This window comes from Callithrix jacchus, chromosome 4 (assembly GCF_049354715.1).
Source record: "Callithrix jacchus isolate 240 chromosome 4, calJac240_pri, whole genome shotgun sequence".
In the NCBI taxonomy this organism is placed as follows: domain Eukaryota; kingdom Metazoa; phylum Chordata; class Mammalia; order Primates; family Cebidae; genus Callithrix; species Callithrix jacchus.
Genome location: NC_133505.1, coordinates 45,900,091 through 45,963,998, shown reverse-complemented (window position 1 = coordinate 45,963,998; position 63,908 = coordinate 45,900,091). Strand labels below are relative to the sequence as shown.

General features: G+C 51.4%; 1 pseudogene; it reads right to left on the bottom strand.

The window, feature by feature from the left end:
• Positions 1-46,144: 46,144 nt before the first annotated feature.
• On the bottom strand, positions 46,145-60,018 carry LOC108591058 (putative uncharacterized protein FLJ45825; annotated as a pseudogene).
• Positions 60,019-63,908: the final 3,890 nt, after the last annotated feature.

Here is a 63,908-nt window from a genome sequence, read left to right as displayed (position 1 = left end):
CCAATTTCTCGTTCTGTTCTCAGCCCTGGCCTGCTTTGCTGACCCCTTTGCAGGAACACAGACCTAGCCTCCACGTGGCCTGCCCTGCTCTGAGTCCCCACTTTCTGGCCTGTTTCACAAAAGAAGTTCTTACTTCTTTTAATCCTTCCTGGAAGCAGAATTCCAGAACCCTGTCAGTAATATTCACTGAGCCAGCATTGAACCAGGTGCTGGGGATTCAGCCATGCCCCAAAGAGACAACCTTCCTGCTCATGGAGCTGACATTCCAGAGTGGGAGATGGGAATGAATGATACGGCAGGTGGTGACCAGCACTGTGTTGACAGGAGAGGAAGCTGGGGATCTAAGTAGGGTGGTCCGGGAAGGCCTCTCTGGGGAGATGAGCAGAGAGCTGAACAAAGAGAAGGAGTGAACCATGAGGACATGTCGGGAAGAGCTTTCCAGGCCAAGAGAACAGCAAGGGCAAAGGCCATGACTCAGGAAAGACTGGCATCTGGAAACAGCACAGAGGCTGATGTGGCTGGCATGGGTGAGGGAACAGGGGCCACATGGTGCAGGACTTCTGGACCTGGACCTGCCTAGCAGCCTTGGCTTTTACGGTGGGTGACATGAAAGAGTTTGCACAGGTGTGGGCCCTAAACTGCCTTGTTTTAAAAGATCCCTCTGGCTGCAATGAGAATAGATTACAGAGGTACAAGGGTGGAAGCAGCTGCAATCGTCCAGGCCAGTTGTGGCTCAGACCAGGTGGTGGCAACGGGCATGTATGTGAGTGCCCACATACACTCACACACACACAGACATATGCACTCACATACAGACACACACATGACACGAACAGAGACACACAACACACAGACATACACGCAACACACATATACACTCACATACAGACACACACAACACATACACATACACAGACACACACAGACACATATACACACACATTACGCAGACACTCACACGACACACAGACACACAGGCACACACACATATACACACACATTACACAGACACACTCACATGACACACAGACACACACAACACATATACAGACACACCCATGACACACCCACAGACACAGACACACGTACACACAGACACAGACACACACTCATGACACACAGACACACACAGACACACATACGACAGACACACACAGACACATATACATACATTATACAGATACACACGACAGACACACATAGAAACAGACACACTCACATGATACACAGACACACAGGCACACACACATATACACACACATTACACAGACACACTCACATGACACAGACACACACACTCATGACACACAGGACACACAGACACACACACAGACACACAGACACACACAACACACAGACACAGACACACACATGACACACAGACACACACTCATGACACATAGACACATACACAGACACACATACGACAGACACATATACATACATTATACAGATACACACGACAGACACACATAGAAACAGACACAGACACACAGACACAGACTCACATGACACAGACACACACCACACACAGACACACATGACACACACAAACACACAGACACACATATAGACATACAGAGACACACACACACACACACAAACACACACAGACACTCTTAATCATTCTGGATCTATGTTGAAGTCAGGACTGACATCATTATCACCTCTAGAAAGAACCCCAGAAATCCTTTCCCACTCCCATTTTCTAGATGACAAAACCGAAACCCAGTGCCGGGAAGAGCCCCATCAGCCATACACTGGGTTGGGAACGTAGCCCTGGGGTCTCTGTTCAGACCCTGCTCCTGTTCTTGCCCCAGCATCTCTCTCGGCCTCTTAAGGTTTTCACTGTGTGCCCCTTCCCCTCTTTGTCCCTCTCCATTCCCAGTCTTTGTCTCTATCTCTGCAGATGCCTCTGCATTTATTTCTCCTCCTGTCAGGCCCAATTTGGAACATTAATTAGTGATGAATTAGCAACGTAAATCCCAGCAGTTGCAGTCGCCTGGTACCCACGAGTTCTTGGAAGGGACCTTGCAAATCTGATCTTAATACCTCTCGCCTCCTCTCCTAGGGCAATTACTTCTCACATCATTTGTCTGCGGAGGCTGCGTCCAACCCCCACCCTCCAGCCCGGCTGAGGACAACAAGTTCATCTTTGTCAATTAATTATTGAACGGTTTATTTCGCACTGGGAGGCGATAAGAGAAGGGAAAGCCGTGTGTTGTGAAATCATCACCGTAATTATACAGACGCTGCTGCATCACCCAGCATCACAGCGCCACAGGCGCCTGTGGGGGGCAGGGAGAGAAAGAAAGGGCAGAGATCCCAGGAGGAAAGCCTGAAGGTGTGGTCTTAGGACAGCCTTTGGGCCTCTCTGAACTGTGTTGTCAGACACACCCACATGGCACTTGCAGAGCCCGCCTCTACATGGGGAGGGGGATACACGGACTTAAGGTCATAGGTACTCAGGTGCAGAGCCCGCCTCTACATGGGGAGGGGGATACACGGACTTAAGGTCATAGGTGCTCAGGTGCAGGCCCCTGCTTCTTCAGCTGGGGTGATCAGACTGTAGCAAGGCTGAAGATGTCCTTATGGTCCTTCCCACCTCTTCAGAGGCCCACAGCAGGTGGGCCTGGTGGAGGGTCTTTGATACTCTAGCAGAAAGCCCTTATGATGACCTGCAAAGCCCAGAGCACCCGTCCCAGCCCCGGCCCTCACCCAGGCCTTTCACCTCTCACTTCGTCTCTGATGGCTCCCACTTTTGCTTATTCCACTCCAGTCACACGGATCTCTTTGCTACTCCCTGTACTTGCCGGATACACGCCTGCTGCAGGGCCTTTGCACGTGCTATTCCTTCTGCTTGAAGTGCTCTTTCCTTGGAAAGCTGAGTGGCTCTATCACTTCCTGCCGGTCATTCTAAAGCACCAGGTTTCAGGGAGACTCACACTGAGCATTTCATTCAAAATTGTGATGGGGACCCCAATGCGAACCATCTCTATCTCTCTTCCTGCTTTATTTTTTTCCAGAACACTTCCTCACATTTAATATATGATATAGTTTACATATTTATTTGCTTATTCTCTGTCTCTTTCTCTCTTACAGAGTATAAGCTCCACAACGGGTTGGGATTTTCGTGTCTCACCCTCCAGCACTCAGCCCCTGTATTTCTCCTGTGTCTGCAGTACTTAGACTGGCACAAAATAAGTGCAGAGCTAACCGTTGTTGAATGAGTGAATGAATGAATGAATGAATGACATTTGTGTGGGACAAGGCCTGGATATATAAAGGACGAGAGTGAGTTCTTTTTCCTGGAACAGGCCAGCAATGGCCACTGCAGGACCAGGAATTTAGGAAGATTCTTGGCGGAGATGGGAGACCCTGGCCAGGAAGGAAAACTGCTGGAAAAATCATTTTAAAAGCAAGTGTTCCAGTTGATTTCGTGTCTGTGCACGCCTTGAGGCTGGCTTGTTTGATGCTGCCCCTCCATCAGTCACATGCAGATCGGTCCCCACCCCTTCTCAACTCTCCCCAGGGAGGGGACAGGAACAGGAAAGTTGTAGACACTTTGATTAACTCCCCAGCAAGCATCCCCACGCCTGTGTCTCCTTCTCTCCCCAAGCCTGTAACGGGGGAGCGGGGGCAGTGAGCTGAGGGCTGGGGGATGGGTGGAGTGAAGCTGGGGCCTGCAGGGGTGGAGGGGACTGAGGAGGGGAGTGGAAGGAGGGAAAGGGCTTCTGTCCCTGCCATGGGGAGATAGAGAAGATGAGTGGGTAGAGAATGAGGGGCGGAGGGTGAGGGGGGTTAGGGGGTGGTATTGTAGCCAAGAAGAAGGCAGACCTCTCTCTGGGGCAGAAGCAGATGCAGAAAGAGAGACCTCCAGGGGGCTTAAGGAGGGGTGGGGCCCCTGGTGGCCCGGCCCTTCTGAACAGGACCCTCTCTCCCTGATGCTCCTCTCCACCCTCTTGGCAAAGCTATGCTGTCTCTCCCGCAAGAAACGAAGATGGTGATTATTTTAGAGCCAGTTTTCCCCAAATCTCTGGAGATGCTGGAGCTGCTGTTTCCATGGAAACCTTCCCACCAACCTCGGGAAGGAGGAGCTGGGCAGCAGCCCCTACCCCCACCACCCCCATACCTCCTTGACTCCAGCCTGCAGGGGGCCTCAAGTTGAAAATAATCCCCCTCCCCCAGATTTTCCCAGCAGGGACTCCACTTCGCACAGGGGAAGGCAGCTGGTTTTATCTCTGCTGCTCAGGCCTAGAAGTGAGATCACTAAGACCCAGGCAAGAGGGAAGCGGGGCTGCAACTGGGGCAAGCTGTCTTGGGTCAGCACCATCCCCAGAGTGACTGGCCAGGGAAGGGCCCAGGGGCAGGATCTCTTCTTCCCAGGAAATCCCCAAATATCCCTATTTATGTCTGGCCCTGTCCATCTCTGGGGAAGTCCCATTCCTAGCCCCTAGTCCCACCTGATCTCATGAGGGATCATGGCTTCAACTATAAAAACAACAAAACAAAACAAAAAAGCACCTCTCTCCAAGTCAGAAAGGAATTTACTGGGAGGACACATCAAGTAGCTCCTTGAGACCTGGCACAATGGCCCACGCCTGTAATCTCAGCACTTTGGGAGGCCAAGGAGGACAGATCACTTGAGGTCAGGAGTTCGAGACCAGCCTGGCCAACATGGTGAAATCCCTTCTCTACTGAAAATACAAAATTTAGCTGGGTGCGATGGCACATGCCTGTAATCCCAACTACTCGGGGGACTGAGATAGAATTGCTTGAACCTGGGAGGTGGAGGTTGCAGTGAGCCGAGATTGCGGCACTGTACTCTAGCCTGGGCAACAGAGGGAGACTCTGACTCAGAAAAAAAAAAAAAAAAAGAAGAAGAAGGAAAAGAAAAAGAAAAGTCACTCCTTGAATTGAATTGAGAAGCAGGCTTGGAAAACTGGTCAGAAGCAAAACAGGCTGGTTGAAGGGGAGTCAGGTGGTCATGGCTGGTGATAGTCCAGCTGGGGCAGGAGGCAGTGCCGCCTCTGGACACTGGCCACCTGAGGACACCCAGCTCATCTGGACACTGCACATTGTGAGTAATTTGTGACAGTCCCCACTTTTTCATAGCACTCTCTCCAGGTAAAGATCCTAGGCAAAGGGATAATAGCAGGAGTTTTTTGGGAACTGTTCTGTGTCCTGATTATGGTGGTAGTGACATGAATCTATGCATGTGTTAAAAATTCATAAAACAGCCATACCCAGTGGCTGGCACCCGTAATCCCAGCCCTTCGGAGGTTGAGGCAAGAGGGCTGCTTGAGCCCAGGAGTCTGAAAACAGCCTGGGCAACATAGTGAGACTCTGCCTCAATTATGCAAACAATTTTTACATATAAAAACATAAGACATTCATAAAACTATACACCAAAAGAATTACATCAATTTTGTTGTATATTGGTTTAAAAATAGACTCCTGGTTGAAAATGCCCTGCTGGCCACAGTGGTTTGTATGCCACAGACCAGTTGCCAGGTCAGGGAAGGGGGACTGTCTGCACCCCTTTGGCTTTCAGAATGAGTTGGGGCTCTGCCATCCAGATTCACAGATTCTGCTGAGAGGGAGTTTGGATACAGGACAGCCAGCAGATGCGCAGATATCCACTTCCCCTGAGGCGCTTTTGGGTGTTTGGGAGCCTCTGAGGAAATGTCCCCCACCCCACCGTGACAGCCACTACTTGAGTCAAACCAGCAGCTCCTGACCGAGAAGAGTAAGAGCAAGTTTTCTACCCAGTGGAGACAGGGGAACCTGATCACCAAGCCAGAGCAGGTGCACGCCCTCAGCTCTGATACGTGTTCACACAGGCCCCCAGCATTAGTCTCATCCTCAGGAGACCTGAGGTTGAGTCTAGACTTTGGCCCTAACTTACTTTGTGATCTTGGATAAATCCCTCTCCCCCCTGGTCCAAGCTGTGTCCTCTGTGGAATGCAGAGCTTCTTGACGGCGCTGTCCAGCTGTGGTATGATGGACACTGAGGCACTATGACAAATTGAACTGGCCCTTAGGAAGCTTGGGTAAGTCCCTCCCACTGTCCTGGACTGCAGTGGGTGGAGTGAATGACCACGTCTCAGGGAGACCCTGTAGGCCCTCCCGATGAGGAGCACTCTTATACCAAAGGAGGAGCCTCAGGCCAAAGTAAGGACAGTCCCCCTCCGGAGAGTAGGGGTGCAGCCGGGGTGATTCCTCTCCTGTTCACTAGTGCGGGGATGGGACTCTGGGAGCCTGAGGATGGGAGGTGATGTGACTTTCCCAGGCCTGGGCCCAAAGGAGGCTGTATCTTCTGAGACCCCAGCCTCCAGGGCAGTGGGGGTCTTGAATCAGGAGTATTTAACAAGCTCAGCCCTGGGCTTCACATACCCTAGCTCTCAGTGTCCTTGTGGATGACACCCTCCCTGGAAAAATGCAGTTCCTGATTCCTGTAGCTTGTGTGTGGAGCAGCAGGGAGGGAGAGCTTCTCAGACTTGGTTGTACACAAGTGTGCATCCGAGCTTCTCTCCCTTCCTCTGAGCTGCAGCGGCACCCCGATGCCCCACCACTTTACCCACCTCTTTCAGCCCCTTCCTTGTCTGAGGAGCTTGCTCTCCCTGTGGCATCCTGTGGGTGAGTGGGGGTCTCGAGAGGCGGTGGGAGGAGCCTACACCCCAGGGGGTCTGGGGAGGCTGAAGGCAAGGGGCACAGCAACAGCATGGCTTTCTGCACAGTCTGAGAGACTGGACCAGATGACGATAGCGAGATGGCTCAGAGTCTTGGCAGAGGGGGCAGGGCTGGGAGCAGGGCTGGGGACACGCACACACCTGGGGCCCTCTCTCCTATCTTCACATGGTCCTGAACCCTACTCTCTCCCTGCTCCCCTGCCCACCTGGAGCCCTGCCACCTGGCCTGGGCCAGGACCCCAGAGAGGAACGGGGAAGGGAGGGTGGCAGGGGCTCTCCAACAGGCCTGGTCTAGGTGACCAGGGTAGGGAGGGGAATGTGCCACCAGGAAGCATAGGTTTCCCTGAACTCATTCACCAAAAAAGCATGAGCCTTTCCCACAATTTTAAAGGTACCCTGTTGACTCATCGTGTTGCTATGACTGTGTGAGAAAGCCATGTGAAGACGAGCCCGAGAGAAGCAACACCAAGTATGAGAAAGGGCGCCTTTCTCTGGCCTGCTCCTCCCAGCAATCACAGGGCCCAGCCTGTCTTCTTCCCACCCTGGCTGCTGGGTACCAACTCTGGCAGCTCAGGGCGGCTGGGGTCCTCTGCCCTGGGTTTGGTGATGGAGAGTGTGAAACTGGGGCACGGAGAAGGGAGAACGGGAAACCCCACTGGGAGCTGGCGTTTTCTGAGGCCCTTTGTGCCATCATGACAGCAGAGATAGAGAAAGGTCAGTCCGAGCTCTTCCGCTGCTCCCTAGCTCGTGGGGAGGCACACAGATTAGCAACGACAATCCAGCTAATGCCATGGGAGAGGATGGGCACAGGGTCAGCAGCCTCCAGGAGGGGTGCCGGCCCCACCAAGGGACAAAGATGCAGCGGTGAGCCCCAGGGGAGAGAGTGGGGAGAGAGGCAGGAGGGGAGTTTGAGGGGCACCTGGAGGCCAGGAGGGGTGTCAGGGCAGTCTAATTACACCTGGTCAGTGTGGAGCTGCTGAAATTCCTTCAGCAGTGCGTCCACCTGCTTTATATTAGTTGGTTCTTAGCACAAAGGATGATGGAAATGCATTCTATGCTGTTCAGTGTGGTACTGCTAGCCCACATGTGGGTTCTTAGCACCAGAAATGTGGTGAGGGTGCTGAGGAGCTGAGTTTCACCTGTATTACTTTCTTTTTTTTTTTGAGATGGAGTGTCGCTCTTGTCACCCAGGCTGGAGTGCAATGGCGCAATCTCGGCTCACCGAAACCTCTGCCTCCCAGGTTCAAGTTGTTCTCCTGCCTCAGCCTCCTGAGTAGCTGGAATTACAGGCATATGCCACCAAGCCTGGCTAATTTTTTATTTTTAGTAGAGATGGAGTTTCACCATGTTGGCCAGACTGGTCTCAAACTCCTGACCTTATGTGATCCGCCCGCCTCAGCCTCCCAAAGTGCTTGGATTACAGGCGTGAGCCACCTCGCTCTGCCCAGCCCCCACCCCCGGCATTACATTTTGATTAATACAAATGCAAATGTAAGTAGCCACCGGGGCCTCAAGGCTACTGTATGGGCAGCAGAGTGTGGACTCACTGGGGTACAGTGGTGATGTTGGGGAGACAGACATTACACCAATACCTATTGGTCTAGTGTCAGGTTGTGATAAATGCTATGGAGAAAAACTGCGTTAGAGGAATGTAGCTGGCTGCTATTCTAGAAAGGGTGGTCAAGGAAAGGTCCTGAAAAAAGGTGACCTGTGCAGAGACTTGTCTGCAAGGAGAGGATGCCCCGGGGGCATTGAAGGAGGCCACAGTGTCTGCAGCACTGTGGGAAATGAAGTCCAAGTGGACCCAGGGACCAAAGTCAGTCAGGCCTTGCAGGCTGTGGAAAGGACTGTGGGTTTTATGTTGCGAAGCAAAGCCCGTGGTCATTGCCATAGCTGATGGGACCAGGAATTAGCATCTGAACCCACCCTGGTAAACCCAGCTATCTACTGCACCCAAGCAGCGGTACACCACTGGAGATTCGGGGGAAAGCCACCGACATGCTCATGACATGTGTCTCGGGCCCCGTTTCCTCTTTCTGCTTCCGCTTCCCCACCTCTGAGTCTCTGTGTTCTGCCCATGCCAATTCCTCTTCTCCCTGCCTCTGCCTGCCTCTCTCTGGGCTGGTCTCTCTGAGACTCTGTTGCCCCTGGCTGGCACATTCTCCACTTCCCCTGATGGTTCAGCAGAGATGAAGCAAGCCTGGCTTATGAGTGTGGGGTAATATGCTAGTTCAGGGGAGTGGTGGGGCCCAGTCTGGGTACAGGATGAGAGGCATCAAGGCCTTAAAGATCTCTCATTCATGACCGGGAGAAAGGCTGTCCCAGCTCCGGGAAAGGGTGGTAAAGAAGGCTGTGGGAAGGGAGTGCTGTTCTAGCCAGGATTTGCCCAGGACTCCAGAAACAGGGTAGGCAATGCTCCTGATTTTCCAAAGTAACCAGGATAGGACGACCCTTCCCAGCTTTGTCTCAGCCTCCACCTCAAGCAGATGCAAGAGGCTGGGGCAAAGGCTGTGCGGGAGTTTCTGTCTACCCAGTGGGTCTCTGAAGAGAGAAATGGAGGGGTGGTGTGTATTAGTTTCCTTGTTGCAGCGTTCACAAATTACTACAACCTTTGTGGCTTAAAGCAAATCACATTTATTCTCTTATAGTTGTAGGAGTCGAGTCTAAAACGAATCTTATAAGGGCTGAGTGCAGTGGCTTACTCATGTAATTCCAGCACTTCGGGAAGCTGAGGTGGACGGATTGCTTGAGCCCAGGAGTTTGAGACCAGCCTGGGCAACATGGTGAAACCCTATCTCTACATAAGATACAAAAAATTAGCCAGGCGTGGTGGTGCATGCCGGTGGTCCCAGCCACTTGGGAGGCAGAGGTTGCAGTGAGCTGAGATCATGCCACTGCAGTCCAGCCTGGCCGACAGAGGGAGAAACTCTGTCTCAAAACTAAAGTAAAATAAAATAAAATAAAGGCTTGTAGAAACATAGAGCTTTACTTTTTCTGGAAGGACTTTAAAAAATTATTTCGCAAATGTTTATGCTCTTACACTTTCTTCGTGATGCATCTGTGGTCGTCGCTGGTGCAACCCACCAAGTCTCTGCAGCTCGCCGTCTTCCGGGCAGGTGGTCGAGTTCCACTTGCTGCCTCCACATTGGGAGGGCCAGGTTCTAGGACTGGTTCTGGCCAATGAGTTGTGAGCACCATGAAAGTGTCACTTTCAGGCCGTGGCATTTAATTCCTGGTGCGAGCGAGACCCTCCAGCATTCTCTTTCCCTCTGTCAGCCAGTGCTCTGAGTGACTGCCATGAGCATAGCCTCCTGCTGACCCACGAAGAACATGGAGAGTGAGAATGAAATTGGGTTGTCTTACACCCCTGAAATTTAGGAGTTGCTTGTCACTTCACCATAACCTAGCCTCTCCTGACCGATTCGGCAACTAAACTGGCTTACAGAAGAAAAAATCCAATCAACACCATCACACTATTATTGATGACTCACCATCCAATCACCATGTCTGTACCAATCTATAACATAAATAGTTGGGATCCATGAGAACATCCACTTTTGTGCCTACTTTTCCACTTAACTTTTTCTTCCCTGTGTCTTTCTATGAGTTAGAATTTGATTTGGCTACCACATTAACAATGACTTCAACACCCAGGGTTTCTTAATCCCTCAAGTAAAAAGCTCAGAAGTCAGCAGTCCAGGGCTGACACAGGGACCCCATGATAGTGAATCCTTCTTTCATTCACTGCTGTGCACAGCAGATGAGTTCCTGGAAATCGCCCAAGATGGCTGCTGAAACTCAAACTACCACATCTGCATTCCAGCCAGCAGGAAGGAAGAAGGCTCCAGGAGGGGCATGCTCCACTCTGTAATGACACATGTCACAGATGACTGTTCTGTTTCTATCCCTTTGGCCAGAACTTGGTCACAAGGCCACACCTCATTGCAAGGGAGTTTGGGAAATGGAATGTCTCTTCTGGGCAGCCATGTACCCTGCTCACGTTTTTTCTAAGGGAGGAAGAGTGATGGATCCAGGGAGGCAACTGGCAGTTTCTGCCACAGTGTGAGCTGTTATTCCTTCACATGTAAGTTCTATGGCTTAATGACCAGTTTGGAACTTTTCTAATTTTTTTCACATTCCAGATAATCATATTAGTGCAAATTGCTTTCTCCATTTGTGTTATTTCTTTGAGATTTATTTCTAAATGTGTAATAACCTGCCAAGCTGAAGGGTGTGACATGTTCTCTCCAGCAATAGCTGCTGTTAGATTTTGCTGTAGCCCAAACGATAGAGCTGTGGGGAATTTAGGAGCCAATGTTCCTGTTTCCTCCGAGCCAGGCCAACATTGGCTCGTACTATTTTGATCTCTTTGAATTAATTTAACACGTGTGTTGTTTAAGGATGTTTTCGTTTTCATGTTATTCACCGGCAGTCAGCTGAGATTTGGACCTAGGGCTGATTTCCAGTCTATATTTTCTCACAGATTAACTTTTATTTTTTCCAACTGGAAGGAAAGAGTTCATGCCCATTTTAGAGCTGAGAAAACTGAGGCCCTAAGGGTGAAGTCACATGCAGTTATGGCAGAGCCAGTCCTAGCTTGGACTCCTAGCCCAGGGCTCCTACTAACAGCCTGTTTAAAGGGTAAAGTTGGAATACGATGAAGGCTGAAATCCAGTGAGGATTCACCGGATGGGAAACTGCGGGCATTCCAGGTGAGGGAGGTTTGGTCTAATTAACCCCCATGGCTTTGTGCAAGCGGCTTCCTTTCCCTGGGCCTCACTTTCCCCATATGCAGAGTAGGAAGAGCAGAGCAGACCTTCTCCAAGACCCTTCCAACTCTTGATGGAAAGTACAATAATCAATGCCAGGACAGCTGAAGGGGGTGGGGTAGGAAGGTGGGGAAGACAGGGGAGATCCATGGGGCCTAGGGAAGGTGGTGGAGTTGGAGATGGAGGGTCAGCAGAGGGGCAGGCTGAAGCCGGGATCTCCTGCCTGCCTGTGTTTGCACCGTGCTACCACTGTGTTAGTCTTGAGTTAGGGCTGAGGGTAGCCATGCACAGTCTATTTTGTGTGTGCTGGTGAGGACCAAGTATTAGGATGAGGCGAGGTCACTCTTACCGAACCCCAGGGAGGCGGGGTGTGGCTGGAGGTGCTTCTCCTGTGGTGATGGGGAGAGTGGAAAAATCTGGGGCCCAGGAAGCGGGGGCCTCCTCAGGCCTGCTACTAGAGTGCCTGGCCCCTGACCTGTTCTCACTTCCCACAGGAGGGAATGTTTCCCTGATGCTCCTATGGTCTCTTCTCAGCACAGCAGCTACAGAGATTTTTTTAAATTGTAAGTGAGGTCATGTCCTATCCATCCTCTGCTCAGCAGGGTGCTATTTCACTGGGAGTAAAGGTGCAAGCCCTCACCATGGACCACCAACAGCCTACAATCTGGCCCCTCATGATCTCTCTGACTTTCCATCCTGCCACTCTCCCCCTGGTTCACTCTGCTCCTGCTGCCCTGGCCTCCCTGACAGCTCCTCAAATCCTGGGCACTCTCCTACCCCTCGCACTGGCTTTGCTCTGCCTGGAGTGCTCTCCCCACCACCCCAGTGTCTGCAGAGCTTACTCACTCACCTCCTTCAGGTCTTTGCTCCACTGACACCCACTATGGCACTATTTAAAGTTGTCATGCTCCCGCCACCAGCATTTCCCACCCCCGATACCCTACTTTATTGTGTATAGTGCTCATGGCCTTGATAGACTATGGAATTTGATTGTTTCTTTTGTCCAATTGGCTTTTCTCTACTAAAATGTGAGCTCCATGAGGCAGAGATATTCGTCTATTTTGTTTCCAGACACACAGTAAGTGCACAGGGCGTATTCACAGAATGAATGAATGAATGTAGTCCAACCCCTCATTTCAACCAGTGGAGGCAGTGTCCCTGAGCCACACAGAAAAAGTCAGCAGCAGGACCCAGGAGCAGACCAAACATCTCCAGACCACAGTCCAGTGCTCCTTAAGCCCCTGCCTGCCGCCACGCCTAGCTAATTTTTTGTATTTTAGTAGAAACAGGGTTTCACCATGTTGCCCAGGCTGGTCTCGAACTCCTGAGCTCAAATAATCCACTTAACTCAGCCTCCTAAAGTGGTGGGATTAAAGGCGTGAGCCACCATGCCCAGCTTCCAATCCCTTTAAGTGGTTTGTGTGCTCACCCTCAGCTTCAGGGCGCTTTGTAGCTGATGTGTGGCACTGTTAACTTTTCCAGCAGTTTCCCTTGGGTTATTAGAGCTAGTTGACTCACCTGTAAGGAGAGCTGGAAGTGTCTGAGAATGCGCATTCCTTCCCCTCCAGTCACTTCCGGCAACCTGTAGGTAGGAACTGGTAGGAGAATAAAAAGAACAGCAACAGTAGCTTGAAGCAGGACCAATCCTGAGGTGTGATTTAGCTTCCAGACATCCCTTCCTGACAGTGGAGTCAGACTGAGGTTAGGCCCCTACCTGCAATCTCCCCTTGCTTGCCTTCTTCCTGTTTCCTATTCTGCTTTACCCACTCCCCTGCCAGAGTCTCAAGGGGGCATTCCCGTAATATATCGTATGTGAATATATATGATATATATGGCAGGGTCAGTTTCTGGACGATATGGGCTTCTGTGCTCATCTGGGATAGACTCATGGACCAACAAGGCGCAGGAGAAACACCGCAAGCTTTAGAGAACATCCGACCTCGGCCCCTGCCCTGCTGCAAGACCTCAGGAAAAATCCTTAGCTCTCTGAGTGCAATTTCTCCTCCTGGAGAAATGGTACGAATTATGCCTTTCTACAAAATTGCTGCAGGGATTAAATGAGATAAAAGATGTGAAGCAACCTGCGCAATAGCCAGCACACGGCAGTGATACGAGAAACATTAGTTCCGTCTCAGTCTCCAGGCTGTGGGCCATCTGTGACCCCTCTCATCTATCTGGATACAGTCTGGGGCCCAAGATCCCTCCTGAGCTGCTGAGCAGACACTGCATAGCTTTGAGTGTGGTGAGTCAGAAATGTGTCATTTAAGCTTCAGGGAGTTCTGAGGACATAAAGGAGGGGCATCCTGAGGCCATCAAGACATCTCCCAAAGGGCAACAGTGTGAAGCTTAGGGTGAATAAGACTAGGAGGAAGGGTGGAAGCAAAACACACACACTCAAATGCACACACACATGAAGACACATGCATACACACACGTGTACATGTACACACACATGAATGGTGCGCACACACGCACAGGCGTGCGCACACGAGTGCTCCATGGTTCCCGTACCTTACCTACCAGCAGCTGAGTGGCACCAAGGAAACACTGACAATCACTTCCAGGTTGGGAAAGCAGCTCCTCAGCGGGGGCGGGTGGCCTGCATGTGCCTGGTGGGGCTGGAAGTTGTCAGGGAGGGAACACAGCCTTCATTCAACTCCTTCTCCAGCCTCATCCTGGCCCAGCCCTGCTTCCCCCCTTTTCTGATTCCTCACACATGCTCCTCCTTTGCAGCACCGAGACCCAGAAAACAGACAAAGGGGAAGGAATGTGGTCACTATCCCCAACAGGCCCAAGTCCAGGCCACCTTCCTTTTCCACTTCCCACCCACGTGTGGCATATTCCTTCCCATTCTCACCCTCTGAGGCCCTGAGTGACACAATGGCCCCCATAGGGACAGGGCTGCAACCCAGGAGCCCTGGATGCTGTCCCGTGGTCATTCTACCCCTACCCCTTCCCTATCCTCATATCTACAGCCCTGTCCCCACAACCTCACTTCTGCACCGAATCTGTGTCCAGGCTTTCTTATAAGCCCAGCCACTCCCCAGAAGCAAGGGGCAAGTTTATCTTCGTTTCTTTTGAACTCTAAGTACAATGGATCCTATTTCAGAGCTAAAATTGTATTACTCATCAGATCCAACCCTCCCAGAATGTTTTGTAAATATGACAACAGAAGCACAGAGGGGGAAATTTGCTTTCTCAGGTCCCACGGTGAGTTAGCGGCAGAGCCTGAACAAAGTCCTGACTGCCATTCTATTTCATTTTGTCACCAGAAGGACATCTGTTATAAGAGGCCAGAGACACCCATCCTGCCTGTGGCAAGGCATTGACACGGCCTTTCCAGATGTCCCTTCTCCTGAGAGGAAGCAAGGTGGTGGGAGTGTGGGCCCTGGGGAGCTGTCCTCTGTCCAGCTTACCGTGCCTCTCAGTGGCTGGTGGAAACCCAAGGGAAGAAAAGAGATTATTATAAAGTGTCTGTCATATATTGGCACTACACACCTACCGAGATATTAAAATGGAGGTCAAAGTCACTGACACACGATAGAGGTGAAATTTCACAGTGAGATCTTATGCACAAAATTTACCCGGGAAATGCACAAGAACCAGGTTCGTAACTCGGAGCATCCTCAGCCAAGCCAAGGAAACATAAAGAGGGCAGATAGTGGAAAAGAGACGACTGGTGAAAAGATCACTCTAGAAAGAGCCCTGGCTGTGCCGTGGACCCCATGTCACACCCATCAGCATGGCTGTAACAAAAAAGACAGATAGCAACAAGCCTTGATGAGGAAGTGGAAGAATTGGAACCCTCCTTTGCTGCAGAGGGAAACCACCTGGCAGCTCCTCGGCAAGTTAGTTGCCCAGGAACTCCACTCCTGTGTAAATACCCACCAGCAATGAAAACATGTGTCCACCAAAAACTTGCACATGAATGTTCACAGCAGCATTAAGTTACAGTATTCTAAAAGAAGAAACAACCCAGCTGTCTATCACTGATGAGTGGATAACAAAATGTGATGTTTGTACGATGAATTATTCGTTGCAAAAAGAAACTATGTGCTGGGCACGGTAGCTCACGCCTGTAATCCCAGCACTTTGGGAGGCCGAGGCGGGTGGATCATGAGGTCAGGAGATCGAGACCATCCTAGCCAACATGGTGAAACCCCATCTCTACTAAAAATACAAAAATTAGCTGGGCATGGTGGCACATGCCTGTAATCCCAGCTACTTGGGAGGCCGAAGCAGAAGAATCGCTTGAACGTGGGAGTCGGAGGTTGCAGTGAGCCAAGATCACGCCACTGCACTCCAGCCTGGGAAACAAGAGTAAAACTCCATCTGTAAAAAAAGAAAAGAAAAGGAATGATGTACTGATACATGCTAGAACATGGATGAACCTTGAAAATACCATGCATCATGAATTAAAACATTAAGAAGAAGAAGTCAGTCACAGGCCGGGCGCAGTGGCTCACACCTATAATCCCAGCACTTTGGGAGGCCAAGGCAGGTGGATTGTCTGAGGTCAGGAGTCAAGACCAGCCTGGCCAACATGGTCAAACCACATCTCTACAAAAATATTCTTTTAAATGTAGCCAGGAGTGGTGGCACACCTGTAATGCCAGCTACTGGGGAGGCTGAGGCAGAAGAATCACTTGAACCCAGGAGGCAGAGGTTACAATGAGCTGAGATTACACCATTGCACTCCAGCATGGGTGACAGATCGAGATTCCCTCTCAAAAAAAAAAAAAAAAAGAAGGCAATCACAAACATCAGTATATTGCTTCTGTTTCTATGAAAAGTCCAGAGCAGGCCAGGCATTGTGACTCATGCCTGTAATCCCAGCACTTTAGGAGGCCAAGGCAGTTAGATTACCCAAGGTTGGGAGTTCGAAACCAGCCTGACCAACATGGTGAAACCCTGTCTCTACTAAAAATACAAAATTAGCTGGGTGTGGTAGCTCATGCCTGTAATCCTAGCTACTCGGGAGGCGGAGGCAAGAGAATCTCTTGAACCCAGGAGGTGGAGGTTGCAGTGAGCCGAGATCGTGCCACTGCATTCCAGTGGGGCAACAAGTGCAAAACTCCATCTCAAAAAAAAAAAAAGAAAAGTCCAGAGAAGGCAAATCTCTAAAGACAGAAACTAGCTGAATGAATTGCTGAGGGCCCGGAAGTGGTGGGGATGTGGGGATGGGGAGTGCCTACTAATGAGAATAGTTTCTTTCTGGGGTGATGAAAATGTTCTAAAACTGATTGTAGTAACGGTTGCACGACTCTTCACCTATACTAAAAGAACACTGAATTGTGCATTTTAAAATGGCAAATTTTATGGTATGTGAATTATATCTCAATCAAGCCGTTATTTTTTTTTTCAAGTGACTGCAGAATCATCACTTACCCAGGAGAGAGTAGAAAAGTCTTGGGCCTGCCGATGTTTTCAGCTGGGTCAGGGAAAGATAATTCCCATGGAATAAATTTAAAAGAGACTGTGGGACACATTTTTTTTCAAAATTGCACAGTGGTTCATTACGCCCCCTAAATACACAATATCTTATTTAAGGGTGCTTGTCCAACCAGTGACTGAGAGCCGGCACGTTCTGGTTTTGAAAAGACTTACAGGCTGTAGTATACAAAGATGAAAAAGAATGGGAAAAAAGTAATCCTTGCGTTCATTTGGAAGAAGACCCAGGCATGGTGGTGGGCGCCCGCACTCCCAGCTACTTGGGGGCCGAGGCGGGAAGACGGCTGGAGCCTAGGGGTTCTTGGACTCAGTAAGCTATGATTGTGCTGCTGCACTCCAGCCTGGGTGACACAGCAAGATCCTAACTCACGGAAAAGCAAAACAGAAAAGGGTGAGGATATAAGGTGGAACACAATTTTGTGTGAAAAAGACCTGATTTTAATTGATTATAAATTCAATGTTGCTAACCATTTGATATGACAGCCACAAAAGCTTGCTCTATTATATTAAAAGAAATAAAACCGCTGAACCAAAGGAGGTGATAGTCCCTATGTGGTGAGAACCCAGCTCACACACCGTGTTTTGTTCTGGGTATCACATAAGAAGTACCTGGCAGGCCGGGATCAGTGGCTCATGCCTGTGGTCCTAGCACTTTGGGAGGTGGAAGCACGCAGATTGCTTGAGCCCAGGAGTTCAAGACCAGCCAGGGCAACATGGGGAAACTCTCTCTCTCTACAAAAAAATACAAAAATTACCTGGAGGTGGTGGCCCAGGCCTGTAGTCCCAGCTACTTGGGAGACTGAGGTGGGAGGATCACCTGAGCCCAGGAGGTCGAGGCTGCAGTGAGCTGAGATGGTGCCACTGCACTCCTGCCTGGGCCACAGAGTGAGACCCTGTCTCAAAAAAAAAAAAAAAAAAAAAAGGAAGAAAGAAAATAAAAGAGACAGAAACAGAAGGGAATCATTCCCAGAAGGCTCCCGGTCTCCAGTATCTCATTGGCTGGAACTGGGTCACATGTCCACCCTTGAACCAATCACTAGTAAAGGTGGACAGGATTAGCCTGGTTGATTTAAGCCAACTGTGTTTCATTTCCTGAGGCCAAAGTATTGGTCCTCTTCGTAGAGCATGTTTCCTGCCTCCCATAACAAAATCGGGATTCTACAGCCTAAGGCAGAAGGAGGAATGGTGCTAGGTTGGTAACCAGGTAGTAATCAGCTATATCAGCTACAAGTTTTGTTACTTTCCTCCAGGAAGTTCTGAGCATCTCACAGGAACCAAGGGATGCCCTGCAGCTGTGCTCAGGGCACTAGAACCAACGGAGGCCCTGGGTGGGCAACAGCTTCCCTGGCCCACCAGCCTCTCTGTACCACATGATCTCCTCTCTCAGGCCAAGCATTGCTTCTCTCCGCTCTGTCTTCTCACAGCCTCTCCTCCCCAAAGCTTCAATGTGCTCAGCTCTCCTCAGACTGGGTCAGGGTAAAGCCTCCCAACATCAGCAACTTTCCTCTGGAACCCTCAATTCAAACTCTCAAAAGAGGAAATCAACTGCCTGCTCAGGCTGCGGGTCTGAACTGGCTGTCTTGGGGTCAAGGGTCACCCTTCCTCCGGCAGCTGAGGCTGGGAGGTGTGACGGTGCGCACAGGCAGTGCAAGGACAGCAGGGACTGGGTGGCGGTGGAAGGACCTCCTTATGCGGGCCATGTAAGGTCAGGGGAGGGCAAATGAAGCCAGGCAATGTCATGGGACAGAATTGACCCAGATGTGAATGTCGACATAATGGAAGCAGGGTGCTATGGGATGAATGTCTGTATGTCCCCCTAAATTCAGATGTTGAGAACTAATCCTCAGTGTGATAGTATTAAAAGGGGGAGGGGGGTCCTTGGGAGGTGATTAGGTCCTGAGGGCAGAGCTCTCATGAATGTGATTAGTACCCTTATAAAAGAGACCCCAGAAGAGCCTCTTCTTCCAGTTGGGGACACAGCTAGACGGTGCCACCTATGAGGAAGGGGTCCCTCACCAGACACCAAATTTGCCAGCACCTTGATTTTGAAAATCCCAGCATCCAAGACTGTGATAAATAAATTTCTGTTGCTTATGAGCTACCCGGTTTATGGGATTTTTATTATAGCAGCCTTAGAGACTAAGCCACAGGGTGTGTTCACGCATTTGAAAGATGATAATTCAGTGCAAGATTGAGGCGCAACCTCTCCTGACTGGCATCTTTGTGGTGCCTCATGGGCTGGCACTGAAGAGACCCTTCTATCCTCCTTCTCCACTCTTCTCGGAGAGGCTCAGGAACCACGACTGGTACAAAGTGCATTCTGGGGATGGGGACATAGTGGATGCTCTTGGGGCTCCCCCACACCCCGTTTACCAGGCCCCCAAATCAGCATCTGCTGCTAACAGCTCACAGTGGCCCCCTTTTCTGGAGAACTGCTCTTAGTCGCCTTGCCCTGATGCAGGAGAGGCTCCACTCCTTTCCCAGCCTGGCCCCTGGCAGCCAATGACTGCCTGATGTGAGGGATAAGAAGCCTCTTTCCTCCGGGGGCCAACTCTGTGAGGCTTTTCATGGTCCAGAGCCTCCCACCAGCTCAGGCCTCGTCCTTGGCCAGCTTGGCCCCGGCATATCCTGACCCCTTCACTCTTGCACAATAAGAGGCGCGCTAAGAGACAATAAGTCACTTGCAAAGAATTCCCGTGGTACATTCTGCTCGAAGGGACAAATTAGACAAGAAGACATCTCAGGCTTGTCCACTCTGAGACCCAGGAGCCTGGAATTCTCTTCCATCTCACAGGAGCTCTCCAGGGGCGAGAACAGGGAGTGCAGGAACCCATCTCTTCCATCTTCCTGGTTCGTCAGTCACTTCATAGACATTCTTAGAGCACTCACAATGTGCTGGGCTCAGTAAAGGGTTAAGAGGCACGAGATGTGGCCTCTGATTTTATTTTGGAGGCTTAAAGATGTTATGAGAGGCAGATGGAGCTGATAAAAACGGAAGCAAGCAGCATATGCCAAGGCCTGAGGCTGGCCCCAGCAGACTGGAGGAAACACAGTGGTCAGGAAGGGCTCCCGGGAGAGCTGTGAGTTGAGTGCGTGGGGCCTCAGAGAGGATTCCAATTTTGATAAAGGAGGAATGATCGAGGGCTTGACTGGCCCAATTTATAGGCCCTCTGCTCAAAGAGGAGCTCTCAGTAGAGAGTGAGGGAGATAAGGTGGAGGCGGCAGGTTGCTGCCTGGGGCTGCCAGGAGGGACAGGAGTGGAGAAGGAAGCTCAGAACTCGGAGCCCTTGGGTCTTCTTGTCCATTTGTCATCTCCTTCCCCAGAAAGCCTTTCACAGCGCTGGGCACACAGTAGGTGTTTTGTATTTGCCAAACAGAAGTCGTACCCGTAGGTACAACTTCTCAGTCTCTTCCCTGGACCCAGGCTCCTCTGAGCAGGAGCTGGGGCTGTGGAATGGGTATGGGGGTGGTGGGTGGAGCCTTCTGTGTCAGCATGACCGGTCCCCAGAGGATCCGGAGAAGAGAAGGCCCTCCCTCTCCATCCCAGTGGGGATTTAATTAGGAGTGCTAATTAGTGGGCCCAGAGTGAGAGATGGAGGCACTGGCGCCTGTGTGCATGCAGGAGCGTGCGAGCTGAGGATAATTTCAGGTTCACCTTCCGCAGGGAATGAAGTGGCTGCTGTGAGAAGGACAACAGCCAGGGCCCCCCCCGCTGGGCTGACTCTGCCCCTTTACCAGGGCCAGCAGACTGGGCCCCCAGGGGCACACCCAGCTGACGTCCGTGCTCACACAGTGCACACATTTATACATGTACCCAATTCATACACTTAGACTCTCACACCTTTACACATATTCACACACTCACACAGACATCCACATACAACCACATCACCCAGTTATGTGCTGACATAGTCACAGACCACACACATTCACACACTCAGATGCCTGCATTCACACACACTCTCATGACACACACATTTACACACTCATATGCCTGCACACACACACCCTCATGACACCCATTCACACATTTGTATGCCTGCACACACCCATGACACCCACATTCACACACTCATATGCCTGCATTCACACACTCTCACAACGGCTCACACATTCACACACATATGCCTACATTCACACATTGATACACTTACACACTCATACACATGGTTAGTGGCGAATTCACACACTTGCCCACATACTCGCACACTCACATACATTCACACACACACTGACATACACACACGTGTGCGGGGGCAGCAGTTTTGAACTCCAGGGCTCCACACCCACCCCAATCCCTCTTAACTGTGCTAGAATGCTCTTCTCAGCTCTACCCTGGGGCCACGAGCAGAGCCTTGCCCCCTGCACCGTACGAACCCCAGCCCTCTGCTCTCACCCTCAGTCCCTCCACAACATCCTCTCCCACCCCGTGGCTTTTTTTCAAAGGAAAAGAAACTTCTCAAAGCGGATGCCACAGTTTCCCTTGCTTCTATGAGCAGCGCGTCCCAGCAGAGGGAAGTTCTTCCTGCCAGCTACCACCAGGCCAGTCTAGTTCTCCAAGACAGAATATTCTCACCTGACAGCTCAGCATGGGCCCCAGAAGAGCCCCATAGCCACACTCTGGGGCCTGAGATCTAGGTGACTCTGAGTGACCTTGGGCAAGTCACCGAACCTCTCCAAGCCCCAGTCTTCTCTGTAAAATGAGCATAACAACAGTTCCAGGTTGTGTGAGGAATATGTGAAGTTATACGTGTAACCTGTTTAGCACAGAACGCGGTGCGCATATGGGCTCAGTAAGTTCAACTCTTACCATCGTGGGGGCCAAACCCAGCACTCCCAGCTCCCACTCCCAGCCAGGGCCCAGATTTGCCCTCTGGGCCTGGCTCCCTCTTCCCTGCCTTCCTCATCTCAGAAGAAGACAGGTTATTAGTACAAATTTGATCAAAATGACACATGGATTAGCATGTAGGCTGCAAAGTCTAATTCTGTTTACCGTTCTAGGGGAGCATGTAATTATTACAGGAGCTGGGACAGAGTGTTTTTAATAACATTTCTTGTTAAGATTTAATTACAGGAAATTGTATTTTCTTAATCACTGAAAACTCAACTGGCTAGGAAAAGAATCGTGATAATTTTGTTTGCAGTTTATTAAATCCTTAGGATATTCTTTCTCTTACATTTGCTTTTATTATGTGCTGCTGCTAAGTGCTTTTTAACCCTTGGAGCTGGGAAGAGGGAGGCCTGCCAGACCCTGTCTCTCCTGTCCCAGGCCTTCCACTCCTGGCAAATTCGGATGCCAATAACCCCATAAACCAAGGCAACTTAGGAAGCTGCTCTTCTCAGCTCTACGCCAGGGCCACGAGCAGAGCCTTGCCCCCTGCACGGTACAAACCCCAGCCCTCTGCTCTCACCCTCATCCCTCTACAACATCCTTTCCCACCCTGTGGCTTTTTTCAAAGGAAAAGAAACTTCTCAAAGCGAATGCCACAGTCTCCCTTGCCCTCACATCAGCCTCACCTGGAAACACAGTCCTGGAGTGTCCCCTTGCCCAGAACCTTTGAGGAAACTTGCAAAAGTGACAGCGTCTTTCACGGGCCCGCTCAGGAGCCTGGAGCTAAGGGCAGTGCCCTGAGGATAAGGTGGCACTGCTGGAGCTCTCTGACCCCTGCCAGGTCTCTTTTGAACAGAGCAGAACTGTGAGTGAAGTTTCCACCCTGTATCTGGCCTGGTATGAGGCCTCTTTCCTGCTGGCTGATGTGCTAAGAACTGGGATACAGAAATGGATGTGACAGAGCCATGCCCAGTGTGTCCCAAAGCCCTTCTGCTTTTGTTCAAGCATGAGCAGGGCACGGGAGACAAGAGGGGCCGTGGAGAGAGGTTTCCACTCAGGAAACACGAGGCAAGACAACCAGAGGCACAAAGGAGCCTCCGTCTACCAGTTCCTCCAGGAAACTGTGCTCAGGGAAACTATATGATATCGCCAACGACATGAGGAGTGATGCTTATAAAAAGCAATGTAGACACCAATACCTCCCCTGCAAGGTGTTTGTGCTGCCGTGGCAAAGTAAGAATTCCTGGGCCAGGCGCAGTGGCTCACGCCTGTAATCCCAGCACTTTGGGAGGGTGAGGCGATCATAAGGTCAGGAGATCGAGACCATCCTGGCCAACATGGTGAAACCCCATCTCCACTAAAAATACAAAAAAATTAGCTGGGCCTGGTGGTGCACGCCTGTAGTCCCAGCTACTCAGGAGGCTAAGGCAGGAGAATTGCTTGAACACAGGAGGCGGAGATTGCAGTGAGCAGAGATCACGCTACTGCACTCCAGCCTGGGCAACAGTGAGAGACTCTGTCTCAGAAAAAAAAAGAAAAGCAGAATTCCTCAGTCAAAGGAAAGCATTTCTGACTGCAAATTTCTGTGATTCCAGAAGTGCATGCATGCATGAGTGTGTGTGTGTGTGTGTGTGTGTGCACACGCACATGTTGGTAGGGTCCTCTTGGCCTCCATCTCCGTCTCCATCTCTACCTGGCCCCGTGACTCGCTAAGCCTGGACCATCTCCATATAGACACTGCAGCGACAGGCAGCCTTTCCTCCAGAGAGCACCACCTTTTCGGCCCACAAGTTCCACTGGTGTCTCTCCTGTTGCAAATCAAACTCAGGTCCTCTTGATCTTTTGGGAGGTGGGGGAGGAGGGACAATGAGATAATGAATGGAATTCTCAGCAGAACAGCCTCATCTGACACATCTCTGGGTCTTTCCACTCTCCTCTCAACTCTGAGCCCCCAGCTCTCCTAACCACCCCCCAGTGGCCTCTCTGTTCCCTCCATGTCCCTTTGGTCTCTTTGTTCTCTGGGGCTGGGGAAAGCAGGCCTGACAGCGTTAACCCCGATGGCAGAGTGCAGGACATCAAAGAGCCTGCAAGAGAGGTGATGGATAATAGATAGGTGGAAGCATGAATGATACATATGCAGATAAATGATGGATAATGGGGCCCACATGATATATAGGCGGCCGCCAGAGTAATAGATGGGTAGATACATATAGATTGATGGAGGGAGACAGTTTCAGAGACAACAGACAGGGGCAGCTGGAAGGACTGATTCCGGAGTTCTGATAGATGCATTGCTACTAAATGGGCAAGGAGAGAGGCAGGACAGTCACCTAGTGAGATAAGGCAGAGGGGTGTAGGCCAAGAGGGGTTCCTGGGCACAAGGGGCTAGAGGAAAGGTAATCATCAACAGATGGACAGCCAGAGCCTTCCACGGACCACTGACAGTGTGCCTGGGGGGCAGGTGGCAAGATGGAGGGGGTGAGCTGAAGGAGCCCCGATGCTTGGATGGGTGCATGGATGGGTGATGGATGTGTGGAGAGATGAAGAAAGACTGGGCCCATTGACCGAGGTCCTCACTTCCTTGAGCGCACTCTCTCTGCCCAGGGCTAGGCTCCCAGGCCCTTGGGTGCAGCCGGCGCGGTGGCGTGCTGCTCCGATGGTGGCCGCGCGGGGACGCCCACGGCCGGGGCACGGTGCAGAGGGGCGGGGCGGGGGGGGGTATGCGGGCTGCAGCCTGTCCGGCGCCCACCGAGAGTTTGTTTCCATGACGGCAGGACCCACGTGACTCCTCCCCACTCCCTCCCCCCCGCCTCCTTTCCCTTCCTAAATAATGTCCCTGGTTGAAAACTGCTCCCCAAGCAAGGGCAGAAAAAAGGCTTCTTGCTGGGCTGCTTTGCCTAGCATCGGAGCAAGTCTTTGAAGCGCGGCCGCCTCCAGAGCCGCCGGAGCCAGTGTGCGCCTTCTCCCTCACTCCCTCTGCTTGTCCCTCTTGCCCTGTTTTAAATCGTTTCCCTCTCACCACCCACCGCCCCCAATCCTCAGGGTCTTTCTGACACCAGCTCCTCTCCAGAGCCAGTTGGTATGGAGCGGAGAGACGGGGAGGGAGGCTATTGTTATGGAAAGGGCAAGGCTAACTCCTGGAAGCAGGGGGACTGGGCGGGGTGGGGGGTACCGGAGCAGATCAGACCCTTTCTCAGAGCCCGCCTAGGGGCCTGCCCAGCCCAGCTGAGGTGAGGGGCCTGTCACCGCCTGACACTGCTCGGCAGCCCCTCCGCAATCCCCTCCCGCCCCCACCATAGGCAGATGCGCCCCTCCCTCAGCTCCAGCTCAGCCCCATCTCCCAAGCAGGTGGCTACAGCTGCAGAGGAGACAGCGGCGCCGAAGGCCCGGCAGCAGCTGCCTCAGGGAGGGCTGGGGGTCTGGAGGTGGAGCTGTCACAACGGGAACAAAAGACCTCTTGCCTAAACCCAAGGTTTCATTCTGTCCACTGGAAGCCAGACGCACACACTCTAGCCCTCCAGAGGAGACAGGCGCTGCTGCCTCAGAGATTTGCCTTCACAGTTCCTTTTAGTAACCACTTATTACCCTACCCCAGGGCCTCTGGAAACAGAAAATCCTGGAGAACCTTATCCAGAGAGCCCAGCCAGAGAGGCACAGAGAGGTGAAATGACTAGCTCAGCACACCAGTCTGGCAGCTGCAAGGCTGTAGCCACCATCAGACCCAGGGGATCCTCAGTCCGGAAGAGTTAGAGGAAACCTCAGGGAAGGAGGAGGGCAAGGCACGCAGAGAAGGCAGTGTAAGCGTTGTGGGGCGAGGTGGGTGTGGTTTTTAGGTATTGGCTTCCCCTCCAAACAATGGCCAAGTCTCGTCCTCTGCTTCACACACCCCCTGCCCCCGTATTCTCCTTGAGATTAGAAACAAACAAAAAGCCTGGCCACTGCCTCTGTCTGGAAGAAGTGACACCACGAAGCTGTGAAGATTGTCCAGGATTGGCCAGTGCTTGGAGGGGGCAGAGAGAGAATGCCAAGCAGAAGGGGTGGTAGTGTAAAGGCAGACAGGCATGGGGTATAGGGGAGTGGAGACAGCTCTATAGTCCCAGGGCAAAGGTGCAAGAGAAAGAGGCAGGGCTCAGATCGTGGAGTCTTGTTTGCTATCCAATAAGTTTGCAATAGGGAGCCATTGAAGGGTTTTGAGCAGGGGAGTCACCAGTTCAGATTTGTAATGTGGAAGTGTATTGGAGTGGGTGTTGGAGACTGGGATGTCAGTTAGGAAGCTTCTGCCATAGTTCAGGGAGGGGGAAGGGGGTAGAATGATGGGGAGCCATGTCAGAGTAATAAGGATTCTGTTGGGGGAAAGGGAGAGTAAATAAATATTTTGGGCTGGGTGAAGTGGCTCATGCTTATAATCCCAGCACTTTGGGAGGCCAAGGCAGGCAGATCACCTGAGGTCAGGAGTTTGAGACCAGCCTGACCAACATGGGGAAACCCCGTTTCTACTAAAAATACAAAATTAGCCGGGTGTGGTGGCACATGCTTGTAATCCCAGCTCCTCAGGAGGCTGAGGCAGGAGAATCCCTTGAACCCTGGAGGCAGAGGCTGTAGTGAGCTGAGATCGTGCCACTACACTCCAGCCTGGACAACAAGTGTAAGACTCTGTCAAAAAAAGAAAAGAAATATTTTGGACATCCAAGCATCAGCACCCAAAAGGATGAAGACAGTGAGCAAAATCACAGTCAAGGCCAATCTCTGGGTACCTGGCCTGGGTGTGGGTACCTGGCCTGGGTGTGGGTACCTGGCCTGGGTGTGGGTACCTGGCCTGGTTGTGGGTACCTGGCCTGGGTGTGGGTGTGGGTGAACTGCAGCGCCACCCTCTGAAAGGTTACATGGGAGGAGGAGCAGGCTTGGGGAAGAAGTCCAGTTTGGAACACACTGAGTTTGAGGTGCCTGGGGGCGTCCACATAGACTTCCAGGGGGTAATTGAACTTCTGTCCTGAGCTCCATGTGCGAAGGCTGGACTAGCAGTGTATGTGGTGGCTGAAATCCCGAGGGCTGTAAGAGGTGACCCACAGCCCAGAAGAGAGAATAAGAGCAGGGGTCTAGGTCAGAGGAAGACCAGGAAGGAACTGTCAGAGCGGGAAGGAAGCTGGTAGAGCACCGTGCTGTGATGGGGTTGGGATACAGGCACTTTTGAAGGAGGGAGGCAGCTCAGATGCAGCAGAAAGCACAAATGAGAAGAACGCAGAAGGTGCGCGGTGGGTTTGGTGCTAGACTTCCTATTAACAATCCCTGTCTGGCGGTAAACTCGAGGTGTATTCAGACTGAGTAATTCAAAGAGAGTTTAATGAAGGTTCAGGCCAGGTGCAAAGGTGTGGGCAGGGCACAGGGACAGGAGATGCTGAAGTCCCAGGGCTTGGAACAGGGGAGCTGGGCCCAAAGGGACATGGACAGAGCCATGGGGAGGACCTGCTGGAAGGGAGTTGTAGCCTTGTGTGGAGAGACACAGCCAAGAGCCAGCCCCCTGGAGCACTGCAGGGAGTGCATCAGGAAAATAAAGACATTGGCTTCACTCCCCTCCCTCCCTCCGATCTGCTGTGGGGCTCTCCCTTGGTGGGCCCTCCCTGGCACAGGGAGCCTGGGCCATGCTGGTCGTGGAGATCAGCCTGGGAGCACAGTGCTGGTGGAGGAGGATTACAAGACAGAGAAGCCCAGTCATTGGCAGCTTATCAAGAGCATATTCAAGGCTAGGCACTCAGAGAAGCTTTGCTGTTGAGAACTCTGAAAAGGACAGAATGGAGCGGATATGAAGACTTGGATACCTGGGACCCAGGGAGGGTTTTTTGTTCTGTTTTGTTTGTTTTGTTAGAGACAGAGTCTCACTCTGTTGCCCAGGCTGGAGTGCAGTGGCACAATTATAATCATAGCTCACTGCAGCCTCAAACTCCTGGGTCCAGGTGAGCCTCCTGCCTCAGCCTCTCAAGTAGCTGAGGTTATAGGTGCAAGCCACTGTGCCTGGCGAGGGAGAACTTTTTTAGGTTAGGAAGTATTTGAGCAGGTTTTGACCCAGTAAAAGGAGTGCAGATCTACTGAGGGAGAGGGAGATGAGAGTTGGAGGCCGACTCAGGAGGAGGTAGGTGAGCGGGCGGTGGAAGGCTTTCTGGGAGGAAGGACAGGAGGAACATGATCTGGAGGACAGAGGCCAGTCCTCTGCTTCCTCCTAAAAAGGCTGCAGAACAGCCTAAAGCCAGAGGGTGGGTCTTTCAGGGCCAGAAAGGGGAGTGTCTCTCTGCCAAGGACCAGGCCAAGGGTCCAAAACAGAGAGACAGCACAGCCCAGGCCTGAGTGGTGGCTGGGGGGCATGGGGGTGTGAGGAGAGACCCCCATAGTCAGAGAGAAGATTCAGAAGCAATTTCTGGAAAGGACTGGGATCCTCACCACTGTGGCCATCCCAAATCTCCCTTAGCCATAGTTTGAGGAACCAAAGCTCACATTTGGCCCAGGTAATAATTAGAAAAGCTGCTCCTTCCCTCTCTTTTTGAGACAGTCTCACTCTGTCACCCAGGCTGGAGTGCAGTGGTGGGATCTTGGCTCACTGCAACTTCTGCCTCCTGGGTTCAAATGATTCTCCTGCCACAACCTTCCGAGTAGCTGGGATTACAGGTGCTCACCACCACACCTGACTAACTTTTGTATTACAATTTTTGGTAGAGACGAGGTTTCTCCATGTTGGCCAGGCTAGTCTCAAACTCCTGAGCTCAAGTGATCTGCCTGCCTTGGCCTCCCAAAGTGCTGGGATTATAGGGGTGAGCCACCACACCCAGCCAGAAGAGCTCTTTTCTAAAGCATGTACTAGAGGAGTCTCTTGCCACAGCATCTACGGAGAACTCAAGAGTGTGCTAGTGACCAAAGCTTTATACAGATTAACTTAAATGTTATGAAAATCTCATGGAGCAGCTATTATTATTATTAGCTCCATTTTATAGATTAGAAAACTGAGGCTCTATAAGATTGTACGTTTACATGGGGTCCCACAGCCGGTCAGAAGTGCCAGGATTCCCACCCAGGTCTGCCTGACCTCCAGCACCACCTAGAAACACCCCAGGTTGGGAGAGATAAGGGAGAGCTGGCCTGGGACATTCTCACCTAACAGAAGGCCCAGAAAGCCCCAATCCAGGCTTTCTACAGCTGTTTCTGCTTGAGTGGAATTCCCATTGTGTGGTTTTGCTGATTCTGTAATCGTTACCATTGCAGAATAAAAGACTTGGTGAAAATCTAAAGGGAATTTCTGCTTCTGTTTCTGAACCAGGAGAGAAAGAAGTAGTAAAACCAAATGCTTCTTGGCTGATCAGCCTGGGAAGAGAGACTTATTAATAACCAGGACCATTTCAGTTCAGATTGGTTTAGGAAGTCATAATAGTCGACATCACTGCTCACTACATTCCAGGCACTGTTCTGAGCACTAATGTGAGTCCCCTCACTTGATTCTCAGAAGTATGCTGTGAAATTTACACTGTCATCGTCACAGAGGAGACAGATGCACAGGACAAAATAAGGTACTCACATCACTCAGCAAGATTGCAGCCCAGGTAGCTCAGCTGCAGAGCCTGCCGCAGCCTTGGAGAGCAAGGAGGTAGACACACTGGCCCACGTTGTTAGTGAGACCCAGGCAGCACTGGCTCCAGGATGGCTTGCTCCTTTCTCTCAGCTCGGCCACTTGAACCCGGGAGATGGAGGTTGCCGTGAGCTGAGATCACGCCACTACACTCCAGCATGATCCTCCATGGCAGGAACAGCCACAGACTCATCCCTTCCTGTGTCTATCACCCCAAAAGGAAGGGGCGCTACATTCCTCTGCTTGCTCCAGAGGCAAAATCCTGGGGAAGTTGTCTGAGTGGTCCGGCCCAGGTGACACACCCATCGCAGAACCAGTCGCTCTGCCTGGGAAGAGGGAAATTGTGCCAGGCAGCCAAAAGCAGCAGCCACCCCAGTAACACTCGGGGAAGAGGGCAGCAGCTGCCGGGAAGAGAAGACTTGTAGATTAAAGCTGGGCGTGTGATTAGGAGGCAAGCAGGACCCAAGATCTGGCCCTTAGTGCTTCTGCCGCAAACAGGAGGTGAGACGGCAGCAGAGGGAAACTTTCTTTCTTCGCCTCTTGCTGGGTGTGTACTAAAACTACAAAGACTTGTGTCCACACCTTTGTGCTCATGTATATATTAAAATAACTGGCACATACACATGCTTAAGTGCACAAACCTAGATACTTTACACTTCATACAAACACCTCCACGGTCACAGGCATGTATACTCTATCGGTAGGGATAGGCAAGGCTGTGCTTCACTAACAAACAACTCCAAAATCTCTACCACTTAAAACCACAGGGCTTACTTCTTGCTCATACGCATGCCTGTCACAGCTTTTGCACATTGTGTCATCCCAAGACCGAGGCTGATGGAGAAGCATCAGCTCAAAGTTTGCTGGTCATAGCGGCAGAGGGAAAGAAAGACCTCGGAAGGTGTTGCATTGGCAATTACCTTCTTCTGCCTGGAAGTGACACTTGCTCTTCTGTCCACTGGCCAGAACCGGTCGTATGGCCCCATCCAACCTCAAGGGGGCCAGGGAGTGCAATTTGGAAGCTGAGACCCAGAACTATTTAGCAAATAGCACTGATGACTAACACTCACAACACAGGTGTGCATACACTCACTCTGTCTCTCTCTGTCTCTCTCTCTCTCTCTCTCTCTCTCTCTCTCTCTCTCTCTCTCTCTGCCCTTCCCATGGTCTCCTTATTTTATCATTTGTGTCTTGGAGTCCTAAACAATTCCCTGTCCCCAAAAATCAGGGCCAAAAGTCTCCTGCCAGGAGCCAGAGATGGTGGAAACTTATATCCCCTCATTTCAGCCTGGTCTGCTGGCCTGAGTCTCCCTGTCTCACCCTGGGCCCTGTCATCCATCTCCCTCCATGCCCATTCTTCTGAGCCTCCCCTGCCCCAGCTTCAGCCTCCTGCCAAGAAGAGATAAAAGGGACAGCTGCGTATTTATTCAGTGCGACTTCTCCTTCTCACTGCTGCCCCACCACTTGCTTCAAGCTCCCCGCTAGCATCCTCCTCCCTTTCTTCTTTCTACGATTGCCTTGAGAGCTGACTAAGTGTGAGCTAGTGGCACCCAGAGAGGCGGCTGCTACGGAGGAATGGAGGAATGAGGGGAGGCAGGGACCTCAGGGCCCTTGCGGGTAAGCAGAGCAGGCAGACTTGAACAAAGACTCAGAGAGGGCGTGAGACGCAGAATAACACTCACAAGCAGACAGAGACAGAAAAGAAATGCAAAATGTGATAGAAGCAGAGACACAGCGAGGGACAGAGGCAGATGGAAAGAGACACAGATTGACGGAGACAGAAATAGGTGGAACGGAGACACAGAGACTCAGCCGGAGGGATGAATGCAGAAAGAGAAAAGATGGAAGGTGGAAGTGAGGATGTGTTTAAGGCATGTGTGTATATATTGCTGTATAGCTCTGGTTTTTAAGCCACACTTTCACTGAAATGGACTCACGAAGGCAGGCGCTGTGATAGCTTTAAAGATAGGGAGAGGACGTGACACTGTTCAAGCCAGCGGTACAGGTTTAAGGCCAGGCCATAAGCTCAGGGTGCTGGCAGGGTTTCCTTGGCAATCTCTGGTGCCGACTGGCCAGTTCCACGGCACTGGCTCTGCGGTCAGAGGAGGCTGCAGGTCTGAGCTGTGAACGCCTTCTCAGTGGCCTCAGCCGCACTTCTGCTCCAGCTCCAGCTCTGGCTGCAGCAAGATGCCCTAGGAGAGAAGGGAGAGAGGCAGAAGCAGTCCTTGCCCTGTGCAGGAGATGAAGGGGGCCCAGGCTGCAAAGGGAGGCAGATCCCTGTCTTTAAGGAGCTCTGAGTCTCATTAGAGGTTTGAGCCTCGTTCATTCCTTCAACACGTGGTCATGGGGGCCTACCCTGTACCAGCCCCAAGATGCAGTGGAAGACAGAAGCCATGCGCCCCGTAGGTTTTAGCCTGATGGAGAAACAGACCACAAACAAACCAGTTACATAACAACAAAGCTGGTTCCATGCTACAAAGTAAAAGGGCATCATCCATGAGAGAATCTTGGCGGTGGGGGGCTTCATGACACTCAGGAAAGTCTCTCCAAGTAGGTGATATTGTGGCCGAGACCTTCGGGATGAGAAGGGGCCAGGCAAGAGGAAAAGTGGGGGGTGTCATGAGTGGGGAGTGGGGACACCAGCCCAGGTGGCAAAAACAGCCCAACTCATAAAGCGATACCTAGCATGGGCACTACTCCATGGTGAGCCCGCAGTATCAGAGTGGGTCAACCAGCTGTTCAGGAGGTAGCAGGGCAAGCCTCCATGGACTCTGGTTTTGATTTTAGGGACAATGATGAGAGACATGAGCAGTGTCCCCACACTCACGCTGGGCACCAACAGTGTGCCAGCCCCGAGCTGGGGCAGGAGCCTAGCTTGGTTGTCGGGATAAAAGTAAGGGCCAGGCTCCATGGCTCATGCCTGTAATCCCAGCACTTTGGGAGGCTGAGGTGGGCAGATTACCTGAGGTCGGGAGTTCGAGACCAGCCTGGCCAACATGGAGAAATCCTGTCTTTACTAAAAATACAAAATGAGCCAGGTGTTGTGGCACATGCCTATAATCCCAGCTATTTAGGAGGCTGAGGCAGGAGAATCGCTTGAACCTGGGAGGTGGAGGTTGTGGTGAGCTAAGATTGAGCCATTGCACTCCAGCCTGGGTAGCAAGAGTGAAACTCTGTCTCAAAAAAAAAAAAAAAAAAAAAAGAAAAGAAAAGAAAAGAAAAATGAAGAAGAAGAAATAAGAAGACCTGGGGCAGAGGAAACCAACTAATCCAATGAGGTCACTCCCTTGGGTTAACTCCCTCAGTGGCTCCCACCACCCTCAGGATAAAGGTCAGACTCTTTATGAGGGAGGCAAGGCCCTCCCACCTGTCCCCTCCCTATCTCCTCCCCTCTGGTCATTCTGTGTGTGGGACTCAGTGCTACCTCCAGGGCCTTGCAATGGCTAGGCCCTCTGTTCGAAACACCCTCCCCACCAGCTCTGGACGCCTAGCTTCCAGACTTAGCTCCACGCTCCCTCCCCTCAGTGAGGTTTCTGCTGAGCCCAGCCCCTCCTCAGTGAAACTGGCCACTGTCCTGTGGGCCTCACAGTACCACATGTACCAGAAGACTTCACTTCCCTTGTCTGTCTGTTTCCTGCATGAGGTCCCTTAGAGCAGGGCTATGCTGTTGGCTCAGAATCTTCAGGTGAATCACTCACCTGTGCTGCTCAGGTAGCTGTTTAGAGGCAGAGGAGGGGTTGTTCCAGTGTCCCCTCCCTCAAACCTGCCTCAGGATAATTGGAGCTGAGCCCTCACCTTGTCGAAAGAAGAGTACAGGATCAGAGTCTGGGAGATTAGCCTAAGAAATATTTCGAGGCAGCTGGGTACAGTGGCTCTCACCTGTAGTCCCAGAACTTTGGGAGGCTGAGGCAGGCAGATCACGTGAGGTCAGGAGTTCGAGACCAGCCTGGCCAACATGGTGAAACCCTGTCTCTACTAAAAATACAAAATTAGCTGGGTGTAGTGGCACATGCCTGTAATCCCAGCCACATGGGAGGTTGAGGCAGGAGAATCACTTGAACCCAGGAGTTGGAGGTTGTGGTGAGCCAAGATCGCATACCACTGTATTCCAGCCTGGGCAACAGGGTGAGACTCCATCTCAGAAAGAAGGAAAAGAAAGAAAGAGAGAGAGAGGAAGGAAAGAAAGAGAGAGAGAGAGAAAGAAATGAAGGAGGGAGGGAGGGAGGGAGGGAGGGAGGGAGGGAGGGAGGGAGGGAGGGAAGAAGGAAAAGAAAGATTTTGAGGCAATGGATGCCACTCAGAGTTCAGAAGGAAGGGCAGTGTCATGGTTTTGTGGCAGGGGGTCAGGGGCTTCAAGCTGGGAGAGGGTGGGCTCAGGGGCAGGGGGTGTGCTGAGGGCTCAGGGTGATGAGGCAGGGACTAGGAGAGAAGCTCAGGTGAGGAAAGCCGCTGCCCACTCTGCCATCAGATACCAATGACTCAGGGTAGAGTCCGCCTGGGGAGGGCCAGCGTGAAGAGTCGGCCTAATCCCAGGAAAGTGAATCTGCCACGGAGAGATTTTTATCCAATTTGCCATGTTCTCCCTCCAGGGAGTGCATGTTCTGCTAAGACAGAGGCAAAGAGAAAGCTCACCCAGGAGATGACATGTTTGAGTCTCTGCCTGTGCATCTGTTCTGAGGAAGACATAGGCGTCTGCACCTCAGCATCCCCTCGGGAGAACCGGGAACAGGAGGCAGGGAACAGAGCTGAGAAGTCGGGGAGAGGCGGGGAAAGGCCAGGGGAACAGGGCAGAGGTTAAGGGAGGCCTTGGGAGAAGGCAGGATCATAAAAACCATGGCAATGCAAGGGACCTCAGCCCACCACCACCGGAAGGAAGCCTGAGGAGGCCCACAGAGCCCCCAGAAAACAAAAGCCAGGGCCAGAGAGGATTCGAGGCCAAGGCTAACTGCTCTTTCCCCGGGTGCTCCTGAGGGAGAGGGGGATTTCTAAAGTTCAGTGGGGCCTGGGTCCCCATACGCCAATCCGCAGAGGACCGTATGACTAAGCAAGACCTCCTGGGTCACCAGAGCGTCCTGTCAGCATTTACCAAGGCAGGGACTGCATTTCCCACCTGGAAAGAAGGCCCCAGTCTGCCCTGAGCCTGATGGCCAAGATGGCCACATCTGGCCCAGCAGGGCAGCCAGGCCTGAGTCAGGGCAAGAACCAAGGTCAGAGGGAGCAGGACACACTCCCTCCAGACCACAAGGCCCAGAGAGACGGACAGGCATCAAGACAGGTGCCAGGGAGGGATGGAAAAAAGAAGAGGCAACACCACTGCTGTAACGGGCTGGCCCCATCTCAGTGGCTCAGCCTGTAAAAGTCCATTTCCTGTTCAGTCACAATGCAGTGTGCCAGCGTTGCTGTGAGGACGGCCACCCCAGCTCCCTTCCTTTTCTGGCTCTGCCCCTTGAAGAACTCTGACTCCTTGTGCAGCTGCCAGATGGGGAAAGACCAACTCTTGATCCTTCCATCTGGAAGTGGCACACCATACCCTGCACACATTCCATCAGGGAGAGCTAGAAACGCGGCCCCACCTAGATGTGAAGGGGTCTGAAAAATGGGGTTCCTGGCCAGGCAGCTACTTCTCAGCCAGACACACCACAGCCCGGATTTGCAGTGAATCCAGGTCTGCCTCCAGGACCAGCATCCACCGGAAACCTCTTCCGGGCTGGGCTTTTCATCTTCCCAGCAACTGTCAAAAATGAAGACCACCAGACCCATTTTATTTTTCATTTTTTATGTTTTTTTGAGGTGGAGTTTCACTCTTGTCACCCAGGCTGGAGTGCAGTGGCGTGATCTCGGCTCACTGCAACCTCTGCTTCCTGGGTTTAGGTGATTCTCCTGCCTCAGCCTCCCGAGTAGCTGGGCTTACAGGTGCCCGCCACCACGCCTGGCTAACTTTTGTATTGTTGGTAGAGCTCAAGACCAGCCCTGGCCAACATGACGAAACCCTGTCTTTACTAAAATTACAAAAATTAGCTGGGCGTGGTGGCAGCTGCCTATAATCCCAGCTACTCAGGAGTCTGAGGTGGGAGAATCACTTGAACCTGGGAGACAGAGGTTGCAGTGAGCTGAGATCGCGCCACTGCACTCCAGCCTTGGCGACAAGAGTGAAATTCCATCTCAAAAAAAGAAAAAGAAAAAAGCCACTGCTGCAGTGTGGCTTCCTGACCAACTTGTTCCTTGGTGAGAGCGACCAGCAGGGACTTGCAGCAGGAACTGGAGGACAGAGCTCCACAGCACCTGAAAAAGAGGCTTCTGTTATTATCTCCATCTTACAGATGAGGAAACAGAGGCAGAGAGAGGCTGTGTTCCTGACTACTAGGCACTTGCCTCTCCATCTTGCAGCCTTGTCAAGCCAGCTCACACAGCTGTGTGAGAAAACTCTGAGCCTCTTGGCCCACATGGGAACAGAGCTCTGAGACCGGGCTCCCAGCCCTTTGTGTCCAGCTCTGCACCCTGCTCCCCATGCTGCTCCCCTCGGGGGCTGGTTGTGGTGTAGCTGCAGATGCCTGCACCTAGGTCTGCAGGTGCCTGAAACAGCCTGGCATGGTGGCTCAGAGCTTAGGCCCTGGAATGCCCATATACCAGCCCTGCTGCGTGGTCCTGGGCAAGTTACCTAGTCTCTCTGGGCCTCAGCTTCCATTTCTGCCAGATGGGGATAATAATCTCTGATGGGGTGGCCCAGGTGTCTGAATTTTTTTAATCAGCACCCTAGGTGGATCAAAACCTCTAGAGAGGGGAGGGTCATAAAATTGTCTGGATGCTGGTCAGGGAAAAAGCAGATCTAACCCTAAGGTTCTCTGACCTCTCACCCTCTATCCTCAACAGGACACTAGGAACCCCTCTCCCCACTGCAGTGCTGACCTGTGAGTTGAACTTTCCACAACTACCCAAATCTCTCCTATATGACAAGGAGCCCCCAGGCATGTTGGTCACAGCACCCAGCCCCTCTCCTTAGGAAGCAGATACAATGCACCTAACACAGCCTTGCAGGAGGATGAGTAGGTGTGGGTGTGCGTGTGCATCTGTGTGTGGGGGGGGAGGTCTGTCTGTGTAGCTTGGTGTCTGTGCACCTGTGTGTGTGTGTGTCCCTGTATCTGTGCACACACACTCTCAGCAGCAGCATCTGGTGATGAAACATTTGGGGGCTGGTGCTTCTGCTGGGAGTGGTGGCAGCTCCCTCCCACAGCTCAGAGCCCTCTTGGCCTCCTGGCTTCCTACATCCCAGGGTCCTGCACACCTGGCTTCTAGCTTCTGCTGAGCTCTCCTAAGCTGAGGTTGCTTTCTCTTAATCATTTCCTGCCTGAGTCCTGGAGCTGCACTTTAACTATTTACCACACAGAGCTCAGGCAGAGGCCACTAGAGCAGACTGAGGTCCTGGAGCAGAGTGGGAGGGCCACAGAGGCCACGTTTGGGACCTGCCTCCTGTCTGGTATGAGCTGTGTGACCTTGGGGCCCTCCTTGAGCTTGGGTGTCATCATCTTAAAAATGGAGACATTACTAGCTAGGTCATGGGGCTGTTATGAGGAAATGAGAATCAAGAGCCCATGGTCTCACCAGGGAGAGCAAATCATAAAATTATAACACAGGTGGCAAGGGCCGAGCTGTTCATGATAATCCTGAGCGACTTTTACTGAGGGCTTCCTCAGCGCCACACACTGGGCTAAGGACATCACAAGCCCTCACTGGATCCCCACGTTGACCCCATGAGTTGGCCTCTATTATTTTTCTATTTTACAGATGATGCTACCGAGGCCCCAATATGTGAGGTGACTTGCCCAAAGTCCCACAGCCCATAATTTGAATGCAGGCAGTCAAGCCAAGCATCGGGGAGACGGAGAGAGGGGGAGCAGCTGTGCCTGGATGCACGAGGGTGGAGGACTGCATGGGTCAGGGAGCTCCTTCTGGCTTCTGCCAGTGGAATCGGGGCAAGGGTGAGAGCAAAGGTCCGGAGATTGGGGGTTGGGGTGGCTGTGTGGCCCAGTGGGGTGGGCTGTGTCTCCTCATCAGGAGGGGCCGGCTGTGGTCCGGAGTATTCCTCGTTGCTGAGGGTAATAAACCGCCTCCTTATCCCACTCTGAAGAGGCGGTTTTGTTACTCTTCCGGCGCCAATAAGCCCCGTCTTTATGGCCAACAGCAGACACATTGAGCTGGTTAGGGAGGCTCCCTTGCCTGGTGTTTGCCCAGCATCTAAGAGGAGGCCTGGGCCCTATTCTCACTCCTCTGTAGCAAAGCTGAATGCCTTCTTTCTTTTTTAATCATTCCACTCCAGGAGCCGAGTCCCCTAATCTCTTTTCCAATCTTTAGTTAGAACGTTTTATTAATTCCACAGCCATGTAGTGTGTGAAAGGTCTCCTGGTTCCTGGGAGTGCTGGCTGTGATGATTTCATCCTAGAAGCCACTGATGGGATTGGCGATGGGGCTGGCACTCATTGAGTGCCTGGCATACTATGTGCTGGGCACCGGGCTACACCATGGACATCGAATCCTTCCCAGAGACAACCCTACAAGGTGCATGACCTTGGGCAAGTTACTTGACCTCTGTGGGCCTCAGTTGCCTTATCGGTAAATTGGGGATAATAGTAGGACTCACTTCCCAGAAATAAATGACTTTGTCTAAGTAAAACAACTTAGAATAGTGGCATCTCTACAGGCCAAGCCCTATAGAGGCGATGGGGAAAAGGCTTGGGGGCTAGAGTTCCTGCCCGGGTCACACAGCTGGGACTCCAATCCAGGCCTCTCTGGCTCCTAAATTCATCCTCGTTCCATCACATTTTGTTGGCATCCAATCCAAGCTCTTCCTTCTATGGGGAAGGCAAAGCCTAGCCTGGAGGACCACAGCAACCCCGCAACAGCACATGGCAGCCAGCTGGGAGGGCGTGCGGGACAGTGCCCCGCATGGGGAACAGCCACTTCCCCTCTCTGGGTCTCAGTTTCCTCACCTATAAAATGGGTGAAGGGGTTGGTTGGACTTGAAGGGCTCTAAGGCACTGCTAGTTCTATATTTGAGTGGTAGAGCTTGGACAAATCACCTAATGGAGATTTGTCATGGTGGAAGGGACCATAGGGCTCAGCTGGTTGAAACTGCTGGTCCCAGAGCTGTGCACATGCCGCAGACCCATTGAGTTTGGCTTGCACAGTGTTTTTTAGAATTTACATTTGAATCTGTTTACACAGGCTGCTGTCTCCAGGCTCCACAGGTGGCTCTGCTCCCTAACGTCTCACTCATACTGGGTCTCCTTACAACCTTCACACCCTTATCTCCTTGGTCCCTGATCTGGCTTAAACCCCTCATTGTTCGGAAAATAATAATTGTTATTTTTATTGCGAAGCTTATGAAGCTCTTCCTATGGGTCAGAACTTGTTCTAAGCTGATTCATATGAACTAACTCATCTAACTCTCTATCCCTCATAGCATGCCTCTATGCAGTGTTTTGAGCCCACTTCACAGATGAGGAACTGGAGGCTCAGGGCAGTTAAGTCATTTGCCTAACACCCTAGGGCAGGGCCAAGGTCAGAGATGGAGCATAATTTACCAAATTGGCAAAATGGATTCTCCTGATTCACGGTTCAGAGCTCTGTGCATAAAACAGTCTCAGCCAGGGCAGGCATTCTGGGGGGACTCCCTCTGGCCCTGCTCTTTGGGGTATGGTAGAAGGAAGGAGAAGAGGTGTGTCCCCAGCTCCACACTTTTTTCACCAGACAATGACCACCCCCTACACCGCCCAGTCTCTCTGGGGTTGCGGGGAGGCGGCTCCTATATCCTAGCAGCTGCAGAGGATCAAAACAGTGAGTTAAAAGCGAAAATCTGCAGCATTTTCTCCACAATTTCCTCTGCCTCTTGAGGAAGAAGGTACAAGTGTTTGCAGGAGCTTTCAAGGTCTTGGGAACAGAAATGAGAGTGGCTCTTCCTCTGCATTTGAGGCCCTCAGTGCAAAGTGCTATTATTAGCATCGCCTTCACTATCTTCCAAACAGACTTCCCCTGGAAGAAGTAATTAAATGCATTATTCTATGCAAAATAAAAGCATGTATCCAGCCAGGCACAGTGACTCACTTTGGGAGGCTGAGGCAAGCAGATCACGAGGTCAAGAGATCGAGACCATCCTGGCCAATATGGTGAAACGCTGTCTCCACTAAAAATACAAAAATTAGCTGGGTGTGGTGGTGCATGCCTGTCATCCCAGCTGCTTGAGAGGCTGAGACAGGAGAATCGCTGAACCAGGGAGTCGGAGGTTGCAGTGAGCCAAGATCGTGCCACTGTACTCCAGCCTAGCGACAGAGTGAGACTCTCTCAAAAAAACAAAACAAAAAAAAGCATGTGTCTACATTTGCAGCCTCTGACACCATCCCACTCATTTTGTGATTTTTTACAGTTGGGAAGCTTTTTAGTTGCATCCCATTGAAAGAGGGCAATTTCCCCTGGCACAGGGTAGAGGGCAGGCCCTGGTGAGAGCCTGGCAGTTGGATGAGGTGGTTTGTTTGTGGATTTTGAGTTTGGAAATTGGGGCCATGTAAGAAATGGAAGGACTGCAGTATCTGGGCCAGGCAGGGCTGAGCCAAATCCCTTCAGACCAGGTGCAGAATGAGGATTGGAGGGGTTGGCCGACAGCCCTCAGGTGGTCCAGCCTTGGAGGATGCCCTGCCTCCTCTAAGCTGGACAATCCCTAGCAAGAAGCCGGGATCTTGCCTACTGGAGCCGGAAACTAAGCTGCTTTCTTTCCTTTTCTCCTCTCTCCTCTCCTCTCCTCTCCTCTCCTCTCCTCTCCTCTCCTCTCCTCTCCTCTCCTCTCCTCTCCTCTCCTCTCCTCTCCTCTCCTCTCCTCTCCTCCCCTCCCCTCCCCTCCCCTCCCCTCCCCTCCCCTCCCCTCCCCTCCCCTCCCCTCCTCTCCTTTCCTTCTTTCTTTCCTTCCTTCCTTTCCCTCCCTCCCTCCCTTCCTTCCTTCTTTCCTTCCTTCCTTCTTTCACAGAGTTTCACTCTTACTGCCCAGGCTGGAGTGCAATGGCGCCATCTCAACTCACCACAACCTCTGCCTGCCGGGTTCAAGTGATTCTCCTGCCTCACCCTCCGGAGTAGCTGGAATTACAGGCATGCACCACCACACCCAGCTAATTTTGTATTTTTAGTAGAGACAGAGTTTCTCCATATTGGTCAGTCTGGTCTCAAACTCCTGGTCTCAGGTGATCCTCCTGCCTTGGCCTCCCAAAGTGCTGGGATTACAGGTGTGTGCCACTGTGCCCAGCCCTGAGCTCCTTTCTTAATTCCTCCCTTTCCTTAGCCTCCATAATAAATCTGTTTCCTAGCCTTGCTGCTTTGATTTACTCAACAGTTTCAAATCCATCTGCTTTTCTCCCTGGACACCAGGGTCTTAGTTAGTGTGGTCCCACTATATCAGGAGAGTGGTGGCTGAGGGCACACAGCTATGGGTAGAAACCGGGGTCTGAATCCTAGCTTTACTGTTACTTGTGCTGTAACCTTGGACTAGGATTGCTAGATCCAGGAAGACAAAAATATAGGATGCCCATTTGAATTTAATATGCAATGTTTGGGATGTATTTATGCTTTCAAAAATTCCTTGCTTATCTGAAATTCAAATGTAACTGCTCATTCTGTATTTTATCTGGCAACTCTACCTTGGACAGATTCTTTAACTTCTCAGTTCCCATGTCTACAAAATAGGAATAAGAATAGCACCTAGTTCAAAGGTGGTCCTGAGGATTACATGAGTTAAAAATATAAAATGCTTAGAACAGGATGATAGTGACCATCTCACTTAATTAGTGTATTAAGAAGTGCTTCATACATTGAAAAATATCTTGCAAATGCAGTTGATGTGTTGTTTTTGCTATATCTTTCCTCTCCCTGACCTCATCAGAGGCAGCAAACCAGCAAAGTGCGGGTGAGGGGGAAGGAGTTTAGATCTAAGGGAAATTTGCCGGCGGGAAGGATCAGTTACATCCCTCCCGAACAGGAGCCCCGAAACTTGAAGATGCTGCAGCTGGTGACATGTGGGCTGAGGAGACTGGTGGTAAGGCTCTGGCATGCAGACAGTGACAAGCTCTCTAGGACAATGAGAATGAATGAACCGTGACTACCCCAGTCACAGGGATGAGTCACACAAACACCGCCAGGCCTGCCAGGCCCGCTGAAAGAAGCCAGACATGAAAGAATGTGTAACATGAGACTCTGTTTTTTCCTTTTTTGGGGGACAGATCTCGCTTTGTTGCTCAGGCTAGAGTGCAATGGCACCGTCTCAGCTCACTGCAACCTCCGCCTCCCAGGTTGAAGCAATTATCCTGCCTCAGCCTCCCAAGTAGTTGGGACTACAGTCGCCTGCCACCATGCCTGGCTAATTTTTATATTTTTAGTAGAGACAGGGTTTCACCATGTGGGTCAGGCTGGTCTCGAACTCCTGACCTCGTGATCCACCTGCCTTGGCTTCCCAAAGTGCTGGGATTACAGGTATAAGCCACCGCGCCCGCCAGGACTCTATTTATATAAAGTTCAGAAATAGGGAAAACTGAACCACATTGTTGAGGGAACACATAAACAGAGAAAGGTAGGAAGTGACTGCCTGGGACCTCTGGGGAAGAGAAGATCAGTGGGAAGGGATCTGCGGGCTGCTGGGTGCTGGCGGTCTGGTCCGTGACTGAGGTGGTGGCTACCCTGCTTTGAAATAATTTGTTAATGGAACATGTGTTTCATGCCCTTTTCTGGAAGTGAGATTTATTCCACAATGCTAAAAGGTTACAGGAGAGGGAGGAGGCGGGAAGGGTCACGCTTGGGAGGCACCTGAAGCTCACCCTCTTCTGAAGAAGGGCCTCCAAGGAAGAGGTGGAAGCCGACCTTTCTGTGCCCCTAAAGTTAGAAAGTGAAGCTGGGAAGCCAGGCGGCTCACGTGTTGCTGGGACCTGGACTGCCGGCCTGAGTCAGACTCATTAAGATTCCTTTCCAATCTGCCCTGGGGTCCACAGGGCAAAGAGAAACCTGTGAACCATGCACGCAACTGGGGTGAGAGAAAGATTGGCAGGGAGCAGGTAGAAAGGTGGAGGTGGGCAGGAAGACAGGTGGTGTTGAGGGGAGACAGAGTGAGGGAGAAAGACGGGAGAGAGGCTGAGGACCCCAGGCCAGCACGCCAGGTCTGGATTCTTTAGCCAATCCATTCTAATGACAGCTCTTCCGTTTGCCCCTCCCTGCCTCCCCCAGGAGCGAGGATAATTACTGGAGATAATGATCGTTTAGGGGGCAGGGACACTTTTCATTAACCCCAGACCTGGCATCCAACTGCCCTTCCCGAGGAGTCTGACCCTCCCCCATCCTGCGGGGCCCACTCCTGCCAGCCCCCTGGGCTGTGCCACTGGCAAGTCCCTGTGCCTGTCTTCACCTTAATTCCTGGGTGAGTGACATTTAAGGTCGAGCTCTTCATTGGGCCATAACAATTTACAAGCCATGCAGTGGTGGGTTGTTCTGAGGCCCGTGGGGAGCGGTGGCCCTTTATCATCTGCCGGGGTGAGGGGGCCAAGTGATGCATGGCTCCTCATTAAAGCCCCGCCAACAACACCAGGGAGGTAAAACATTTTAGCAACCCATTCACTTTTCATTTCCCAAGCCACCCTCCGTGTCAGGAGAGCCACTCCTGACTTAGGGCAGCTGGAAGCATAGAGGCCTTTAAATGTCTTATTTATATCTTCCCATCCCTCCCTCGGGGCACCATCTAGGGCAGGAAGCCAGCAGGGCTTCATTCTGCCATCCCAGTCCCCAAGCTGCTCCCCATCTCGCCCTGGAGAACAGGCACCCCAGAACCACCTCTTTCTAGAGTTTACAAAGCGTTTGCAGCCGTGCGCAGTGGCTCACGCCTCTACTCCCAACACTTTTGGAGGCCGAGGTGGCTGGATCACCCGAGATCAGGAGCTGGAGACCAGCCAGACCAACAAGATGAAACCCCATCTCTACTAAAATTACAAAAATTAGCCGGGTGTGCTGGCAGTTACCTGTAGTCCCAGCTACTCGGGAGGCTGAGACAGGAGAATTGCTTGAACCTGGAGGCAGAAGTTGCAGTGAGCCGAGACTGCGCCACTGCACTCCAGCCTGGGCAATGGAGCAAGCCTCCATCTCAAAAAAAAAAAAAGCGCTTGCATTCACTCACGGCATCTTCACTGAGTTCCCCAACCACTCAAGGTCTGTTGCTAGTAAGTGCAGAGGCTGGCTTTGAACTTGGGTATCTGGGTGACATTTAAAGCCATACCTTCCCACAGAGAGGTGAGACTAAGCAGGGGAGGCTGAGGGGAGGGACATGACCTAGGGTTGGCCCTAAAGTGGGCAGAGGTGTGGAACGGGGATGCCCGCAGCCCTCCCTGTGAGACAACTCATTTTTGCAGGAGAAGGTGGGGTGGGTGGGAGACAGAGTGACCTTTCTTTCTCATCTCAGGCTTCGCTACTGTCATGTTCTCAGATTTTCTCTCTCCATTTGTGCCTCTCTCTGGCTTGTCCTCTCTCCCTGCCTTTTCTTTTCCCTGTCACCATGCCCCTTCTTTCTCCTTTTTGTCTATCTCCATTTCTTGGGCATTTCCTTTTTTTTTTTTTTTTTTTTTTGAGACAGAGTTTCGCTCTTGTTACCCAGGCTGGAGTGCAATGGCACGATCTTAGCTCACCGCAACCTCCAACCTCCGCCTCCTGGGTTCAGGCAATTCTCCTGCCTTAGCCTCCTGAGTAGCTGGGATTACAGGCACATGCCACCATGCTCTTGGGCATCTTCTAGAGAAACAACCTGGTGAGCTGGGAAGAGGAAGTGTTGTGGCCTTAGCCTGTGAGCATCCAGCTTCGTAATCAGCTGTGCCACCACAGGCTGAGTCTGGACATCTCTGAGCTTCTTCCGTTTCTCATGTGTAAAATGGTTGTAAGCCTGGCACAGTGGCTCACGCCTGTAATCTCAGCACTTTGGGAGGCCAAGGTGGGCAGATCACCTGAAGTCAGGAATTCAAGACCAGCCTGGCCCAGCTGGGCTTTTAAGGACACCAGAGAGACACGGATGAAGCCAGAGGTGGCAAATCACCGAATTAGAATTACCCTAGCCAACTGCAACAAAAAATCCCTGGAGGTGTGTGCTGACTTGATCAGAGGCACCAAGGAAAGGACTCTCAGAAGGGAAAGGACTTGTTCTGATACCTCTCACACTTCGAGAATCACTCTAAGAAAAAATTGTGGTGGGCCGAGCGCAGTAACTCATGCCTGTCATCCCAGCACTTTGGAGGCGCCCAGGAGTTCGCAACCAACCTGGCCAAAAATACAAAACCTGTCTCTACCAAAAATACAAGAATGAGCTGAGTGTGGTGGCGGGTACCTGTAATCCCAGCTACTCAGGAGGCTGAGGTGGGAGAATCGCTTGAACCCAGGAAGCAGAGGTTGCAGTGAGCCGAGATTGTGCCACTGCACTCCAGCCTGGGTGACAAACAAAACAACAGCAACAAAAACAACAAAAAACATACGGTGAAGGTTCCAGGACACAGAGTCTCTTCCAGACAAGAACCCACAAGTGACTTGCACCATCGTTCCGAGGTGATCGGCTCATGACTTCCATCAGTAATGTGCCCAGGAGTGAAGGCTGAAGTCACCATTGCAGATGCTTAACTCAACTATTTTAATCAATTGATTACCAGTTGTTAAAAATATATAGCAGCCACCTCCTAGTGCTGTTGTTGTTAGGATCGAACGATCTTACAGACAAAGGTTTCAAACAGCCGCAGGCACAGGCTACACACTCAATGATCATTCTCAGCTGTTAGAGCCCCTGCAACATGGGGGGGAGGTGGAGGGGCAGGGTGGAGGGGAGAGGGATTGACTTGAGGCCTCCAGCCCTCATGCAGGGGAGAAGGAGGGACCTGGTGTGTACCTGGTCATGAGAGGAGAAGGGCCATGGGTGGTGAGGGGCAAGGGCAGAGGGTACCCAGAGGAACAGCCAAAGTCAGCACTGTCCTCTGAGGGGAAGGAAAAGAAAGTTTGCGCTCAGGCTGCCCTGCCTGGCTCCACCATTCTGTCTTTCCTTCCTCCTTCTCTTTCTGCTTCACTCCTGGGGAGACACAGACATGGAGAAAACCATTGTCAGGCACTCTGCTCACTGGGCAGGCCTCAGGACACCAACCATTCTTTTAGGGCCTCCAGCCCTCTGGACAGGCTGGCCTAAGCCTCCATTGCGACAATGTGGTCACTACTGAAGAAGGCAGGGCTGTGTCTCCCTCAGACTGGGGATCCCTGAGGATGGGGCTGCGTCCCCATCAGGCTGGGGCTCCCTGAGGACAGGGCTGAGTCTCCTCCCTGGGAGTCACCTCATTTGTCTCCTGGAATAAGACTGACCTCTTGGGTGTTCTAGGGAGGGAAAGAAGAATGTTCCATTTACTCAAAAATTCCTTTCTTCCTGCCAGTAGGTGGGCAGCAGGATAGAGCATGAAAGGGCCTGACAGAAACTGGGAAGACCGGGTGAGGGCCGCGGACTCCATGCTTGGTGGCAGGGCTAATGGAGGTTACGCTGGGGACATACTCTCTTCCCTGCTCCTGCCCCTGGCCCCAGCCAGCAGCTTTCCCAAGCCTGCATCAGCTTCAGGGGACAAGAAGGAGTGGGGATGGCTCCCCAGTGCCCAGCCTTCCTAGTGTTGGGGTTTAGGGAGCCCTCAGCTTCCCTGAGAGGACGTTTCTCCAAGGTTCTTGGTCTCCCGCTCCCTCAAGAATGAGAGAGGGAACCGGGCAAGTATGCTCGTAAAGTAAATACCGGACCCCAAATGTGTTTGCAGAAAGTGATTTATTTAGATAAAGAGAAAAAGGAAAGGAAGAGAAAAAGCTTCCACGAGAGAGTGTGTGGAAGGGGACCCCAGAGGGGAAACCCAGGAGAGAGAAAGACAGCTTCCACGAAGGGAGTGTTCATGGAAGGGGGTCCAAACATGGAGTCCCAAAGGGTGTGGAAGAAGGGGACTTTTAACCTGAGAGGAATTCACTCCCTCTCCAACCCCCCCTCCCCAGGCCAATGAAAAGAGTTCCTTTAAACTTCTGCTGGAGTGATTGACTTTTGACCCTTTCCCGCACCCTCAAAAATTAAAACAAACCGTTAAATCTCCCAGATGGAGAGGCATGGGAGGCGGGCATGGCGCTGGGAAGTTCTTGCCCTTAAAACTACACTCCCTTGTGGAGCCGGAGCGAGAACACCTTCCCTCACTAGTTCCCGTAGAGGGAAGCCCCCGCGGCATGGGGTCTGAAAGACCATCTCCACACAGAAAACACAGGGATTTATTGAGCTTCAGGGCTGCCCACTTCGTGTTTGTTGAATAAATAACTGCAAACTGGCAGGCCAGTTCCTCCCCTAGCCAAGACCACTCTCCTCTGCCAGCCTCTGTCTTCCCAAAGCCTGCAGTGCCAGCCTGTGTTCCCCAGTCAGCCCAGCCGCACATTCTCTCAACCTATCCATCCCCTCCTGGAACTCAAGCCCGGCCTCAACTCCAGCCCTCATCCTGCTGCTCATTCACGAATGCCCAGACTCCACCACCAGAGACCCTGGTTTAATTGGCTGGTGGTGGGCAGGCCATTGATTCCTTTTCGTTCCCCAGGTCATACTCTCATGCCTGCTAGCAAAGCTGGGAGCCCAGGGTCCAGGCTATGGGCTCCTCCAGAGGAAGGGGAGCTACCTTTTCTCTCTAAAGCCCAGCGTCTAGCACCGTGTCTGGCTCATAACAGGTGCTCAATAAAATGTTTGTTAATCAATGATTGCCTAACAGATATGGGCCATCCCCTTCCTGGAGGTACCTGAAGTCACTCTTCCTTTCCAGCAGGTGAGGCAATGATGAAGAGCTTCTTCAGACCAGGCACAGTGGCTCACGCCTATAATCCCAGCACTTTGGGAGGCAGAGGTGGGTGAGACCAACCTGGCCAACATGGTGAAAGCCGCCTCTACTAAAAATACCAAAAATTAGCTGGATGTGGTGGCAGGTACTTGTAATCTCAGCTACTCGGGAGGCTGGGACAGGAGAATCACTTGAACCCAGGGGTGAAGGTTGCAGTGAGCCGAGATCATGCCACTGCACTTCAACAAGTGCAGCAATGCGAGTCTCTGTCTCAGTAAAAAAAAAGGCTGCTCTCTGTAGCCAGACACAACTGTGTTCAAATTCTGCCACTCCTCAACCTTAGTCAAGGCGAGCCTCAGTTTCCTCATCTGCCAATGGGTCTGATAACAGTTCCTCGGTCACAGAGTTGTTTTGAGGATGGAGAACATATCTGTGAAAGCTTAGCTTGGGCAGCCTGTGTTAACCTGGGTCCTGGAAAGAAACAGATGGATCATTCAAACTGTTCAGGAGTTTACCAAAGGGGTCATTTGTGTAGATATGGGCTGAATTGAGGAAAGCAATAAGGAACAATGCAGAATGCCTGGGCCGATCACGCTGGGGAGCTGGGGAGCTGGGGAGCTGGGGAGCTGGCCATCTGTAGGCATAGACAGGCTGGGGGAGGAAGCAGTCAAAGGAACCCAGAGACAAACTATGCTGTAGGCCGGGCGCAGTGGCTCACACCTGTAATCCCAGCCCTTTGGGAGGCCGAGGTAGGCGGATAACTTGAGGTCAGGAGTTCGAGACCAGTCTGGCCAAGCTGGTGAAACCCTGTTTCTACTAAAAATACAAAAATCAGCTGAGTGTGGTGACAGGCACCTGTAATCCCAGCTACTTGGGAGACTGAGGTGGGAAAATTGCTTGAACCTGGGAGGTGGAGGTTACTGTGACCTGAGATGGTGCCACTGCACTCTAGCCTGGGCAACAGAGTAAGACTCTGTCTCAAAAAAAAAAAAAAAAAAAAAGCTATGCTATAGGAGAGGGGCCGTGACAGGTACCATGGAGACTGAGGAAGCAGCCACTGCCATCCCAGAATATCTACCCCAACCTCACTCACCTTCCTCCCTCCAGTCTCCCACTGGTGCCTCCCACTCCCATTGAGTAACACCATCCAGAGGAGGTCTCAGGATGCAATCCAGAGTCAGCCTCCCCAGGCACAGTGCAGGGCAGAAGTAGGTGGAGCGGGGATTTGGAGGAGCAAACAGAAGGTCTCCAGCATGGACACAGGCCAGCACTGATTAAATAGTATTGCTATTATTACTGTTCATTTGGCCTGTGAACCCTCTTGTGATGTGTGACCTTGACATTTAACTATTGTAGGTACACACAGGGTCTCCCCGGCATAGCAGACAACCTAGGGGCAGGACCAGGTCCTCACAGCAGGTGCAGCAGGTGCCCCGTGCATACTGGAGGAAGAAAGGACTCGGTCTTTGCACCACAGCACACTTCCATGTTCAGCCACAGGCGTTCAAGCTTTTGACAAGCCATCAAATGGCTTTTCCGTAGCTAGCTTCATTAAAATGGAAGCACATTGCTCTAGTATGCAGATGGGGCCACTTTATTACTTTTTAATTTGTTTACAGAAAGCTCACGTTTGGTGTACACCATCTTTGCAAATAGTAACAAATGGGCATGTTTGCTGCCTCCAAAGCTGTGGTGTCCCTGGATAAATAGGCTGGAACCGTGTTGGAGCACTGCGCTTGGTTACTCTTAATAGAATCTGACATGCTCTTCAAAACGTGCAGAAGGCTGCGGGGAAGGGGCCAAAGTGTGTGTGGCCTGTGGCTTTGAGTGACTCTGGTCCCTCTCTGTGCTCTCTTTTTCAATCTACACAGTAAGTGACCAGGGCCAAATGGAGACTTGGCAGCTCTCCTATTCCATGACTCCATGATTTCTCTACCGTTACCACCCTGGAAGCGACAAACCTCCCTGAACCACCGCCTCCCAACTCCCAAAGGAACCCCTCTTCACTCAAATGAGATAAAACTTACGAATTACCAAGTGCATTTGAAAATGGGTCAAATTGAATGAAGAATACTTAATGGAGCATAGCTATTCAAGTGGCAGTTAAACACTCATACAATAGCCCCCCAAAGCACCAATATTCTCAAACTGCTCAGGACCCTCGAATTCCAGTTTCATTCCTTATTAGCTGTGCAATGTTACTTAACCTCTCTGTGCCTCAGTTTCCTCACCAGTAAAGTGGGCATAATAATGATACCCTCCACCTGGGGTTGTTGGGGGGATTGGATTCTTTTTTGTGGGGTTTTTTTTGAGGCAGAGTCTTTCCCTGTCACCCAGGCTGGAGTGCAGTGGTGCAATCATGGCTCACTGCAGCCTTGAACTCCTGGGCTCAAGCGATCCTCCCACCTCAGCTTCCCAAGTAGCTGGGGACTACAGGCACGCACCACCACTTCTGACTACATTTTTAAAAGATTTTTTTAGAGAGAGGTCTCACTATATTGCCCAGACTGGTCTCAAACCCCTGGCCTCAAGAGATCTTCCTGCCTCCGTCTCCCAAAGTGCTGGGATTACAGGCATGAGGCGCTGCACCTGGCCAGGATTCAATTCTTATAACCATTCAGAACACGGTGTGGCACCAGCAAGCCGTCAGTAACTCTTAACTACTGTCACTATCCCTGTGCATGGTAGCAGTAGTACTTCCATTCAAGAGAAAGGACCTGGGACTATCCCTGCTACATAAAGTGGCCCATTCAGCAGAACCTCAGGAAGGACGCTTGCCCTTCCAGTCACTTTCTACCACGATCCTCTGGTTTGTTTTTTTCAAGGCACTCATCATTGGGTAAAAAAAAAACCTTTTAATTTATCTTCCTGTTTATTGTCAGTCTCTCTCCTTCTCACCATGGGCTCCATGAGAGCAGGGACCTCGTGTGTTATTCATGGCTATCTCTCCAGTGCCTAGAACAGCATTTGGCAGTTTCTCCATAAATATTTGTCGAATGAATGAATGTCTACATCCACGAAGTGTGTGGTGTCAACCAGACATGAGCTCTGGGAACTAAGATGCTCGTTACAAGGGCACTGGTCAGGGGCGGGCCCATCTGGAAGTCACAGTACACACAGGCATACCCAAACTCTGAAGTCTGAATTCACGGGACTACACATTAACTGGATTTTTGTTTTAACTTTTTTTTTTTTTTTTGAGATGGGGTTTCACTCTTGTTGTCCAGGCTGGAGTGCAATGGCACAATCTCGGCTCAGTGCAACCTCTGCCTCCCAGATTCAAGCAATTTTCCTGCCTCAGCCTCCCAAGTAAGTATCTGGAATTACAGGCATGTGCCACCACGCCCGGCTAATTTTGTATTTTAATAGACATGGGTTTCACCACGTTGGTCAGGCTGGTCTCAAACTCCTGACCTCAGGTGATCCACCTGCCTCGACCTCTCAAGTGCTGGGATTACAAGCGTGAGCCACTGTGCCTGTTTTAACTTTTAAGCTAAAACAAGATCAGAAAAGAATGCAAGGAACAAAACAATATCCTAATCCTTTATCTCCTGAGCCTCCCCTCCAGGAGCCTGGACTAAGGTGACATCTTGTCCTGAAAAAGGGTTCCCAGGTTGCAGAGGCTCTGTGGTGAGAAGGATATGTCCTTTTGGGTGACCAGCATGTTACAGTTTAAAGAGTTATCTTGGAGCCGTAGTCCCACCTGATAGTTCCTTGTGAGGATGGAAAGCCCCCACGCCCTCTAGGTGTCATTGCCCAATTTTATAGATGTGGAAGCCAGGGGAAGAGGCAGAACTGACTTGCCCTTCTGACAGCCTACCCAGGGCTCCTGCTAATACCTCATGGCCTCCTCAAAAGGGAATATTAATAACCCTGCTAAGGCAAGGGACAGGATGTGTGCATTGCAATTAAATGTTCAACTACAGGAGAATGAAACTAAAAGAAACGGACTATTCTCAGTTAACCAGAAACACACACATACACATCGCCTCTAACAGTCTGGCTGGAAGGATACCTTAAAGGTCATCCCATTGGGTGCCCTCAGAATTTCAGAAAGTATATGTCTCTAACTGATCACTTGAGTGAAGATGCAGGAGCCCACATGATAAAATGAAAAGGCCACTTCCCCTGAGAAGCATTCAAAGGTGTCTGTTATTATCACTGACAGTAATGACACTCAACACTTAGGAAGTCTGCACTAACTATGTACCAGGTACTTTTAAGCCCTTCAGACCACAGCAACCTTGTGTTGTATTATTTTCCCCACTTTTTTTGTGTGAGATGGAGTCTCCCTCTGTCTCCCAGGCTGGAGTGCAGTGGCTCGATCTTGGCTCCTTGCAACCTCTACCTCCCGGGCTCAAGCAATTCTCCTGCCTCAGCCTTCCAAGTAGCTGGGACTAGAGGCACACACCCGGCTAATTATTATATTTTTAGCAGAGATGGGGTTTCACAATGTTGACCAAGCTGATCTCAAACTCTTGACTTCAGGTGATCCACCTGTCTCAGCCTCCCAAAGTGCTGGGATTACAGGTGTGAGCCACTGCACTCGACCATTTTCCCCACCTTATAGATGAGAACGCAGGCACAGAGAAGTGAGAAGACATCCTCAAGATAACAAAGCTGGTAGGTGGCAGAGCCAAGATTCAAATCCAGGTAGGCAGGCTTCTGGGCTCATATTCTTACAGCCTGCTGTCTTTCCAGGGGGAAAAATCTTAGGAAAAAAAATTTTCCTAATTGCCGGTTCACCCCTCCTTAGGCAACCTGGTGGTCCCCCGCTTCTGGGAGGTTGCCATATTGATGCTGAACTTAGTGCAGACACCTGATCAGCATAGCACCCTACAGCCCAGAATGCCTGGGCTCAAGCAATCCTCCCACCTCAGCCTTCCAAGTAGCTGGGACTACAGGCACGCGCCACCACTCCTGGCAGGAATTTTTTTTTTTTAAGTAAAAATATACAGTATGGTATGGTTTGGCTCTGTGTCCCCACCCAAATCTCATGTTGAAATGTGATCTCGAGTGTTGGAGGTGGGGCCAGGCGGTAGGCGACTGGATCACAGGGGTGTTTCTAACGGTTTAGCACCACCCCCCTAATGCTGTCTCATGAGATCTGGTTGTTTAAAAGTGTGTGGCACTTCCCCTTTGCCCTTTCTCTCCTGTTGCCATGTGAAGAGGTGCTTGCTTCCTGTTCTCCATCCTGAGACCTCCCAGCCACGTTTCCTATACAGCCTGCAGAACCGTGAGTCAATGAAACCTCTTTTCTTCATTAACTACCCAGTGTCAGGTAGTTCTTTATAGCAATGTGAGAACAGACTAATACATAGTAATATTGGTAAGAATCCATCTTATTGCTAACATTTTAAATCACAAAGGTAATTATTAGTAGTGAAAGCTCATGACTGCCCTGTTGGCTATAAAACCTTCCACTTGCATTATCAGCCAGTGAGGCTACAGAAGATGGCCCATCATTTTGGCTGGTGGACATGATGGAAAGAGCGTTTGGGTCACGGTTATAAAACATGTGTCCCAGCATGATAATTCCTGGGTCTCAGAAATAGCACACACATCTCACTGCTGCTCTCCTTTGCATCTAAAGTATGTGAAGTCCAGAGAGGTTAGGTGACTCATCAGAGGTCACACAGCAAGTTACGGGGAAACCTAAGCACTCAATTCAATGAATGCTTAATATCACATGTACCATTTGATTAAGTTCTTTTCTTTGCATTAGAGGCCAGAGAGAAACCCAAGGCCAGATTAGGATGAGCCAAGTTAGCCGGCAAAGGGCCAAAACCAGCTCCTTCCTGGGTCCCAGTAACAGCCCAAGGCTATTTTCTGCCTAAGTGCAGCTGTTGCTGTGGGGTAGTCACTTAAGGGTTTTAGCCCTTGGCTCTCCTCAGGAGAGGAAAAAGGAAAGACCAGACGCCTACTGATCCTTTTGTTTGAGGGCCAATGAATACCTTGCACCTTTCACAGACTTCCAAATAACCCTCTGCCTTCCAGTAATTCTAGGAGAATGGAAATTGACTCCCACCTGCCTCTTCTAACACTATTCAAGCTAATGGCTCAGGGAGAGGCCAGGGATGGCTTCTCTGTGTGCCTGCAGCCTCCTCCTCTTCCTCCTCCTCCTCACAGACCCAGGATATTAATGATCTCCATCAGCGATGACGCAGGACTGGGTGGGGAGGACACCACTGCCCTGCAGGGGAACCTAAAGACAGAGATCTCCAGCCATGCAGCTGGGAAGTGGGGAGCGGAGGAACTGGGCTCGGGAGCCCCTCTGAGGGTCTGTGCTGGAGGCTTTCCAGTGAGGCGACAGCGGCTTATAACAGCTAATTTCCTTCCCCTTGCTAGAAACAAAAATCCACAGGGTTTTCGTTGCATATTTGTGTATCTGGCACTCTCAGCTCACCTCCCCTTGGGGACCATAAGAGATGCAGAGGAAAGAAACAACATGGTCTTCCATAATTTCAAAGCCAGCTCCAGAGTTAATAATAAATTAAGAGCTGGGGGTGGGGTGGAGGCCTCGATGTGGAAGGCCCACTCTATGCGGCATAGAGCAGCCCCTCCGGGAACAGCTTCTGGAACTCAGGAGAAAAAGTAAGTGGGCTGGGGAACGAAGATGCTGAGGTTGCTTCCCCACCATGGAAGGCTTCCCCTGGGGCCCCAGGTTTCTGTAGAACCCACGCCTGTGGGTGCCCACCCCAGGATGGATGGGGATGGAGGTGGGAAGAACTGGAGAACATTCTCTCACGGCTCTCCAGAGCAGGCACCAGCAGCATCAGAGCACCCAGTAGTCCCACAGTCTCTGAGGAGGGCGGCATAGCTGTTTCAGAGGGAACAGGAAGACTTCTCACCCTGGAAGACAGCAAAACCCACTCACCTCCGAGGAGGGTTCCAGACCAGCAGCCATGCCAGTTGGAAATCCAATAGTCCCAAATGCCTGTGTGATTTTGCTATTCATTCTTTTGGTCCTAGGAAAACTATCTCCTAGACTAGGAGCTCCCTGAAGACCAGGGTCTCTGCCACCTGACTGGAAGCTCAGTCAATTCTTATCTGGGCTAGATCATGAGGGGACTGGGAAGCTGCAGGGAGGATACTAGGCAGGTTTTGTCTCAAGAAGGTGGAGTAGGGTGTGGACAAGATCACTGCCTTGAAACATCTGAAGGGCGGTCCTGTAGGCATGGAGTTCACACCTAGCCCAATGAGAAGAGCTAGAAGGAATGAGAGATGGCACAAGGGACTCAACCTGGGATCCGGAAAAGGGTGAACTTTCTGGGAGTGAGTTAGCGAGAGGCAGTGAGCCTCCCACTGCAGGGGGAGCTTCTGGGGAGGGGCCCGGAGCACAAGGTGGTGGTCAGACCAGGCAGCTCTTCCAATCCTTACCAAGCCCAAGAGTCAGTCTGTGATGGACAGATGTTCCAGTCTCTTCCACCCCTACACCTAGAGCTGCCCCTCCTGACCACACAGAGAGGGACCAGAGGCAAATGTGCATGAGGACACAGGGACCCAATCCCAGCCAGGGAGGCCACCAAACAAATCAATCAGGCAAACAGCCACAGGCAGAGGATGGACACGGTGGTGGCTGGTGTGGGGCTCTGTCCCCCTCATTGCCATCCCATGGCCTGGAGGACAGTCCCAGTGTCTGCCAGCTGAAAAGTCTAATAAATAGGAAAACCAGTCTTCCCTGATGATCGAGGGAGTGTTCTATTCTCTTCACTGCAGGGGAGCGGGGCCTCAGCTCACTCTGTGTGCTGCAGGGGACCCACTCGTTCTTCACAAGGAAAATGGGGCAGCACAGAGCAGGACAGTGACTTGCCTGCAGCCACACAGCTCACATGGCTGGTAAGAGGAAGGGGCAAGGCAGAGCTCAGGACTCCTTCCCTACTGACAGCCAGCATTCTTTCTCCTGCCCTTGCCTGCCCCTGTGGCACCATCTGCTCCTGCAGCAATCGGGAGTCCTTTTAAAACATATGTTCATCTCAGGCAGGTCCCAAAGTGGATGGAGAAATGATATATATGTTATTTGCTGGCCCAGGAAGAGCTGGAAGAATGAGCTCTTGACATTTCTGGGATACCAGAAGCATTCCTGGGACGTGTGGTCTCCATGCTTCCTCCCCCATAACACGTTCTCTCTGGGGCACTGGGGAAGCTCAGTATTTGTCATTCTTCTCCTCCCTGTGCCCATCTGCTTCCCTCAAGGAGCCCCTCCGAACCTCGAAGACCAGGCTAGCTCCTCCAGCTCCTGGTGGGCTGCTAACGAGGAACCTGGAGGCCAGAGCCCTATGCACACTGCTGAGGAGCCCAGGGTGTGTTCAGCAGGGACCATGACCTTTCCCCACTTGTGAGTAAATCCTGGAGAACAGGAACTAGTTTTAGAACGAATCCACATCTGAATCCAGACCCCTGAAGTCCACCCTCTTTCACCCACCAAAGCAGACAGCTCTGTCCCACAGACTCGGCCCCTCCTCCACTACCCAACGCTGTCTAAGGCCAGAGACTGGACGCAGTGACTTCTGGGGATCCCTTGCCTGAGGTTTCTCGCTCCATCAATCACAGGGAGCTGGAGAGGGAGAGCAGATTTCCCTCCAGGACTCCCGCGGATACTGACCTGGACACACAGGCTAAAGTCCTCCAGCAGCGCTTTCGCTTTCACATGCTCCAGAGCAGGGCCTGCTCCTCCTCCACTCCTGCCTCTCCTCCACCCCTGCCCCTCCTCTCCTCCCCCGCCCCTGCCCCTCCTCTCCTCCCCCACCCCTGCCCCTCCTCTCCTCCCCCACCCCTGCCCCTCCTCTCAGACCCAGGGCAATTTCCCTACAAGTGTGCTCACGCTGGGCCCTCTGAGCCACGGCGCCAATTGACTGGATTTCAATCAGAAATCCATCTCCCTTAAGGACCGCTTTGGATAAAAGCAGAAGTAACCTGCAATCTAGATGCTGATGCCAAGCCATAATGGGGGAGCCGAGAGAAGCCCGGCCCAACTGCGGCCCCAGCCCCCAGCCAGAGCGAAATCAGGCCTCAGCTCCCAGGGCCCGAGGAAAAGAGGGCAGGTAGCCTGTGCTGCCTCCATCTCAGCCACCAGCCGCAACAGGCTAAATCCTCAAGCCTGCCGCTGGGGTTAGCCGGCTGCTAGCCGTTATAACAGTTGGCCAGGGGCGGAGAGCCAGCCTGACCCTTGGGCAGGCCCTCTGTGTGTTTCCCAGGGTTTGCGCAACAAGGGCCCTTATAGGCCGGCTAAGGAGGGTCTGGGTGTCCTTAAGAGCCAGGAGGAGCTCGGACTCAGCACTTGTCCCTACCTACCAACACCCAGCCTCGTCGCCAGCTGCCGCTTCCGCCACTGGGTCCTCTCTGGGCTATATTGCGGTCAGGAAAGGGTCACTCCGAGAGAGCGGGGCTGCTTCAATGCCCCCGCCCCCCAGACCCCGCACAGTGGGCGGAGGCGGTGCTGTAGGGACAGGAGGGACCCCGCGGAGCGCTGTGGCTCTGGTGCGCCAGCACGGACAGCCTCCCTGGTAAATAATGCACGCCTCCCGGGCCAGGCTGCAGCAGGTAGTGTATCAAAGTAATATCGCGCTGCGAATTGCAGTGTAATCGCCATAATTTAGGGCCCCGTGGGTGAGCGCGTTTCGGAAAGGCTTCGAGCCCGGACGGGCAAGGTGACTGGAGCGTCTGCTTCGGCTTTGACCTCTGGATTTCCTCCAAGCTAAGTGAGCCCATAAAAAACGGAGAAGCCCAGGCTGTCTCTCAGCAAATGGGGTGTGGGCAGAAAGATTGTATTATCTATCCAGACCCGGGAGATGGATGCACCTGCCGGGAGAAAAGCGATGTCACTGCGCGCACAGCCCGGCAGGTTGGGTGTCCGCGTGCGGCGCCCATCCTCTCCCAGGTGGCCAAGAAGGCCGGGCGATGTGTCGGCTGCGCCCTGCCAGGAGCTAGATGTTTTCATTAGGACTTGGGCGGCCCCTGCCGTGAGCTGGCGGATCCGTGCCTCCCACGGGCTGCTCAGCAACCACCTTTCAGGGCCCCCAGGACCTGACTGCCGTGGCCGCTCCTCCTTCCTCCTCTTGTGCTGGGAAGTCGGGGTATTAATATTCCTGCCCAGGGCCCCCTGGGGGGCCTGCTGCCCGCTCCCCTCCCCCAGCTCTGCCAGGGAAAGTCATTCTGTGGTGGAGAGATGATAGCAGGAAATGGGTTTGCAGGCTTCCTTCTAACTTCTTGATGGGAGTCAGCTGGAAGCGCAAAAGCTGTGTTGTCCCTCTGTGCTCTGCTCCTGGTGACCTAGAAGGCGATAATCATGAGCCTCTCTCAGGAAAGACAAAGAAATGGAAAAACTTATTAGACGCTGCAGCCCAGTCACATTGCATTAGCAGAGAGTCTTGTGTCTGCGGCCCCACCTCGGTGCCAGGGAGGCTGTTCTGTGTATCTTTAGAAGCCCCCACCCCCACCCCATGCCTAATTCCCCAGACCCAGGAGTTACCGGTTCCTCCTCACCTATCTCTAAATCATTTTATGTCTCTCAGCGAAGAGCCTCAGCAGACACCCAGCCTTCTTAGTCTGAGAATCTGCTGATACTCCCCAGCCCTGTTCCACACCCCCCTCCAGCTTTTCTTTTTGCTTGGGTGGTGGGCTCTGAGCTCCGCTCTAGTTAGGACCTTGGAAACCAGCAGTTCTGGTTAAACAAGCCAGAGTGCATCCTTACCACAGAACATTCTGCAGCAAGAATGAGGGAGATTTATGTGTATGTGGACATGGAAAGATGTCCAGGATGTATTGTTAAACAGAAAAAGCAAGTTGCAGAATAGCATGTAAAGTACAGTCTCATTTGTGTTACATTTTAAATAAAGGCTATATATACTCACATGCTTGCATATGCATAGAAAATGTCTGGAAAGATAAAAAGGGACTGTTAGCAATGCTTGTCCCACGGGATGAGGAGAAGCAGAAAGGGACTTTAACCTCTCATCTTACATTATGTACTGTTACATTTTTTTAAAACAATTGCATTACTTTTGTAATTTAAACATAAATCTTTCCCCCTATAAAAAAACCCCAGCAATCTCTCAGCCAAGCCCCTTCTTATGAAACTGAGGCCCAGAAAAGGGAAAGGACTTTCCCAAGTTGCACAGCACTTATGGCTTGGCCTCAGCCCTGGTCCTGCCCTCTCCTCACCCCAGGCACATAACTCTGCCAGCCAGACCTGCCAGACCCATGAGGGAATCATGGACCCTCCACCCCTTCCCAGAGCAGGAAGGGCCCCTGACTGGGGTGTGACCTTACTTGAGGGAACAGTCAGATAAAGGCAGGAGATCCCAAGATAAGAGTTAGAGATGGATTTGAAACGTGGCTGGATGGCCTGCACATGCCCATGACCTTATCCAGCCACCGCCAGCCCAGTCTTCTGCCATAGCTGGCCTCGGTCCAGGCATGGCCAGGGTAGGGACTGAAGGGTCATGCCTAGCGTGACCTACCATCTTGATTTGTCCAGGACTGAGAGGTTTCCCATGACATGGGGCTTTCATTGCTAAATACTGGGCAGTCCCGAGCAAACGGGAACAAGTTGGCCACCTTTGTCTTGCCAGACATGTCTGCAGCAATCTGCTAAGAGTCTGGCAAGATTCTAGAAGGTTGTCTCTGGGTGAAGACAGCCAGCCCCTGCTCTGACTTTTCTGAAAAGTATGAAGCTACAAGAGTTAATTTACATTTTGTCAATTGTGCTTTCTCCTTGCATTTGTACACACACACACACACACACACACACACACCCCTCCTAGTCTTCCTTAGTCTACTGAGAGGCATGTCAGCTGGGGCCCAGCGATACCACCCAGAGCCCACTGACTCTCTTTGAGCAACATAATCCTCAAGAAATTCTAGAGCCTATAATTACACATGGGATTCGGAGCAATTTCTCATCTCTACCTCCCCACCCCAGGAGACAAAAAGGAAATTTCACACCCTAGTGAGCCCAGCTCATCTTTTCCTCTTTGATGCCAGCCTGGGGTTAAAAAGCAGGGACAGACGACACACGCCTCCTCTGGGGCCTGATTCCTCTGCTGATTTTGAGATTCAAAGCATGCATCTTAAAGATCATAATCTGATTGTGCTATGCCCGCCTTCCTGGCCGATTAATGGCCTCCTCGCTTCCGCATTGCAGCACCCGGTGCTCTGCAGAAAGCCACCTCCCACACCCCAGCCCCACCTGAGTCTGGCAACATGGAGGAGAAAAGGCTAAGGCTAAGCAGGGGGCTTGGCAGGGAAAGAACAGAGATCTGAGTTCAAGTCCTAGTCCTGTCTCTAGCTAGCTGTGTGACTTTAGATAAATTACTTCCCCTCTCTGGTCTTTGATTTCCTCACCATGAAATGAAGGTATTGACCTACATGGTCTCTAAGGCCCTTTAAACCCAATAAACCAGACTTCCTTGGTTAGATCCTGGTTTCTCCTTCTAGGTGGGTAAATTTGGGCAACTTTCCTATGCCTCTGTCTTATTCCACCTCATTGTTGTAGTAAGAATTAAGTGAGTTCACATTTTTAAAGTGCTTAAAACAGTGCCTGGCACATGTCGAAGCACTTGTGACAGGGATATTAATACTCCTTCTCTATACACCTGGCACTCACTAGTCCCATGCCCGGCTCCTGGACTCCCAGGTACATGCAGTTCTCTGCCCTGCCTGACGGGTTTCTTTGATTCCCACACCCCTACCCCCATAACTCCAGTGTCCTTGCCCTGAGCTCCATGCAGGCTGGAAGGGCAAGGAGTTTAAATGGCTCAGAGTAGCCCTCAACCTGATGACTGAAGTGAGTTGGCATATAAATACCCCAGCGGTGCCTCTGAGACAGCTCTGAGGCTTCTTCTGCACAGTGTCACAGAGATGCAGAGGATTGAGCCCTGTATCCAGGAGGCGAACTGCTCATTCACACACTTTTATTGGCTTCCCTCCTGCCCCCGCTTCCCCACCCAATGCTCCCCAGGATCGCCCTCCAATAAATAGCTTGCACCCAAATCCTTCCCTCAGTTATTACTCTGTGCTAATGCACTTTACAAATGTACCTTCGTTCTTTTTTCTTTTTCTTTTTCTTTTCTTTTTTTTTTTTTTGAGACAGCATCTTACTTTGTCATTCAGGCTGGAGTGCAGTGATGCAATCATAGCTCACCACAGCCTCCATTTCCTGGACTCAAGGGATCCTTCCACCTCAGCCTCTCAAGTAGCTGCAACTAAAGGCATGACCCACCACCTTGGGCTATTTTTTAAATTTTTTGTAGAAGTGGGATGCTACTATGTTGGCCAGGTTGGTCTCGAATTCCTGACCTCAACTAATCCTCCTGCCTCAGCCTCCCAAAGTGCTGGGATTACAGGGATAAGCCACTGTGCCTAGCCTACCTTCACTCTTCACAACCACCTGAGAAGTGAGTGTGATTGTGCCCATGTTACAGATATGGAAACTGAGGCCTATGGAGGCTAAATGCCTTGCCCAAGACCACACAGCAGGTGGGTGGCGCAGCTGGGATTGAAGCCACATCTGTCTGACTCCACAGGCTCTACATCTCCATCCATCTCTCTCTGTTCCCTCTGAGGGGTGGATCCTGCTTCAGAGATGGAAACATTGCTTCAGAGGTACAGCAGCTGCTCCTTTGCTCCAGGCAGAGAGAAGAGGCGCAGGCCTAGGGCCATCTGTGATGATTTTCTCCTTTTCCAGTCACACTCATAGAACCCTGGGATGGCATGGTCCCAGGCAGAGCAATCAGGCACTTGGTAGCACAGTCCCAGTTTACATGCAAACATGTGGAGACCCTTGGGGGAAAGTGGCCTCCCAAAGTGCTGGCGTTGGACTGAGCTGCTGCCTGCCCCAAGGGGGTGCAGCACTTCCTGGTCCCCAGCTGAGCCCCCCTCTCAGCCCCTACAAATGTGTGCTGATGGCAGAGCAACAGGCCATATGCCTGAGACTTGGGGAGCCAAGCCTCACATCCTCCCCTCAATGTAGAGAGCTCACTTCAAACCTGCTCTTATTACAGTTGCTGGCTTTATACGTTAATAGCTTTTATATGCACATGGTTCCAAGTTCACAAAAGCCTTCCTCTTTTCCCTGTGCCCTAGCTTCCCTCCCTGAAGATAACAGCCACTGTCACTGATCTGCTATGAGCCCTTCCAGAGATAGTCTACCCACAGACAAGCACATAAATACAGTCATTCCAGACGCATTCTTCTTTTTCTCTAGAACAAAATGTCTTGGAGATCTCTCTGTGCAAGTACGGAAAGAACTTCCTAATTCCTTTTTAAAGCTATATACTATTCCAGTGTATTTATGTCCCATAATTGATTTAACTAGTTCTCAGTGGATGGAAATTTGAGTTATTTCCAATTATTTGCTAATACAAATCTTGTACATAAGTTACTTTACGCACTTGGAAATATTAGTATAGGAAAAATAGCTAGAGATAGAATTACTGGGACAAGAGAAATGCACATTTGTAATTTTAAAAGATATGACACTACCGGGCATGGTGGCTCACGCCTGTAATTCCAGCACTTTGGGTGGCCAAGGCGGGCAGATCACAAGGTCAGGAGTTCGAGACCAGCCTAACCAATATGGTGAAACCTCATCTCTACTAAAAAATACAAAAATTCTCCAGGTGTGGTGGTAACCGCCTGTAGTCCCAACTATTCAGGAGACTGAGGCAGGAGAATCGCTGGAACCTGGGAGGCATAATTTGCAGTGAGCCGAGATCACACCATTGCACTCCAGCCTGGGTGATGGAGTGAGACTCTGTCTCAAAAAAAAAAAAAAAAAGATACAACGAACGGACCTCCAAAGGTGTTGAATCATTTCATCTCCCACCAGTTATGTGCTGTGCTGACAGCCAACTACATGCCAGGCTTGGGAGTGTATTATTGACTCTGGTCTCACTATATTCCTGGCGGGGGTGGCACTATTATCCTTATTTGATGAGAAAATTGAGAGAGTTCGGTTTTGCCCAAGAAGATCCAATAAACCTTTTATTGGGCATTTCATTACATGCTAGGGTCTGTGCTTTACATTTGTTATCTCATTTAACCTTTACAATGACACTATGAGGTGGGTACTTTTGCCGTCACCACCCATCTTACAGGTGACCCTAGTGTTGGGGCTCAGAGAGGTTAAGTAGCTTTCCTGGCATCACAGCCAGTGGTAAGTGGCAGAGCCAAATGTGAACCTGGGCTCTCCTTGCTCCCACCAGGAGTCTGTCACTGGCTTCCTGTTTCCTGCTTTATGTGTGCCTCAAACTCCTCTGGTTTGGGGGGTGGGGGGTTGCACAAAGCAGAGTCCCCTGGGGGCATTAGACAGAAAACCGATACATCAGCAATTGGTAGAAGGGAAGTGCTGGAAAGGGTCGTGAAAGGGCCGGGAGGGCGGGGCCGGAAATATGAGGGGTGGTTCTGGTTGCCTCGATATTTGGGGGAGGTGGGGCTGCTGGGATGTTCTCACACAACAAACTGTCCCCTACATGTCCACATTGCCCCCTATTGAGAAACTCTGGATTTCATTTAGCAGATACAGACATCAGGGGAGAATCCCCTTGGAAAAGGTGCCGGAGTTCTGCACTGGAGGCAAAGCCAGGATGAGAAATTACTCTGCCGACTCCAGGACCAGCGCTCTGAACTCTGAGTGGGGCTGCCTCCTGCACACACTTGAAACAAGATCCAGACCAAGAAGCTTAGTGTGTGTTGGCAGGGGAGGGGGGGCTCATTTATCAAGCACCTGCTATATACACATCATCACGAAATCACCCAAGCTGGAGTGCAGTGGCTCAGTCTCGGCTCACTGCAACCTCTGCCTCCCGGGTTCAAGTGATTCTCCTGCCTTGGCCTCCCAAGTGGCTGGGATTACAGGTGCCCACCACCATGCCAGCTAATTTTTGTATTTTTAGTAGAGACAGGGTCTCACCATGTTGGCCAGGCTGGCCTCAAACTCCTAACCTCAGGTGTTCCACTTACCTTGACCTACTAAAGTGCTGGGATTACAGGCGTGAGCCACCACGTCCGGCCAGAGGATTCTTATAAGATTAAATCAATATAAGCAAAGCTTTTAGGACTGTGCTTGGCATGGAGTCCAGCACTCTACAGGGTAACTATTATTATCATGACCTTAGTTGTCTTCATCCCTTCAAAGTCTTCCTGGTGCACCATAAATGCTTCTCTGATTAACCAGAATGCACCTTGCACCCCAGTCTCAAAGCATTCATCCTTCCCTCATTTCTCTGAACGTGTTAGTCTTGGCCCATAACTGGTTTCCTCTGAGTGGCCCATATGTCTCGCGCCAGGTCCGTAACTCCCACCATGGTAGGATGAAGGAGGCTTGGTCCATGAGTGTTCCAGAATTCCTATCCAATGGGACTCAGAGGCCACAGGATGATTAGAAGGGAATTCATCTTAAAGCTGAGTCTGCTAACTATGCACAATAATTTTACTTAAAATCCAAATACAGGAGATTTTCAAAAATTGAGGCAATGTGTCTAGGAAAGGTTATTTTTCTTTTATATGGAAGGACATTGGGAGAGATACACAGATAGAGTTCTATGGTAATTCGCATTTTACAGAGGAGATCGGCATTAATTCCCCCAGCTGAAGGAGGGCATTGGGAGGCAGATTTTGGGAGGCCTGAAACCCAAGCTGAGGGCTTTATATTGACTGCCACATTGACTCCAGTGAGCCAAGGGGGCT